Source organism: Camelina sativa, chromosome 8, assembly GCF_030686135.1.
Source record: "Camelina sativa cultivar CO46 ecotype springtype chromosome 8, ASM3068613v1".
NCBI lineage: Eukaryota > Viridiplantae > Streptophyta > Magnoliopsida > Brassicales > Brassicaceae > Camelina > Camelina sativa.
Window position 1 is genome coordinate 20161105 of NC_141887.1, and position 69309 is coordinate 20230413.

At 35.8% G+C, this 69309-nt stretch overlaps 7 protein-coding genes, 5 long non-coding RNA genes and 1 pseudogene across 19 annotated transcripts; 5 read left to right on the top strand and 8 right to left on the bottom strand.

The window, feature by feature from the left end:
• The first annotated feature begins 9479 nt into the window (after nt 1-9479).
• LOC104707345 (polyadenylate-binding protein-interacting protein 12) lies at nt 9480-11865 on the top strand. Its single transcript, XM_010423673.3, has 9 exons — nt 9480-10061; nt 10225-10335; nt 10420-10464; nt 10552-10624; nt 10716-10828; nt 10932-10991; nt 11073-11189; nt 11262-11323; nt 11418-11865. Exons 1-9 carry the CDS (start codon nt 9702-9704, stop codon nt 11476-11478), a joined length of 1002 nt encoding a protein of 333 aa, XP_010421975.1. The 5' UTR covers nt 9480-9701; the 3' UTR covers nt 11479-11865.
• Nucleotides 11866-15039: 3174 nt separating this feature from the next.
• LOC104707346 (GTP-binding protein BRASSINAZOLE INSENSITIVE PALE GREEN 2, chloroplastic) lies at nt 15040-17408 on the top strand. The gene is made up of 3 exons (XM_010423674.3): nt 15040-16400; nt 16501-16668; nt 16885-17408. The coding sequence occupies exons 1-3, from the start codon at nt 15171-15173 to the stop codon at nt 17290-17292; spliced, it is 1806 nt and encodes a 601-aa protein (XP_010421976.1). The 5' UTR covers nt 15040-15170; the 3' UTR covers nt 17293-17408.
• Nucleotides 17409-17464: 56 nt separating this feature from the next.
• On the bottom strand, nt 17465-18882 carry LOC104707347 (uncharacterized protein At5g39865-like). The gene has a single exon (XM_010423675.3). The coding sequence runs from the start codon at nt 18641-18643 to the stop codon at nt 17615-17617; it is 1029 nt and encodes a 342-aa protein (XP_010421977.1). The 5' UTR covers nt 18644-18882; the 3' UTR covers nt 17465-17614.
• A 414-nt stretch (nt 18883-19296) lies between these two features.
• LOC104707348 (uncharacterized) lies at nt 19297-23194 on the bottom strand. The gene is made up of 2 exons (XR_754623.3): nt 22921-23194; nt 19297-19513 (listed from the first exon to the last, which is right to left on the bottom strand). It is a non-coding gene; the product is annotated as an uncharacterized LOC104707348 (long non-coding RNA).
• Nucleotides 23195-26262: 3068 nt separating this feature from the next.
• On the bottom strand, nt 26263-27813 carry LOC147940226 (uncharacterized). 2 transcript variants are annotated; one of them, XR_015563724.1, is made up of 3 exons: nt 27515-27813; nt 26683-26835; nt 26263-26584 (listed from the first exon to the last, which is right to left on the bottom strand). It is a non-coding gene; the product is annotated as an uncharacterized LOC147940226 (long non-coding RNA). The 2 variants fall into 2 exon arrangements; XR_015563725.1 differs by having other exon boundaries at nt 26683-26780; nt 27515-27796.
• A 214-nt stretch (nt 27814-28027) lies between these two features.
• LOC104773997 (RNA-dependent RNA polymerase 1-like) lies at nt 28028-31040 on the top strand (annotated as a pseudogene).
• Nucleotides 31041-31046: 6 nt separating this feature from the next.
• Nucleotides 31047-33609, bottom strand: LOC104773995 (uncharacterized). Its single transcript, XM_087461206.1, has 8 exons — nt 33536-33609; nt 33178-33272; nt 33033-33082; nt 32100-32170; nt 31847-31917; nt 31637-31730; nt 31421-31549; nt 31047-31222 (listed from the first exon to the last, which is right to left on the bottom strand). The coding sequence occupies exons 1-8, from the start codon at nt 33607-33609 to the stop codon at nt 31174-31176; spliced, it is 633 nt and encodes a 210-aa protein (XP_087317332.1). The 3' UTR covers nt 31047-31173.
• Nucleotides 33610-33850: 241 nt separating this feature from the next.
• On the bottom strand, nt 33851-34583 carry LOC147940227 (uncharacterized). The gene is made up of 3 exons (XR_015564639.1): nt 34451-34583; nt 34188-34350; nt 33851-33984 (listed from the first exon to the last, which is right to left on the bottom strand). It is a non-coding gene; the product is annotated as an uncharacterized LOC147940227 (long non-coding RNA).
• LOC104765077 (F-box/kelch-repeat protein At3g13680) lies at nt 34346-37341 on the top strand. Of its 4 annotated transcripts, none has more exons than XM_087463336.1 (6): nt 34346-34557; nt 35105-35165; nt 35277-35385; nt 35470-35559; nt 35646-35938; nt 36051-37341. In XM_087463336.1, the coding sequence occupies exons 1-6, from the start codon at nt 34431-34433 to the stop codon at nt 37267-37269; spliced, it is 1899 nt and encodes a 632-aa protein (XP_087319462.1). In that variant the 5' UTR covers nt 34346-34430; the 3' UTR covers nt 37270-37341. The 4 variants fall into 4 exon arrangements, with proteins under 4 accessions (XP_087319462.1, XP_010487046.3, XP_019096560.2 ...); XM_019241015.2 differs by having other exon boundaries at nt 34423-34557; nt 34997-35165; XM_019241014.2 differs by having other exon boundaries at nt 34460-34557; nt 34971-35165.
• Nucleotides 37342-48152: 10811 nt separating this feature from the next.
• Nucleotides 48153-50769, bottom strand: LOC104707349 (organic cation/carnitine transporter 7). 4 transcript variants are annotated; one of them, XM_010423679.2, is made up of 5 exons: nt 50499-50769; nt 49999-50276; nt 49462-49661; nt 48832-49372; nt 48153-48737 (listed from the first exon to the last, which is right to left on the bottom strand). In XM_010423679.2, the coding sequence occupies exons 2-5, from the start codon at nt 50006-50008 to the stop codon at nt 48283-48285; spliced, it is 1206 nt and encodes a 401-aa protein (XP_010421981.1). In that variant the 5' UTR covers nt 50009-50276; nt 50499-50769; the 3' UTR covers nt 48153-48282. The 4 variants fall into 4 exon arrangements, with proteins under 4 accessions (XP_010421981.1, XP_010421979.1, XP_010421980.1 ...); XM_010423677.3 differs by having other exon boundaries at nt 49462-49699; XM_010423678.3 differs by having other exon boundaries at nt 49462-49699; nt 49999-50310.
• A 2137-nt stretch (nt 50770-52906) lies between these two features.
• LOC104707352 (uncharacterized) lies at nt 52907-53775 on the top strand. Its single transcript, XR_754624.3, has 4 exons — nt 52907-52999; nt 53091-53134; nt 53228-53401; nt 53487-53775. It is a non-coding gene; the product is annotated as an uncharacterized LOC104707352 (long non-coding RNA).
• Nucleotides 53776-53905: 130 nt separating this feature from the next.
• On the bottom strand, nt 53906-54304 carry LOC147940228 (uncharacterized). Its single transcript, XR_015564607.1, has 2 exons — nt 54265-54304; nt 53906-54175 (listed from the first exon to the last, which is right to left on the bottom strand). It is a non-coding gene; the product is annotated as an uncharacterized LOC147940228 (long non-coding RNA).
• A 10168-nt stretch (nt 54305-64472) lies between these two features.
• On the bottom strand, nt 64473-66865 carry LOC104707353 (calmodulin-like protein 8). The gene is made up of 4 exons (XM_010423683.3): nt 66647-66865; nt 66375-66532; nt 65901-65981; nt 64473-64773 (listed from the first exon to the last, which is right to left on the bottom strand). Exons 1-4 carry the CDS (start codon nt 66723-66725, stop codon nt 64636-64638), a joined length of 456 nt encoding a protein of 151 aa, XP_010421985.1. The 5' UTR covers nt 66726-66865; the 3' UTR covers nt 64473-64635.
• Between the last annotated feature and the right edge of the window lie 2444 nt (nt 66866-69309).

The window sequence follows — 69309 nt, forward strand, 5'->3', positions numbered from 1 at the left end:
CCATCCCGAAATCCGCAAAACTCGCATATATTTGAGCCCTTCTCGGCCTGTCCCGAAATATTTCCAAGTCTATATTTCAAAGCCGGTCCGGCTCTAAGACTAACAGGGCTACATGAATTTTTGGGCTTTTTCAGGTTTTTCCAGGCTTATTTTACATATCAAAAATTCAAACTTATAAGTTAGTTTATAACATGTCTTAAAAAGCAATGTTTAAAGGTGCAATATAAAATAAATCAATCAAATTTAAATAACTCATCTATATTCACTAAAACCAACTTAATCTAAAATAAAAGTAAAAATAAAAAACCAAATAGATTTTTATATTTTAACGAAATAAAATATATATATATAATTCATATAAAATATCACAGATAAAGATTTAAAAAAATATTAAGTAAGGTTATTAATTAAATATAAAATTAAGATTAGAGTTTTGAACTTTATTTACGATAAATTATAAAGAAATATTGCAATCAAACAAAAATGTTAACAAAAACGTATAATTATATTTGTATAAGGGTTGTTGGGGCCGGTCCGAGCTTGATCAGACTAAGCCCTAAAAACTCTAAAGCTCGAACGGGCTGAGTCCAAAAGGTCCAATTTTTCTGGACATATATTTATGTCCGAGTTGGGTTTTTTTCAAAGCCGTGCCGGGCTGGGCCAGTGTGCAGGCTTTGGGCCTAATTGACATGCCTAGTGGCACATAGTTTTTTTATTTGTTTAGAAATCCTAGTTGTATTAATTGAAATGTTTTTATTGGCTATTGATTTGAACTTAGGTGTCAATACCAACTTCAATGTTGAGGCTGATGTGTCACACAAGGAAAGCAACACATCCTTCTTTTATTGTATTGATTGATTGATAGTGTATCTATCTATGCTTTTCTATCTTATCCTTCCTCCACTTCGTCACTAAATCTTTTTTTTAACAAATTAATTAACATTATTAACATAACATAAAATTTAAAGTTAATACATTAATTAATTCACTAATTTCTATAATATTTTATTATTATTAAAAGTAATAATTTACAATAACTTAAACTAAAATATAAACGAAAAACGATATCATGAAAAAAAAATTACAAAAAAAAACAATTTGTTAGAAATACTCCTTTTGGGATATTTGTTTTGAACAATTTCAGTTTTACCCTATTTTACACAATTACAATATGTTATATTAATTTTTAGAATTTTTTTTTTTAGGTTTGGGTTCTCAATTTTACATTAAGAATATAGTTTGAGGGGTTAGGGTTTAGTATTTGAAGTTTAGGGCTTAGAATTTAGTTATTATATACATAGAAAAGAGATATTTTTGAAAATAGATACCATGAAAGGGTATTTTAAAAAATGACATAGGAAAAGGAGTATTTTTGAAAAAGTCCCCCCAAAAAAATATCAATGTAAAATATGAATAGAGATTACATGAATATAAAATTAGATATTTCTATCATAATATATAATAAAATAGTGTAAATATTTGTAAAAAAAAACTAGAAAAGGGGAATATAAAGCTATCATATATTTAATGGAATAACAATTACTTTCAAGAATTACAATTATTAGGATAAAGAAAATAATAATTTTTTTAAAACATCCACAAAAATTTAAAAGTTTTTTAAATCAAGAGGTTATTTAATTCTTGGTGTTAAATTATAAATTCATGTTACCGATTAAAAGTCGGTAACATGAATTCTTGATGTATATTATTATTTTCGATTATAGTATAAGATAATTAACTAGATTAGGACCCGCTCAATGTGCGGATTTTAAAAATGTCTACTAAAATAAAATTTTAAAAGAATGTATTAATAATTTATTGTAAGCGTATCTATATAGCTGTAAAGCTGGTGATGGAACTGCTTCGAGTACCGTACGAATTTGATGGTTAGTTTTTAGGCTGAACGGTAGTTTTTAATATTTACCTGCTATAAGAAAGGTTAATACTAAATTAACTTGTTAGGCTGAACGGTAGTTTTTCTGAAACTTGTAATGTCGTTGTCATTGTCTGTCGCCTGTCGGCAAGTGATGTTTTAGTTTAACTCATGTTTATCCGTCTGGGGCCATTCGACTTTTACAAATTTTGATTCTTTTAGTCTTTTATCACAAAAGAAAAAAAAAGAATTGATTCTTAGTCCTTGGATTTATGAAAAGTAAATAATTATGTACAAAGGGGTTTATTTGACATTTTTGCAATACAATATTTAAAGAGATTTATTGAACCAAAAAGGATGAAACATTGGTCTTTTCATATAAGATTTTAAATCGGCTAATCATAAATGTGGTGGTAAATAAAGAGAAGGGGGTGTTATGTAAGTTTCGAGTTCTTTAGAGAAGAGAAGTCATATGGATTTTGTTTTCAAGAAAAAAAAAATTATGTAAATATTTGTGAGTTTGAGGAGTGTAAAAAGGTGATAATGTATACAACTTCAAACAAACATGTACGTATATATATATATATATATATATATATATATACTGTAAGGTGATAATGTATACAACTTCAAACATGTACGTATATATATACTATAACAAGTAGAATTAGAACCAAAACCCACACGTTACCAGAACTTGTAGTACTTGTAGTGACGATGATCCTTAGCTGCTAGTCAACATGTCTTGTTATCGCAATGCAAACCTTCCACCCGGTCTTGGTTATATGTAGGATGTAGCATTACTGTACTTGAATCATCAGATTGGTGCAAGATATAAAAATAAATAAAAATGCAAAATATTCATTTTTATTTAATATTGGGCCCAAGGTTTACTTGATGCACAAGTTAGATTCTCTTGTTTAAATAATAGGGTTGTAATAGTATTTTATTCAATATGATAAAAGTGAAGTTTATTCTAAACCTAGCCGTTTCATGTTTCACATGGTATCAGAGCTAAAAGCCTGAATTTTTCGTTTGTTTCTTCTTTGCTGTTTTCTTCTTTCTACTTTGTTTCTTCTTTGTTCAAAGTTTTTATTTTCTTCTTCGATCTTTGATTAAGATCTAAGGACAATTATGATGTCACGTCAATATAATTTGATTGTTACATAGTTCGTTCTGACTCGTCGATCGAATGTAACACCATACACCTTGTTTTCCGGTGATAACCCCGGTTCGATGATCTCCTCCGTTCAGTTGACAAGAGAGAATTATGCAGAGTGGACAACAAAGATGATGAACGCTCTCAAAGCTAAAAAGAAGACTAGTTTTGTCGATAGTTTGATTAAGAAGCCGGAAGTTGAAGGGCCAGAGATGGAGTCGTGGGCAAGTGTGAATTCGATGGTGGTTGGATGGTTGAAAACGTCTATTGTACCTCTTGTACGATCTACAGTGTCCTTTGTCTCTGATGCTGCAGAGGTATTGGAAAATTTGAGATAGCGTTTCTTTGTTGCGAACAAAGTACGAATCCATCAGATCGTGTGTCAGTTGGCTTCGTGTCGTCAAGATGGACAAACTGTGATTGATTATTACGGTCTTCTTGTGGTGTTGTGGGATGAGTTGCATGGTTATCGTCCAATCCTGGTATGTACGTGTGGAGCCGGTGCACGTATTGCAAAGAAAGAGAAGATGAGAAATTTCATCAGTTAGTTATATGGGGCTTGATGAGTCTCAGTTTGGTAATGTAATTTGCCAAATCATTGATGCTGATCCGATGTCGGATTTGGCACAAGCTTATGCGAAGGTGATTAAAGAAGAACATCGACTTGTGGCTGCAAAGAAGAGAGAACAGCAACATGATGTCGTAGGATTCACGACACGTCTATTCAACAACCTGAATATATTCATAACAACAATCTTGAGTCCACAAAAGCTTTTGGTTATGTAACATGATCTGCTCCTCCAAAACCTCTACAAGGTTTCAAGAAGACTAGAGAAAGAAGTTTGTACTCACATTGTGGTCGGACTAGGCATGAAAAAAATATTTTTGGGAGTTCAAGAATGGTGGACAGAACAATTGAGTAGAGGAGGAGGTCCTGGCTCCGGAAGTGGAGGAGGACGTACTTCCAACTATGGAGCCGCTGGTCGTGGTCGTGGTTATGCCACAGTTGCTCATACTACGAGTCATCATGCTTCCGCATATCTATCTTTTACAATGGAACAATGGAAATTTTTGGATCAATTGGCAAAAGAATAAAAGACTACCACTTCGGATAAACTTTCTGGTAAGATTAATAAGGCTATGATTCTTGATACAGAAGCATCCCATCACATGACGGGAAATTCTTCGTTACTAAAAGACGTTGTCTTTACACCGCCATGTTCAATTATATTTGTGGATGGAAGTAAAACAATGTCAAAGTGTATGGTCATGTTTCGTGTTTTCGATGACATAGTACTTGATAATGTGTTTTCGATGACATAGTACTCGATAATGTGTTGTACTCGATCACATAGTACTCGATAATGTTTTCGATGACATAGGACTCGATAATGTGTTATACGATAATGTGTACTTGATAATCTGTAGCTAGTATCGTAGTAGGAGCTTGCTAGGAGCCTTTTTCGAGAGTTAAGATCCAGTTTTCGTCATTCTCAAAGGTGAGTGCGAGATCATGGCTGATCTAAGCGAACAGATAGTTGTTTTTGTGTGACTTTTGAACGTCGTTAGATCTCTACTCTTTCAAGCTCTCTTACCAAACAAGTTTTTGAGAGAAGTGACCCTAACCGCTGCATATCTTATTAATCGCACTCCAACAAGATTTCACCAAGGTAAAACACCATATGAGTTTCTTTTTGACAAGAAACCCTGTTATGACAATTTGAAGGATTTTGGTTGCTTATGCTACGTACATCGAAGGTCTCGTGATAAAGAAAAATTTGGGCATAGGAATCGTTCTTACATTTTTGTTGGTTATTTGTTTGGAAAGAAGGGTTGGAAGGTTTATGATTTTGAGACAAATAAGTTTTTGGTCTCAAGAGATGTGTTTTTCAAGAAAAGATTTTTCCGTATGTTGAAGAGGATAACGAGAACGCTCAGTCTCGTCTTCAAAATCATGTTGATGATGATTGGATTGTTATCCCTGAAACCATATCTATCGTAAGGGGGAGTGAGATTGATGGTGGCACTTTTCCTATTGTTGTTGAAGTTGTGGAAGGAAGTAGTGTGACGAAGACCTCCACACTGTTGGTTGTGGAGGAGTCTTCTTCATTGCCATTAATCACGGAAGTCTTTTCTTCCGATGATGACACACCATCTTCTCCGTTTGTTGATGAGGCTAGTTCTTTGAGTGAGGTACAAGAATTAGGAGTTGGGAAACGAGTGAAATTCCCTTCCTTCAGGTTACAAGGATATGTCACCTATAATGCTCATTGTCTTGAAGAACCACATCACGCCTCATTCGACTCCAGTTCAGCTTTCTCGACATCGGTCCAAGGTAAGACACCTTATCCTCTCACTAATTATATTTCCTATGATCTTTTCTCACCTACTCATCAAGTACTTTTAGCTGTTGTGGTTGCTGTTATTGAACCAACTTCATATAAACAATCTATTAAAGATCCATGATGGGAAATGTTATGAGAACAGTGCTCGACACCCTTGAACGACTTAATTCTTGGGATGTTGTTGATCTTCCACCTAGAAAACTTGCTATCAACAACTAGTGGGTTTATAAGCTTAAATTTCATGATGATGGCTCGTTGGAACGGTACAAAGCGCGTTTGGTAGCTTGTGGCAATCGCCAAGTTGAGGGCAAAGATTATAATGAAACGTTCCCACCCATTGTGAAAATGTCCACTGTATGTGGTCTTTTGCATATTGTTGCTGCAAAGAATTGGAAAGCTCACCAAATGGACGTGCATAATGCTTTGTTCCATGGTGATTTAGAAGAGGAAGTCTATATGAAGTTGCCAGTTGGTTTTCGCCATTCTGATACTAATAAAGTTTGTCGCCTCAAGAAATTGTTATATGGGCTCAAACAAGCTTTGCGATGTTGGTTCGCTAAGGTTACCTCTGCCTTAACCAAGTTTGGTTTTGTTCATTCCTATGCTGATTATTCGTTGTTTACTTATTCGTGTGGTGATATTGAGCTTCGTGTTCTCTTATATGTTGATGATTTGCTTATTTGCGGAAATGATACGCGTATGCTCGACCATTTTTAAAGCTTATTTGGGCAGATGTTTGCATATGAAAAATTTGGGTAAAGCTAAGTATTTTCTCGGTATTTATATAGTTTGGAGCTCTGAAGGTATGTATCTCTCTCAAAGAAAGTATGCTCTTGACATCAATAGCAAAATAGGACTAACTGGTTCGCAGCCAGCTGCAACACCAATGGAACAGAAACACAAGTCGGGGTCAAGTAAAAGTGATATATAGGCATTTGGTTGGGTGTCTCATTTATCTTCTTACCACTAGAATGGAGCTTGCATATTCAGTTCATATTCTTTCTCAATTTATGAAGTCTATGCGTGTTGTTCGCTACTTGAAAGGTTCTCCAGGTCATGGCATAATGTTGAGTTCTAACTCTGATCTCACTCTTACGGCCTATTGTGATACAGATTTCTCTACTTGTCCTCTTACTCATCGTTCACTAAGTGGGTATGTTATGTTTTTAGGTGGTTCGCCTATTTTTGGAAAACGAAGAAGCAGAAAACTGCCTCACAATCTTCCGCTGAAGCTGAATATCACGTGATGTGCAATGCTTTAAATGAAGTGCTATGGCTTAAACATATTGAAAAGGATTGTCATATAGTTCGATGCTGTTCAAGATAAAGTTCTCACAATGGTTCTTGTTCGTACGGACGAGCAGCTTGTTGATATACTTACCAAGGCGTTAAGAGGTGTTCCGTTCACACGATTATTTTCCAAGTTGGACATTTGTAACCTGCATGCTCCAACTTGAGGGGGAATATTGGCTATATCATAGGTTATATTGTATATTTTCGTATTCTAGATAAATAGAACAAGAATAGGAAATTGAATAACTTAATCCCAAGGTTTACTTAATGCACAAGTTAGATTCTTTTGTAAAATATATAGGGTTGTAATCGTATTCTATTCAATAAAAAAGAAAGAGAAATTTATTTTAAACCTAGTCGCTTCTTCTTTCACATATAACTAGTTGGATTATGCTTATGAAAACTACAAATTGTAGAGAAAAACAATTAGTCTGTTTTTTTTAATATATAAACACACAATAGTTCATGATTTTGTGATCACTCAGGTTATCGCTGAGGTTAGTTTCTAAACCATTGGTGTCATTATATCACCAAAGTTGTATATCATAACAGAACAGTCTAACAGTAAGTGGAAGCATCAAAACAAACAGGAATTTTAACGGATAATCCAGTTATCTACAAATTGTATATGAATTAACGGATAATCCAGTTTTCAAGTTTTATATGAATGAAAACTAAGCATATCACATATATCACCAAAATTCCAGATATCTGGTTCGTGCCCTCCCTACTCCGTGCTTAATTAAGTAAGACTTGAAATGTTTCTAAAATCAAATCGAAATATGATAACGAAATATATTAAAAATATCAATTGATCATCAATGGTCATAGGTAATTGTAATTGTATTTTTAAATTGATGAAGTCATATCGATGGTAACTGTTATAGCGTATTGTTTAAGAAAACATATATACTCCGTCTAGTTAGATGTTTAGGATTTTACACACATATTAAAACAGAAGGAATATATGATTAATTTTGTTTTTTTATGATTTTTTTTATTTTATTTATGACTTTTTATGCTTTATTTTTCTGATACTTTTTCACTTTCCCACTTTCTCACTCCATACACTCTACAACATCAGTAATTATTAAAACAAAAATATATTAAACATATTCAGAACATCAACCTTTGAAAAACAATGATTATTCTCTAAAACATGGAATTAGAAAACTATGCATTTGTTTTATGCCATGTGTCCTTTCAGTCGCCATTCTCCATATCATTACGTTAATCCCAACTCTCAACTACTATATTTTTGTTACTTGTTTACTAGAGTGGGAAACTTGTAGATTACTTTCTTTTTTGTTAAAGAAACTTTTAATCATATCAAGGTTAGTTTTTTTATTGTTAATATGCAAATGTAAATATAATCTCTATTATTCTGTCAAATTAAAATGGGTTCGTATATTGGTGTCATAAATTTATTTATGTCTTGTTTTGGTGTTAGTGACATAAATAAATAATCCCAAAAGAGTACATATATCTTTCTAGAAAATATGTTTTTGGATAAATGAATACTATTAGAGTTTGTAGGGAAAAATGGTAAATTTCAACCCGATCAATTTACAAAGTGTATTATCCTACCTAAATAATAAGATAATGTATTTTTAAACCTCAATCATTAACAAAATTCAGATAAACTACCTGAATTTATTAACGATGTTAAAATTACTATTGACTAATTTAACTATTAGTCAATTGTCAAAAATAATGATGTGACATGATGTGTACGACGAGATATATTATAATTATAGAAATTACTCTTAACAAAATTAATATTATCCTTTTAACCAAATATTATTATTTGAATTAAAAAAAATTAAAATATCTTTTAAAATCATGAAATCAGTAAATTTATCAATCTATTGCAAAATTAAGTCCAATGAATATTTATAATTACAGCTCTTATAAATTGTTACATCATTGATTTTTCTAAACCAAATAATATTATTTGGATAAAAGAATTACAAAAAAAACTTTTTTTAACACATGAAATCAATGATTTATCAACCTATTGCATAATTAATTTCAAAAATATTTCTTAATCAAAACACATAGCCAATGATATTTTTTTTTTGTCAACAACTTTAATTGATAAACTTAAATAAGCCAATGTGAAGGAATATTGTTGTTTACATACTGCTTTTGTTGATAATTTCTAATAAGTTTGATACCATTTATCAACTAATTAAGAAATATTCTTTTGAATTTTTTGAAAAATCATTGATGTAATAACTAATAAGAGTCGCAATTAAGAAATATTCTTTGAAATTAATTATGCAATAGATTGAAAAAATCATCGATTTATTTTGAAAAATATTTTGTAAAACTTTTACGCAAACAAAATTATTTAATTTAAAAATATTAATTTTGTTAAAAATAAGTTTTGTAATTATAATTTTCACGTCGTGTCTTTCAGCCTCCAAATCATGCATTATGAGCGTCCAATGCCTCATCAACATTTTTACAGTTAACTAATGTTTAAATTAGTTAATGCAGATTTTGACCCTACTAATAATAGTTTAAGTAGTTTATTTAAACTTTGTTAAGGATTCAAGTTAAAAAATATACACTGTTATTGTATAAAAAATACACTTTCTAAATTGTTTGTAGGTTTAGGTTTGCTAATATCGCTCTTTGAAACTTTGCAGAGACGTGATCTCTTCTCCTCTGTAGTACGACAGATTTATCTACTTTATCTTTATCCGATCGTTTTAACATTTTCACCGCGGTATAAAAAGTAAAAATTATTAAACTCAGATTTATTTTTGATTTTAATCCCATACGAACCTCGCTAATGTTTCTCATCTAATCAAAACTTTATTTGCGATTAATCCTTTGGTTAATTACTCTTTTGTCCTCTTCTTTCTTCTTCTCTCTTCTCTTTCTTGGTAGCTCTCCCCTTCTTCTTATAGCTACTGTTCCCTTTTTATTCATTTCTCTTCCCCATATCTCTTTACTTTGATCGTTGGGTTTTGTCTTAAAAATCGGATTTTTAATTTCTGGGTTTTGTTCGATTTCTACGATCATGGCGGTCATCGGAGCTGATACTACGGTGGTGGAAGTTGGTGGTTTGATCTCTTCGCCGTCGCCGCCGTCTTCAGTCACCAGTCAAGAATCAGGAGCCTCTTCTAACAACAGCGATCATGGCGGAAATGGAGAGATCGGAGTCGACGTGGCGAGATCCGACGGTGGTGAGAGTTTTAAGCGTGATATGAGAGAGCTTCATGAGCTCTTATCTAAGCTTAACCCCATGGCTGAAGAGTTTGTTCCTCCTTCTCTTACTAAGCCAGTCGTTAATGGGTTTAACGGTGGTTTCTTCGCTGTTAACAATGGTTTTGGTATTGCCGGACATTTCCCTGTTAACGAAGACGGTGGCTTTCGTCGGGTAAGGACATGACTCTTTTGTCTCTTATCTCTGTGGGTTTTTTTTGGGATTTTTATTACAATTACTCTTTAGGGTTTTTGATAGATTTATCACCTTTTTATGTGTTTATAAGTTGGAAAAAATCTCACCTTTTTTGTGTCAAAATGATTTGATTTGAAAACAGAAGAAGTCGTTCGGACAACAAGGGAAAAGGAGAATGAATCCTAGGACAAGTTTGGCTCAACGTGAAGAGATCATTCGAAGAACTGTCTATGTGTCTGATATTGACCAACAGGTTTTAAAAGTCTCCAGCTTTCTTTAGTGTTTAAGTCTCTACTGTGTGTTTTAACTTATTCTATCTTACTCTTTGGGTTTAAAGGTCACTGAGGAGCAGCTTGCTGGTTTGTTTATCGGCTTTGGACAGGTTTAATTAGTTCATCTATAGACTAGTACATCTTTGTTTTTGGTGTGTTGTGTTTCTGTTGTTGACTATATATATTTTGTTATTTAGGTAGTTGATTGTCGTATATGTGGTGACCCTAACTCAGTACTTCGGTTTGCTTTCATTGAGTTCACTGATGAAGGTACCATTAGTTTTCATTATGTAATCTCTTTTTTTTGATTGTGCCTGTGAATGGTTGGTTTATGGTTTGGTCATTTTTTTGGTACTTGTAGTGGGTGCAAGAGCTGCGCTGAGTTTGTCTGGTACGATGTTGGGGTTCTATCCTGTGAAGGTTATGCCTTCTAAAACCGCTATAGCACCGGTTAACCCGACGTTCTTGCCGAGGGTGAGATTTTTTTTCTTGTGTTTCACCATATTCTCAGTGGAAAGTTATGTTTTTTTTTTAGATTCAAGATGTTGATTTTGTAGTCTTGTTTTGGTTTTTTTAGAGTGAAGATGAGCGTGAGATGTGTGCGAGAACTATCTACTGCACTAACATCGACAAGAAGGTGAGTTTTTTTTTCCTTCCTTTGCTGAGCTATTCCGAAACTTAAAAGGAGTTAACTTTAATTAGTTTCACTTTTCAACAGCTCACTCACGCGGACATCAAACTGTTTTTTGAGTCTGTGTGTGGAGAAGTGTACCGTCTGAGGCTGCTGGGTGATTATCATCATCCAACTCGCATCGGTTTCGTTGAGTTTGTCATGGTAAAGCACATCTTCTTACGGTTGTATCAATAGAATAAGCTTCAAAGTACTGATCTTTTACTCTTTCTGCAGGCTGAAAGTGCAATAGCTGCCCTCAACTGCAGTGGTCTCCTTCTTGGTTCTTTACCGATAAGGTCCAAAGAACAAACCAACTCTCAAAACATTCTCTGTATATATTGATTATGAATCTCTGAGCACTAATCGTATTTTGATGGTTGGATTATGCAGGGTGAGTCCGTCAAAGACACCTGTTCGTTCCCGTGCTGTCCCGCGACATCCTATGCATTAACCGTTTAGCTACACAGGCTTTTATATATATTTCTGCTCCTCTACAGACATGTAAAGAATGCTTGTCTGAAATTTTCTTCTGGTCTTTTGCTTTTCATTCCCCTATGTAATGCTGTGAAGCTTGATGATGCTTCTGTTGCCTTTTGCTTTTGGGATCGTTTGGGTAAATCTCTTAGGGAGAGTTTGTGTTTTTTCTTCGATTTGGGTTCCTACGTTTAGATGTTTACCACAGTCCAGAAGAGTAAAACACAGAGAGAGTGAGGCTTTTGAAGAAGATTTGTCTCTGTTTTAATGGGCGCTTTTAGTTATTTATTTTTACTCTTTACCCCCTGAAGTTGTTAAAAACTTGCTTTGTTGCTTAAAATGTTTCCTACATTTTAGAGTTAAACAACTTGCCTTTATTGTCCTTGTTTATATCTTTGATTAAATCGTATTTAATCAAGAAAAGTGTTAGGTACATAGTAGTCTGTGTTCATAGTTGAAAAAGTCAGTTTCTGTTTTCATTTTTTAAATTAAGAAACGAGAATGCTGTTTGTCACAAAAAATAATCAATTATAATTATCAGATAGAAAATTATAAAAAATGAATGAACGTGTGAGTATATCATATTGAATGAGTCTACATTTTTAACAATCAGTTAATTAGGTGTATATGAAATTTAACAAAACAAATAAAGACTAATTTGTACGTGTATATTTCTAATATATGTTGTCATGTTGACGTCGAGAATCAAAAAAGTCGTCGCAAGAAATATACAAACTAGAAATATCATAATTCAGAAGCATTTATAAATTTAACAAAGAAAAAAAGAAGAATCTTGAAATTCATTATTTTATCTTTAAAACTTTTAGATAGCAAAATGTTAGATTATTGTTTGTGTTCATACTTCATAAGTCAAATACCCGAAACGAATTAAATTTATGTTTTGGAAAATATCTAAAATTAATTATCAAAAACAGTTTTAAATTGACCTAAAAAAAATTCTTTGGAAAATTGAAGCTGAGTTATTTTGTTTCTTTTTAGATTTATCTTTTTCTTTGTTCTCCTTTGATCAGTAAATATCAGTGATGAGTCAAATGTTGAATTGGTCAGTGTAAATTTTTTACTCCAATTAATTGTCAAACAAGTCAACTTGGTCAGAGTTGCCATTTTTAATCGAAAAAAAACTCCAAAGGATAATATTGTAATTTGCAAGTATCACACGTCAAGCGTATGTGGTGGCTCGTTGCATTAACAACAGTGCTTGATCCATCTTTGCGCTTCTCGAGAGATGTGGTGGCTCTCGTTGCACTCATCTCTGTATTAGCTTTGATACCTTTTGTACTTTTCCAAAACACACAAACAAACAAAAGGTCAAAAGTGTTGTGTAATGATGCTAATGACTTTTGTAATGTAATGATCCTATCTACTTCTATACAAACTTTCACTATATTTAATTTTTATAATCTTTTTATAACATGTAGTATTAATTTACTTGAATACTAATATCTTTGTATTCGTATTGTTATTTCAGCTTATCAATTAGTAGAAGAAACATAAAACTTATATAGCTTTCTTTTAATTTGTGTAAAACATGTCAAAATAACACTATTTTTGAATTTAAATAAATAATTTTGTGATTGGTTCAATTCTCTCCAACTAAAGTATTAAATAAAATTTTGTATAAAATAAACTTAATATACACATTTTTAATTTAGAAGCTTATAATATTAGATAGAGGTAGTAATATACAATCAAAAAGTGACCTTAAAGCAGGCTTGTGGAAGCATGGCCATGGAACATAATTTGCAGCAAGGAGCTGAACCTATATTAAATTCCAATTCGATGGAACTTGAAAATAGTTGCAGAAAATGAGATCAAGCAGTTTTTGATTGCTCTAAATCTAATCCCTGATTCTCCATCTTTTCAACTTACTCCTCAGAGAGGGCTACTAGCCTACTACCATATTGTTTGTTGCCTCTTAGTTCATTGGGTAGTTTTTTTTGTTTAATCAGAATAGGCTTTTGTAAAATGTTGGCCTTCTTGCCATTTTTAGACTAAGGCAAAAATGGTTTACAAGGCACCTCTCAATAACTATTTATATTAGTATTTTTGCAGCAATTTTTACTTAAAAATGTTTTTTAGAAAGTTTTTACATTGAATTGAATGCTATTTAATGTTTATATTCCAAACAAGTTTAGTTAATTTTCTCTACTATCCTTATAACCAAACATAATAAAAATATTTTAATTATTCATATATATAATGTTCTATAATTAATATAGATATTTAGAAGATTTATTCCAGATAAAATAAATTCTTCTTCTATCATCTCTTTTTAATTTTAAAATTTAAATGTAGTGAATCATCATATAATACATAAAGTTAATAAAAAGGTGTATTTTTTTTGCATATATTGTGATTTGAATTTTTAAAAACAAACATATATTATTCAATTAATATAAAAGTGTGTGTTCAATATACATATATAGTAAATTATAAAATTTTAAGAAGTTTATAATTTATAACTGATATATCTAAGCTTAATAAAAAGTTTAAAATTATAAATATTTAAGCATATTAAATTTTCAAAATTACACAAATGAGTTATATTACATGACAAGTTATATGACATTATAAGATTGAATTGATAATACTAAAAAATAAACTATCAGTAATATGATATTTCAATACGGGTTAAATCCTCATTTTAATGTTTTAACAACACCAATATAAAATATGTCGAATCAAACTGATTTAATTAAAATTGTAGTAAACAAAAATATTGTGCGGTATATCACGGTTTATATATTAAATCACTAAAACTAATAAAAGAGTATATTAGCAAAATTATTATTAAAATAGTATATTAACAAAAAAAATTTAAAAACTTACCCACGATACACCACGGGTCATAATCTAGTTTATGATATTATTGAATACTTAAACTTGAGTTCTTCTCCCCCTAAAAAGTGGATTTTTCTTTCTACTCAATGTAACCCAATCAAATAGTGAAAACTAATGATCAAGATCTTTACAAGATTCAAAAATAACATAAATCAAACTGTTTCAATTTTAATTAGCAACATAAACAACATAAATCCAAAAAGGTAGAACAACTCACCTAGAACTTTTATGCATTGATACAACCAACTCGAATTTGGTTTCATATAATCCCTAAAATATCAAGAACGTTGCAATTTTCCGGACTATTGTTTTTCAAAAATTAAATTTTAAGTTTTTCTAATTGGTGAGAGAAAACATATTTTTAGTGGATTTATTGACCGTCAATAAACATCTATAAAAATCAACTCAATAGGAATAAGATTTTTTTAAAAACGATTTTCACTAAATATTAATTTGATCATATATCCTCCTAACTTGTAAAAGAAATTTAAAATCTAAGCTAAATTTTGAATTATTTGAAAATTTATTTACTTTCTATTTTAAACTAAACAAAAAATCGATTAAATTATTAAAAAAAAAACTCAGGTTAAATATTTCCCCCTACAATTTGTTTAATAGTTTAGATGTACAAAACATGAGTACTTTATTTTACAAAACATGAATACTACAGGTACCTTTTTCGCAATTTGCCAAAACTAAAAAACCACTCGTCTTCCTCCTCTCATAGAAACAAAAATAAAAACCTAAATTTTTTTTTTTTTTTTTCTCACTCGTCCCTTCATCGGCGTCGTCTACCGCCAGAGTGAAATGCTTTCTAAAGTAGCGAGAGAGCTTTCATCAACAAAGCTTAAACCTTTATTCGCTCTTCCTCTCTCCTCCTTCAAATCCTCCATACGAAGCAACACAACAAACCCATCTCCTTCATATCTCAATCCCCCTCACTTCACCACTACATCAAAATCTCCATTTCTTCGTTTCTACTCTTCTTCCTCTAATGTGCTTCCGCTAAACAGAGATGGGAATTACAATGACACCACATCAATCACCATCTCCGTATGCCCAGGTTGTGGAGTTCATATGCAAAACTCAAACCCAAAACATCCAGGTTTCTTCATCAAACCATCAACTGAGAAACAGAGGAACGATCTGAACCTTAGTGATCTTGTACCAATCTCTCAAGAACCTGAATTTATAGATTCAATCAAACGAGGGTTTATCATTGAACCAAACAACAGTTCTTCTGGCTTAAACCCTAAAGACGAAGAAACAGAACAAGAACCATCAGATGTTAGACCATTGGTGTGTGCTAGGTGTCATTCACTTAGGCATTACGGGAGAGTGAAAGATCCAACAGTTGAGAATCTTCTTCCTGATTTTGATTTTGATCATACTGTTGGTAGGAGACTAGGTTCAGCTTCTGGTGCTAGAACTGTTGTGTTGATGGTTGTTGATGCTTCTGATTTCGATGGTTCTTTCCCAAAGAGAGTAGCTAAGCTTGTCTCTAGAACTATTGATGAGAACAATACGGCTTGGAAAGAAGGGAGACCAGGAAATGTACCTAGAGTTGTTGTTGTTGTGACTAAGATTGATTTGTTACCGAGTTCGTTGTCTCCTACTAGGTTTGAGCACTGGGTTAGACAAAGAGCTCGTGAAGGTGGGTTAAGTAAGATCACTAAGTTGCATTTCGTTAGTCCTTTTAAGAATTGGGGAGTTAAGGATTTGGTTGAAGATGTTGCGGCTATGGCTGGGAAGAGAGGACATGTTTGGGCGGTTGGATCGCAGAACGCAGGGAAAAGTACGCTGATTAATGCGGTTGGGAAGGTGGTTGGTGGGAAAGTTTGGCATTTGACAGAGGCTCCTGTGCCAGGAACTACATTGGGGATAATTAGGATTGAAGGTGTTTTGCCTTTTGAGGCTAAGTTGTTTGATACTCCGGGGTTGTTGAATCCGCATCAGATCACTACGAGGCTTACTAGAGAGGAGCAGAAACTTGTTCATATCAGTAAGGAACTTACACCAAGGACTTACAGGATCAAGGTCTGGTTTTATAGATTGAATGTGTTGTTGGCTTTTTGGATACATGTAACCAAATGTGAGACTGTTAATTGGAGTTTTTTTTCTTTTTCTTTGTTTGCAGGAAGGTTATACAGTGCACATTGGTGGATTAATGAGACTTGACATTGATGAATCATCTGTTAATTCGTTGTATGTAACAGTTTGGGCGTCTCCTTATGTTCCACTTCACATGGGGAAGAAAGAGAACGCTTACAAAACACTTGAGGACCATTTCGGTTGTCGATTGCAGGTAAAAGCTCTGGCTTTCTTTCAGTTGTAGATGAAAGAAATGTGATGAATTTTTGTATTGAACACCATTGAGAGATTACATAACTTGAAAGACCATTTCGGTTGTAGATAATTATCAAATTGTAACTATCTTGAACTAGTTAGGATCAACGCTTGATTTGAACAGTATCCTTTATACAAGTCTTAACCATTTTGAACATTTTGATTCTTGATGAAGCCACCAATTGGAGAGAAGCGTGTTGAAGAGTTAGGAAAATGGGTTAGAAAGGAATTCAGAGTGAGTGGAAGCAGTTGGGACACAAGTTCAGTAGATATTGCTGTTTCAGGTCTCGGTTGGTTTGCGATAGGACTCAAAGGAGAAGCGATTTTAGGTGTATGGACTCACGAGGGGATTGATGTCTTCTGCCGTGACTCACTGCTCCCGCAAAGATCACACACTTTTGAAGACTCTGGTTTCACTGTCTCCAAGATCGTTGCCAAAGCTGATAGAAATTATAACCAAATCCACAAAGAGGAAACGCAGAAGAAACGAAAACCCAACAAGTCTTCTTCTTCAGATTCTGTTTCCGACAGAGAACATTGCCGCGAGGTGTCACAGCCTTCAGATACAATACCAACAATGTAACTCTTCTTATAAGCTAGTAATTTTTTTCTTGGTTTGTTGAAATTACTCGTTCTATGAAATTCACCAAGATTGATCTTTTCCTTTTTTCATCTAAGCTTTATTTCATTCATAGAAAAGGTTCATTACGTCGACCTATTGTGATCCTATATAGCATCAATCTCAACTGGACAAGTTTGAAGAAGAAGAAGATGACATTATAGAACATGAGAGGATTTGTATTGAATTATACATAACGGATCATCAAACAAACATAGATAGGTTTGGTCTATTTCACCCCATAAGCTTAAGAGACACAAACTGAAAAAGAGTGAATTCAGAACTCTCAGCTGCAAATAGGACATGGAACAAGACCGTTCTCGTTACACTCATTACACCTCACAACCACAGCAGCACTACCCCATCCTTTCACCATCTTACAGCTTCCATTACACCTAAAACACGGCAAGAAAAACAAACCGCCGCATCCATCACACGCGCCGCTCTCGCATCCTCCTGCTTTCTTTTTCGGAATCCCACCGATCAGCTCTCCGAAAGAACCTTCCTCAACTAGTCTCAACACTTCCTCTGCTCCACCAATGTACATTCCCTTCACAAAAACCCGAGGCGGCAATGCAGTTGCAGCTCCATCATCCTTAACTCTCTTGGCCATTAGACTCACAAGCTCTTCTTTAAAACCTCTATCCATAGACACATCTCTCTCACAAACCACAACACCTAAACTCTCAACCGCGCTTCTCACAGCGTTACACGCCTCAAACGTCCGACGAACACCGCGCAACGACGTCGTGTAAATCACCACACGGTTCTCTCCTCCCGGAGGACAAATCCTCTCAAATCTCTCAGCCGATTTCAGATCCTTCAACGGTTTCGTAGCGTTTCTCCGATCCGAATCATCTCGGTTCGGATCTAACGGTTTCAAAACGTCGTCGTTCAAGTTTTTTCTAGGGTTTCTCCGATTAGGTTCAGAGTTCTCTTTGTTCTCTCCGCCGAAGACTTTATACTTAACCGGAGTCTTCGGAAGAGGAGTGAATCGGAAACTCTCACCGTCGAGACCAGACATTAGCTCCCATGAGTTAATAACCTCCGGTTCAGACTTGATTACCCTTGGCTCAGACCACAATGACGACTTAGATTTAGTACCGATCTTGAATTTCTCCGGCGGTGTCATAGGCATGTCGGATGAGAATGCGGCGGAGGAAGGAGGAGGAGAAGAAGGAGGAGGATCGAGAGTGAGAAGACCGTAAGTGGTGGAGGTGAGTTTGACGATGTGGTGGCCAAAGGCGGAGCTTCCACCGCCGAGTTGTGGGAAGTCTTCGTCGTGATTAAGGAGGTTCGATGAGACGCAACCCATTATCACCGGAGATTTGTGTTTTTTTTTTCTTCTCGAATTTAACGCCGGAAACTTCCTTTTTTCTGAGATTCAAAATTGAGTTTTTTGAAATTTTTTGAGAGGAACGGTCGAGTAAGTGAGATTAAGACAAAGCTCTAAAGTGGGAAAAATGTGACTTTTGCTTTGGCTCTGATGAAAAAATCAACATATTTATTTATTTTTGTGATTGTTTTTGAAGTAAAGTAAGTTCAAAGATGTGATTGTTTGAAGAAGATGTAAAGGTTTAAACTATTTGTTTTTTACTTTAAAAGTTTGAATATATTCATTTCATATATATATTGCACAGAAAATTACACCCACACCTATTTTCTGTAAAACTATTCACCATTACACCCATTTTCTACTATTCATATATTTTTTTTATATCAAATTACAGCTTACACCCTCCAACTAAACTAACCTTCTGTTTTTTCTTTTTCTTTTTCCTTCTCATTTTTTTCTCTATTTTCTCTTTCTCTTTTAATTATTTTTTTCTTCAACATTTGTATTTCATTTTCATTACTATATTATTTTTTTTTATTATTTTTATTTTTATTTTTATAATCCTAATATCTAGTGATCTCATACTCACTAGCAACCTACCCCAAACAATAACAACAACGGATAACAAATAATGAATCCAATAACCAATAACCATTAAAGGAAATAACATAACACCATTCCAATAACAATCCTGAACATAAAATAAATTATAAACCAGCAATCCTAACATGCGTTCTAGACCACTAAATTCCACTTTAGCATCCTAACAAAGACACATAGCAAACAACAAAGCATCTAGAACATCCTCCTCTTCATAGCCTTGATTCCACGATCACACTTTGCCTTTACCTGCACCACAAACACAAATCGAAATGCATGAGTATTTAATAAACACTCAGTAAAACAATCCTCCCATCTACTGGGCTATACACACAAGGAGACATCTCTAACCAACAACCAACAATCAATAACCAAACAACAACAAACCAGGTCTCTGCATCGACCGACGCCAACCATGCATCGACCGACACCAACTAGGGTTGCATCAACCAACACACGCTTGCATCGACCGACGCAAGGTTCACTTGCATCGACCGACACGCACACTGCATCGACCGACACATACTCGACATAGCATGAAATCCCTAATTGCATCGACCGACGCCTCCACATGGCATTGACCGATGCTCCTAGGTCAAACGCGTCGTCCTGCATTTGCATCGACTGACGCACATGCCGAGCATCGTTTTTCCCCGAAGCTTCTCGCCAGATCTTCGTTCCTACAACCATCAAACTCGATCCCAAGCCACAAGAAAGCCTCAAAGTCTCAAATAACGTTCTAACAAGCCATACAACACATAAACAAGCAGATCAGAGAAAACTCTGGCTTAGATAAGCCATGGTCATGCACTTACCTTTGCCACAAACGATTTTGAACCTCAACAGGAAGAGAAACACTCCTAGGAACCTCCTACAACGATCCCAGCTACAGATCTCTACATGAACAACCACAGATCTCCAAGAACTCCTCCAAGAACTCTCAAGAACAACCAAAAACTTCTTTCTCTCTTTCTTTTTTTGTAGAAACGGCCAAACTCGGCCAAACACTCGAGTTTCTGCTTTTATAAGCGATTTCAGAGTTTCCCTAACCCCAAAACGCAATATTTAACTTAAACTCGAACAGCACAAACCAACTTTGCATCGATCGATGCACATCCTAAACCGGGATTGCGGTTCGCGGATGTTACAAAATGTAGAAAAAGTGTAATAATAATATTTTGTGTAAAAAAATATACGAAATTTATTGATAATAACTAAATAAATGATAATAAAGATAAAAGAAAGTGAGAAAAAAAGAGAGAGAGAAAGAAAGGGGAAACTATCGAATAAGGAATAAAACACACAAAATGTTTGGATTATTCTTCCACTTCAAACATGAGCGGTCAGATTTTAATTTTGGTTACCATCTAAGAGTGATAACATATTTCTGAAAATAACATAGTTACTTAATAGAAATGTGACCAACCATAGTTCCAGGGCAGTTTTGCCATTAAAGAAAGACACCTAAGCTAAAAACTTGGAAAAGTATAGCAAGAGTAGAAAGTATGTCTAAGTGTAAAAAGATGGATGAGAAGTAGGTGTAAATGCTAATCTCTCTAAAAACATTACAAAGTTCAAAATAGAGAATTTGTTAGGAATACCCTTTCTGATATACTCCTTTTCAAAAATACTTTTTTTTGTCATTTTCTTTTTTTCCCTCCTTTAATTTTAATATCCATTTTACCCTTACATGAAAAATATTTTATCAATAAATGAAAAAAAAAATTCCAACATATTTTTCCGCCAAAAAATTTTCAGAACATTTTTTTTTTGTCAAAAAAATTTCCCACCAAAAAAATTTACAAGACTTTAAGGTTTTAGCGATTTAAAAACCTTATAAAACCTTGTAAAAATTTTGTAAATGACTTATAAAAACCTTATAAAAAACTTTTTAAAAACCTTCTAAAAACGTATACAAGTTTTTTAAAAGGTTTTTTAAAAGTTTTTTAAAGCATTTACAAAGTTTTTATAAGGTTTTTAAAAAATATAAATATCAAAAATATTAGCGGGAATTTTTTTTCGTTTTTTACCGGATTTTTTTTTTGATTTTGGCGAGAATGTTTTTCGATTTTGGCGGAAAAAAAAATAATTTTTGGTGGGAATTTTTTTTTCGATTTTGGTGACTGTACATTCTTGTGTCACTCATAGAAAATGTAATTTGGTCATTTTATATATAAAGAGGGAGAGTTTTGAAAATGGTGGCATTTTAAAAAAAAAATTTCAAAAAGGGGTATTTTTGAAAATGCCTCTTGTTTTAATTGAATAACACAAAACTTTTAATGACTTTATAAAAGTCTGAATCCAATAACCCAATTTTTTTAAGATTTTAAATGAATTTTAACAAAGTACAAACTAATAACACTAAACTTTAACAGAATTTAACAAAATCTTGATCTAATAACAATAGATTTTATATAACATTTAAAATCTTTAAAACTCTATTTAAATCTCAAACCAATAACTCCACATAGTTCTTTTAAGATTTATGTACTTTCTTGTATGATTTTCTTCAGTGCCAATATATAAGATGCACTAACTTAAAGTTTGTCTTTCAAATCACGTTTCTAGATTAGAAAAACCTTGTACCGATTTCTTTAAGAAAACTTAAGGGTATAAAAAAATCTACATCACCTTACAATCATTTTATCTTATAAAACACAAGTCACTATACCAATAAAATTGTGACATGTCAGCAAAACCAAATAATTTAAAAAAATATATAAAACAAAAAATGATTGTCGATCAAAGAAAGAAAACGAAAACAATTTAACACATATTTTTAAAAAAATAATTAGTTAAAGAAACACAATCTAATATTTTGGTTTGTTCGAACTCCACATATATATCTTCCCACCTTCCCACCTTTCTCTACGGTTTTCTTTTTTTTCATATCATAACTAATCTCATCTCCTATATAATAAAAGTTAAATCAGTTGTCTTAAAACCAATAAATATTTAAATGAAAATTTCTCACCCTCTGCATTTTGTCGCTCCACTGAAATTTGGAAGAAGGTTAAATATGCAGTCTATGGCTAAATTCAAGATTATGACAAGTTTTATTGCCTCCAAACATATACTCTCTCCTCGGTAATTTTCTACTTTATGTTGAAACAATTTACATATAAATCTTTGTTTTTATTCTGCAATTAAAGTAACATTCCATTCGATTTTCTGAAGGAGTATGAGTGAGAGATGCCAAATGAACAATAGCATGGTCGGATAAGAAGTTGAAGAAACAAGAACAAAACAAGGGTTGCAACAAGATCGGCAAAAAAAAAAAACAAAAGCAGATCCTAATGCAAAAAAATCCAAAATTTGAACTTAAGGAACACTAAACAAATCAAAGAGCTTGGATCCCAGATCCTAACAGAAACGAGATCGAGATTCTCCAAACTTGAACACTTGCAATTCAATTACGCTACTAGTGAATTCATGAGACCACTACCAAAAACTGAAAAAGCAAAACTAGTAATTCTAAATCCAAACCCAAATCAACGAAACCTAACCTAACAGATAAAAAAAATCCGATGTAAGAGGATTTGGACACGAAAGCCACTAAGAATTTGAGAAAAAGGAAAGGCAGAGATCAAACGTAAAGGAATCAAATTTAGAAGAGAATCTGAAAAATTGAGAGATGGGTCAGTAAGTGACGTTACCAGAAGTAAGATCTGAGGTGTGTGATTGAGTCGTTGCCATGAATCTGATCGAAAGGGGTCAAGAATAAGGATCTGATTCAGAAAAAAAACAAAAAAAAAACTGGAAAAACAGAATCTTTATATGTAGGGAAGGACACAGGATCTTTCCATATATGTATAAATACGCCGTAAGCAATAAGGCCAATACGTAGGTGGTGTTGTTATAGAGAGATTACATTACAGTAAATAATAAATAAAGTTTACAAGTTTGTGTTTTTTTTATTCTCTCTGTTTTGATTTTGAAAGAACCACCAAAAAAGAACTTTATTGCCATTAATGAGAAGTTTTTTACCTTATTTAATCGTTTGTTGTAAAGCGCAAAGTGTTACTTACTACAAAATAGAAAAGAGCATTGCTTCTTTTTTTAGTGAGAGACCTCTTTTGTGGGAAAAATGGAAATAACGATGATCTCTTTCTTTTCTTTTTTTTTTGTGCCTTTTGTCTCTCTGTAATTGTTTCCCTTGGAGACTCCGAGAATCTTTTATTTTCCTTCTTCTTTTTATTTATTTACTTTACTTATGTTATGTATCTCTTAATTAATCATATTCGATCAAATGCTGGATTTTTTTCTTGTTAATTAACATAATCTGTGATCCTAAATACTATACTGGATCGAGTGACTAAATAATATTTTAATCAGTTTATAGATCCATCCATCCATTTACATTTATGCCCCACCAACCAAAAAAAAGCTAATTCACACACTAAGATAATATAAAATATAAAAAATAGAGGTGGCGAACCAAATTTCAAATAACTTGAGAACGGTAGATAAAATTTCATACCTACAGTATTATAATCCAAACCAAATAAACCAAATTATATCAAATAATCCAGACCAAATAAACCGAATTATATACTAGGATTCCCCGTGTTTCCAATGTAAGGACGTATTGTTTTGCTCGTTCTTCAAAATCTTTATTTTCTGAAAGATTAATTTTGAATTTTGAATTTAATTTTGAAAGATTAATTTGTGCTAGTTTTAGAATTTTAGAGATAGTGTGCTAAGTTTGGAAAAAATACTTATTTTGATGATATTTTTGAGAATCTCCCTAAATTTTATTATATCTGGTACGTGTATTATCATTTTAAATTACAATTTTGTCTTTAAAACAATAAATTATCTATTTATTTTAAATTAACAAACAAAATTAAAAGAAAAATTCAACCGAAGAACATGGAAATAACAATTAAACGAGGTATTATTTATCCAAATAAAAAAAATAAATAAGGAATTTTTAAGTTTTTATCCAAAATAAACGTTTCTTCTTTTTTTTTAGTGAGAGAGACCTCTTTTGTGGAAAATTGGAAATAACAATGATTTCTTTCTTAGTTTTGCCTTTTCTCTCTATGCATTGTTTGTTTCTCTTGCAGACACCGAGAATCTTTTTTTTTGTTTTTGTCAACTGGTATTATTATTAATACACTTGGTTCCAACCAAGGTAGAATACAAAGTGAAATACTACGCCCAAAAGAGGGGAGACTTAAGCCGGCGGACTACAAGAATGTCCCCGGAGTCAAAGGCCGGAGGAAAACAAGATTTCCCCGGAAACTAACAAAGGAACTAAAAACCTATACATAAACAAAGCATTTGATAACAAAAACGAATGAGGACAACAACCTTAATCTAAGAAAAAAGCAACCGGCCATAAAACTTTAACAGAAACAATAGAACCAAAAAAGCAAAGAACTTCTTCTTCTAAGCACAAACGGATGAGATTTACCAAGGATGCCCACAGCCAACTCAAGAATAACATCAACCACCTCCTAACACGATGAGAGCCGATCTCTCGTAACCAAGAACCAGGGACTTCATAACACGGCAAGCAAGACCACTCACTTCCGGAAACGACGACGACGTTGATACGCCAAAGAACGTCAAACTAGAAGTCTTCAAAACGCGAGGAGCGAGGCCTAACTTCTCGTAGAACACCAATCACATAGACGAGACCGACGAAAACAGAGAAGACTATCACCCACTATGAACAACAAGAAGAAGAAGGAACTCGACAAACTTAAGGTTCTACTATCACATTCAAACAAAACGAAACCTCCGCTTAGAAAGGAGCCAAAACATCCCAATCGAAAGCTACTCAAACTGCTCAATACTACTAAAAACCACCATAAATCTACCACTAACAACAACCAACTAAAGCGATTCCATCTAACCCTAGCAAAACGTCAAAGAAGAAACGGCCAGAAGGCCGGCTTACCGGACAACAGAAACAGACGAGACCATGGCCGAGAATCTTTATTTTCATTCTTTTCTTATATTCATTTACTTACTTATGTTATGTATCTCTTAATAAATCACTAGGTATCCGTGCTACAACACAGAACAAATTTTTTTTTTTCATAAAATGACTAAAATTATATTAATTTGGGTGTTATAGTATAAGTGCGCTATTTTCATGTAAATTAAAATATTTTAATCCTAAATGTATTTATTTGGAATGGAAAACACGTTCCGTCCCGTCTTAACCCATCCCCTCTCCTCCCGTCTCATCTCGTCTTGACTCATCCATCTCATCTCGTCTCGTATCCATCCGATTTTTTTATCTTATGTTTGTTTTCTTTTAAATAATTACTTATTAGACAATCTTAATACAATTAAAATTGAAGTATATTTTAAAAATGTCTGAAATCACTCTCAAGGTATTTACGAAATGTGCCATTACTTTAAAACCTAAAAGGTCAGCTCATTAAGGGTAAACTCGGATTAACATTATTCTATTTGTCCATGTATCCAAACAAGTCTCAATTAATTCTTTACAATCCTTACAACCAAACAAAATGATTCTGTATTTGATAATATTAGTTTCAAATTTCTTAAGATCTATCTACCTAATTTAAAGCCATATATTGAATAAAAATACAATTCTCCTTTCACTAATATTTGATCTTATATTTACTTATTTTGAATAGTTTTATAACATTTTACAAAAAATTTCTGCATATGTTGTTATTCGAATTTTTACAAATGGACATATATTTTAAAAATCATTTTATAATTCATGTAACTAAACAGTATGTCCACAGTTTTCTTAACTAATGCAATGAAGTAGATCCATATTTTCTTTTGTTTCTTTTTTTTATAGAACTGCATAGGGTTTTTTTTTTTTTTAAGTAATTTTGATAGAGATTTTCTAGTGGAAAATGATTTTGTTTAAAGTTGTTAGTCTGTTGCTTTGATTAGTTTAATATAGATTATATGATTAGTTCAGTTATGAGCAAGTTATATGAGTTGCTCTAGTGGGATGGTCTTAGAAGAAGCAAAAGAAAAATTACTAATTAAAGAAGAAATAAAGAGAGAAAATAAAAATAAAAAGTGGATAATACATCCCAAAAGCACGACAGCTAAAGTTACAATATTGGCTCTCATTTTAAGACCATGGTGAGAAACCCTTATGGTTTCTGTCCATTAATGTAAGTATAAATTTTGAAAAAATAGAAGTTAAGACACCCTTAAGTTGTTCTTATATTTTTTCTCCTCCAATGGCAAAGGGTCTCTTAAAAACAAAGAAAATTCAAATTTTGAAAATTCAAATTTGTTTAACTTGTAATACAAGTTCACCACAAAGCAGCAAACCATCATCACCTTTGCAGCAAACCAACAAACCATCATCTGCAAACAGATAATTAAACACCCATAATGTTGCATTTAGGTTCAAAATAAGCAAATTAAAATGAAAGAGGGAGAGAGAGAGAGAGAAATGGCTTTACCTCGGATCTTTGGCACACCAAGCTTGTCACAGAGTAAATCGCAGAAGTGATTGCAACTTTTTGACAACAAATCATAAGCGTGTCCTTGCCATTCCCTGCTGAGCTCACGCAACAATTCTCACAAATTCATCAAAGATTCCAGTCAATAGTCATCTAAGAAGGCACAAGAAAATAACAAAAACCATGAACAACAACAATAATCCAATATTAATCACATCTACAGACCTAAGACATAGACTTGGATAACGTAAAGTCAAGCACTGGTAGTTTTGTTGATTTAGTACACACCAAATTGCTAACTCGACTAAATTGTCACAACTCAAATGGAAAAGTGACATATTTGTCCAAGTCAAAAGATCAATTAAAATAAATGTAAAACCATCATTGATTTTGTCAAGATGGACACCAGTTCCATGAAAATTCAGCCAAAGAAGAAACCAAAGAGCAATATCAATGGCCAAGCAAACTGAAATTAACAGCCTTAGTCATCAAGCCACCAAATCTACGCTAATTGCGCTAACATCAAAGGACCCTAATTTTCCAAACAACAAATCCCAAATCACATAACCCTAATATTAATCACATCAAACAACCCTAATTTATCAACAACTACAAACAAATTGAGGTAGAACAAACCTAATCACAGTACCTAATTAACCAATAATGCATCAATTCAAGCTTAAATTCATGATTACAAAACCAAAAAGTTAGTTTAACCTTAACGAAAGTCTTACAGCAGATAACTCAGAAATCTTCAATTGATCAACATCATATTAAAAATCTCCAGCAGCTTAACAATAGCAATTTTATTGGATTCCTGAAATAAACTTACAACTTTAGATATTTGAACTGCTTGCATCTCCGGAATCTTCTTCAAACTAGAAATTATACCCAACCAGAAATTCGATGAGGGAGAGAGAGAGAGAGGAGGAAGAGAGCAGATGGAAATCCCACGTTAGGTTCATAGCCATTACTCTTCCAATTTCATGACCCAGACGATAGATGACCGAAATCGCAGCATTTATTTTCCAGAGAAAGTCGAGAGAAAGAAAGAAACGAGAAACGATCAGAATTCTTAAACTTAAAATATGCAACCAAGACTGTTTCCAATTTTAAATTAAACTTTAACGTACGTATATAAAAACTATAGATTATATTCATAACTCGAGTTAATAGGAACGTGTGCACATCACGTGGAAGAAGAGTCAGAGATTTCTTTTTCCTTTTTATAATATAGGTTTTAGTTTTTAAAAATCTATATACTGTTACGTGCATAAGGTTCGACAGAGAGATAATTTTCTAGGTTAAGCAGAAGAAAAAGAGGGAACGATTGACAATATATGCCATGGAGTTTACGAATCTCTACTTGGGTAACATGGTGCAATCCGATCAGATGTCGTATCTTCATAAAATTCCTGTTTCTTCCTATAAGATTTTCAATGACGAACTTCTATGTATAGAGGTAATATGGTTAAACAACCAGAAGTATCGACTTCATATGGCTTTTAAAAGCACTAAGCAAATTACAATGCATTCAGCAAAGTTTTTAGTATTTTGCTAACTAAATCTCCTAAGGTATTTGAAAAGGAGTACCCCGCAGTGGCTGCTGATTGGGTAAGATGTACGGATTTTACCTCCGATTCTTCTATTGGTCAATCCTTTGCGTACTGTTTGCAGTTTCCCACGCCCGATTTTACTACGTAAAAGCTGCAACAAAAAATTCTCAGAGCACAAACGATGCAGCTTTGAGTTACGACGGGGGAACTGTTATACATCAAGGGCAAACAAGCTTGCTCCTGTTATTGATTCTCCCTCTGGAATCGATTTAACTTTCGAGACTTTGTTTAAACTGAATTCTTTGGTGCAGAATGGGACTCTCCTCGGTCCAGCTCTAAGTATAGATTTCTTTAAACTGGTCAACTCTACACAAAACGATATGAAATTTTTAGACGCATCCTTTAGAAAACTTGGTCTTTCTGAATGTTATTGCTATGACCCTTTTGCTTGGCTCCAACAAGAAAAACTGGATTGGGTAGACAATAAAGGGGTTGATGGACCATCCCTGGAAGACAATTTCTATATCCATCAGGTGAAGGTGACACCAACAAAGGTCTATTTCAGAGGACCAGAGCTCAAAGATTCAAACCGTGTGTGCTTAGACAATTTTCAAATCATATAAATAATTTTCTCTCATTGTCCTTTGTTGATGAGGATTTTAATAAGCTTCGTTCCCTGGATCTGTGTGCACGGTCAAGGGCAACAACAAAACTATACGATAGGATTAATAGTGTTCTTCGGGATGGCGTTGTCATCGGTAATAAATTGTTCGAATTTTTAGCCTTCTCTAATAGCCAATTGCGGGAAACTTCTCTTTGGATGTTCTCAGAAAGCGATGCTGGGGTAACGTCAGCATCTATAAGAGATTGGATGGGTGATTTTCAAAGTATAAGGAATGTAGCAAAATACGCTGCAAGACTCGGCCAATGTTTTAGCTCCTCTGTAGAGACAGAGGATGTTATAACAGAGGAGATTGAATTAATTCCAGACGTCGAGATCATTTCTTCTACAGGGACACTCTATGTATTTTCAGATGGCATTGGTAAGATATCTGCTGAATTTGCAGAGATTGTTGCAAAAAAATGTGGTCTAAATGATTTAATACCATCTGTTTTCCAAATCCGCTATGCTGGGTATAAAGGCGTGGTAGCTATTGATACGAACTTGTCAAAGAAGCTCTCTCTTAGGAACAGTATGAAAAAATTCGACTCGAACTGCACTAGTTTTGATGTACTGGCGTGGAGCAAGTATCAACCATGTTTTCTGAACAGACAATTGATTACGCTGTTGTCTACTCTCGGAGTCAAAGATGAGGTCTTTCTAACGAAACAACGAGAAGTAGTGGAACAGTTCAGCTCACTCTTTACTGGTGATCCTATAGAGGCTCTTGATTCAGTGGCTCCGGGGTGGGATACAATAGTTCTCAGGCAACTGATATTGTCCGGTTATAAACCTGATACCGAACCGTTCCTGTCGATGATGTTTCAATATTTTATAAAAAACAGATTGTTCGAACTACGTAAAAAGTCAAGAATATCAATCCAACTTGGCAGAACCTTGATAGGTTGCCTAGACGAGACCCGTACACTAGAATACGGTCAAGTATTCGTTCAATGTTCGGATCCAACATCAGAGTCTAAAAGTTGCAGTATCATTGAAGGACCGGTCGTTGTTGCCAAGATGCCATGCTTGCATCCGGGGGACATCCGCGTTCTTCAATGTACCAACGTTCCAACTTTGCATCATTTAGTAGATTGCGTTGTGTTTCCACAGAAAGGTTCAAGGTAAATAAACATTTCTAATCGTGATTTTTTACAAGTTTTAATTTCTTAGGCCGCACCCGAATGAGTGTTCGGGCAGTGATTTGGATGGCGACACGTATTTTGTATCATGGGACATGGATTTAATACCACCAGATACTTTTGAGCCGATGGATTATACTCCAGAAGAAGCTCAAAATTTGGATCACGATGTTACAATTGAGGTAAAAAGAACTTCAAAACTCACAGCCATTTTAGTTAACTTCTTCTTTGCATTTGGAGACTGATGATTTTTTTCTATGTCTTTTCAGGAAATTAAGGATTATTTCACTGATTTCATTCTAGATGATACCCTGGGAACCATTGCAAACTCCCACCTCGTTCATGCCGATAGAGAAGAGGATAAGGCCTTCAGTGAGAAATGCATCCGGCTCGCACGTTTGTTTTCAACTGCGGTTGACTCCCCAAAAACAGGTGCTAAAGTGGAGTTTCCTCGAGAGCTTTACGTCAAGGTTTCCTGATTTCATGGAAAAACCTGGAATGTCGTATGTGTCGACAAACGTAATCGGGCAGCTGTTTAGAGAGATTCAAAACTTGCCTCCGCCGATCCCGATGAACTCCTCTACTGGTGATGCGGCCTCGGACTTTTGTGATGAAGACATGGTAGTCCGTGGATTTGAGGACTATGTTGAAAATGCTATGCGTTACAAGGAAAGATACCGGTCCAAATTACGTCACCTGATGGATTTATATGGAATTAAAACGGAGGCCGAGATACTTGCTCGCAGTATGGAGCCGTTCACCAAGACAGGGGAGACTGTTGGAAGCGAGGTTCGTTCGTTGATAAAAGAAGTTTCTTCGTCGTGGTTCAAAGAATATGCAGAAGAAGAAGAGGCAAAAGCTGCTTCGGCATGGTATCAAGTGACTTATAGCCCTACGTACCGTGGAGTTGATGGTTATTTGAGTTTTCCATGGTGCATTTACAATGTACTTCTGAGTATAAAGAAGAAAAAAATGGAGAGTCGCAGCAGGGATCGCTGAATAAATTGCAATTACATTATACAAGTCTTTTTGTGTTGTTCTGTTTTGATTTGGTGTCGACGTCTCATTTTTTGGACTCTTTTACTTCCGCATTTAATTGTCTTCAAAAGTTGTCACGCCACCATCCCATCATTTACTTTGAGCTCCTTCTATAACTTAAAGTTTTCGTTGTGAAATAAAAACTGAAACCAAGGTTTTATAACTTTTATTTTGTCATCTCTATTATTGGGCACACAATTATGAAAGTTCAATAAAAGGTGGAGTTACAAAGTTGTGATTCCTATTATTGTATATTTGTATTCCCAACTTGTTTGATAAAGACGTATATATTTAGAAATTTCCTTATATATGCATTAATATGTAAATTCCAAACTCATTACCTCAAGCTGTTTTTCAGTGGAAGAGTCTTCCTGGATGTTCGCCGGAACTCAGCTACTGCTTTAGTCACACTCGATTTTATACGTTCACCAGCAAAATGAGCCAGTAACGTCACATGATCCGGCAACCAGCTGAAAATATTTACAAAAGCTTAAAGATTATTTTTCAAAGATGTCTCAAGCTCTGCATCAAACACTTTGACGTAAAGATGTTAAAACCTGGGTATGTCATAAGGAACAGACAAAACTGAAGCTACCAAGCCAAGAACGGCTGCATGCACCTTTGCAATGGACTGAGTTGAACTTGATTTACCTGAAACAATTGGATACAATTCTCTGTTCATGCTAAAACATAATCAAAGAAAATATCTGATGAACATATCTTGTTTGTTTTTAAGACAAAGATGCTTATAAGGGAAGAAGGAAAACCTCCGGTTTCTTCTCTTTTGGATTGAGTTTGCCTCTGAATAGGATCTATCACGAAAATCTGCAGCAAATATTAATCTCCTCCAGAAAATATGCAGCATGCTCTCGTACCTGAAGACCAGATAACATCATATAAAGTAAAAACTCTACACGTGATCTTTCCAGATACAGTTAACTAGTCACAAGGTTGATCATTTGAAGCAATCCTACTGGACAACATAACCTCTACTGGAGAAAAAGAACCCTAAGAACTTACCTCTCTATTTGGCTGTCAACAAGGAGCTTTTCCACAGATTCTCTGTTTCTCTTCATGAGTTGAGTGTATGCCTAGTACGAAAGGTTAAAATAGAATAAGATAGTTGTATTAACCAACAGCCATTTGCTTGTTACCTTGCTATATAGATGTAATCAACAAATATTACTTGTACATAATAGCTCGCAGATATGTCAGGGGTTGAAGATCTTATCCGCTAATTAGAGTCATGAGCAGAAGAAAGAACTCCAATATCTTTCTGTAGATGAGATTCTGAGAAAACTCGCCACAGCTGGAAGGCTACCAATGTTGACAGATCTTTATGTGATGTTTCCTTCATAGATGGAAATAATACTCCCATGATTCCCAGCCATTGAAAAATAAAATATATAAAGGCTATACCAAAAAAACATACAATGGTTGTACCTGTAAGGATATCAACGGATAGAGGGATCCCGCAATTACTTCTATCAGATATGAGATAAGATAAAAATAAAGAAGATTTTTACCAAAAGTCTGTAACAAAGGGAAGAAAAATAAACTCTCCCAACACGTCTTCATCCATTTAACAGCATCTAGAGAATTGCCATTTAATTGAGCTTTTCCATAACTACATCTGTTGAAGTGTCCAAGACTCCAAGCTATCTGATATGCTTGCATGTTAAATATCTGTAAAAGCTTCAGATGCTCATGCACTAATCAACTTGAACCAATTTTCTCAAGTCGGCTATCAACATCTATTCTTGTTGATATAACATCCCCAGCCGAATGTTAGAGCATAACACTGAAAGATTTACACCGATTGCTTCCCATATCTGATGATTGTCACACAGAAGTATCAGGTTTTTCAGAATCCTTCTTCTCAAAACAGAAGGTTGATCCTTGCCTTGCATCTTATGAGGTGGCTCTAAGTAGAGTGTTTAAAGCTAAAATTGCCAGTATTCTCGTCTGAGGAAGTTGACTTTTCAAGTTTTTCAGGAAGTGGCCTGGAAAATACCAACATGATCTTAGTTAAGAAGGAGAAACACAAATAACATGAATACAAAGCCTTCCCATATATTCTACCAATAAAAATTTGTACCGGCAGTTCTATCAAGGATTTTGAAGGAGAATCTTGGGTCAATCCTAGAGGACAAAGCTAGCAGAAGGAGCACTCTGTTAGCCATCAAGTTGTACCTGGAATAAGTAAAAAAGCATAATGTATCCATACCTTTTCAAAATTATGAATCTAAGAGTTGGGGAGCTAAACGTTTCAAAAGATTTTCCAATGAAAATATAGGTTAATGAAATAAATGACTGTAAGAATTTGCAACTGAAATAAAGCAAAGAACAACTAACACTAAATGACTACCGTTGTCAAGCAAGAATGGCGCAATAACCAAGGACTAAATTCTCTGGTGCATCCAGATTTCGCAAGTTTTCAGTAAGGGACAGAACACACTTTTAAAGGCAACAGAAGCCATCTCTTTAACAGTTTCAGCAAAGATTTCCCAGCAAGCCTGAAAACCACCATAATATTTATAGCAAAGCCGGGTTAATTAATGTATTGGGAAGCCCTGTAGAAAAGTTTACAGCAAAGAAGGGTAAAGAGGGTGTTTAATAATCCTTAGATTTTCAGAGCATCCATTATGTGGTTTATTAATATCAGCAAGATGCTGTCATCTTTCTCTAGAATAATCTTTTCAGTAGTACGCATATGTTTTTTTTTGGAGAGACGTAAGCAAGCTGCAACTGAACAAACATTACTTGCAAGCTGCATGAATAGTTTCAGGTATTTCAGCACTGGCAACAGATGAACCTGATGTCTAAGACGAAATCAGGTAGGCAACCTTGCAATGTAAAATCTATACCGGCAAAAGAGTCACTTTAAAGTGTGTTTTCTCATCTCCTGCACCACAAAATGTGGCAAGCACATGTAAATATTTTGGAGCAAACAAAACTTATAAAAATCACCAATGCAATATAGAATTGTCAGCCTTTAATTCTAACATTTTAAAAAAAAAAAAAAAAAAAAATGTAAACCAAACCGTGGTATACAACTGCATATTCTCTTTTTGAAACACATATATACCAAGCAATAACTGAAATTACCTGCGTCAGAGTGGATATTTGATAGGCAAATATACTCCGAAAAGATCATCTAATGCCGACTGAAGATGGAAGTCTAAGAGTAAAGAGCTCACCGGTGGTGGCTCGATTTGTCGGTCTTGTGGTTTCGGATGACTACGTGGGCTTTTGGATTTCCTACCGATCTCTTCGGATATTTCCAAATTAATTGAGGGATTGTATTTAGTAGCGTAATATTTATATATATATTATATATACACTCTATATATGTTATTAATAAACATCACCTTCGTTACAACTTACAAACCACTTTCAGGCTTCACCAAAGAAGTAAAGAGAGAAACCCTAATTTTCCGTAGATCTCCTCCTCGCCAATCTGCTCTTACACTGTCTGGTACCAGATCCTTCCCTTCTCCTATGAAGTTCAATTGCGTGTTTCGATATTTTTTTTTGGTCTGGATTTGCTTGGCTTCCGTCTCTGGTCGCTCATATGGGTTTATTTAAATTTCTTCCCCTACGAACTTGAATGGCATGATTGGATTGCAATTTATCTCTGATCATGTGGGTTTAAACTAGGATTTCATCTTTGGTTGTCCAGTTCCTACTGCACTGTATATATGTTGTGTCCTTGTGAGATGCGATACTGTTCGATTATATCAATCATCAATATTTGATAATTCGATTCATTATATACCAAATATATTACCTTATTGATTTTTTTTTTTTTTTTTTTTTTTTTTTTTTTTTTTTTTTTTTTATCATCATATAAGATTTTAACTTTCAAACATACGAATTCGAATCTTGTAGTTTCGACATGAATAATCAATTTTCAGGAGAAGAAGAAAAGAAGAAAAAAACACTATTTTGATGAATGCGTTACCCTCAAGCTAACTGGACACACACTAACTGAGAGATTTTGTTGCATGAATTCCCTTTCGAAGCTATGATTATTATCAATCTTCCTAGGGTATTGGAGAAAGATACTACGACCCAACGCTATAGGTCCAATGCTTTTAAAATTGCACAAGTTAGCTAATCATTATAAATTGCCTGGTGGAATCTGTTTGATTATCTGTCTTTAGGACTCTAAAAATTAATATCTCTGACTTGCAGGCTTCCAGTTCCAAGGGTCCTAGGTTTGGTTGGAACAAACGGCATTTGGAAATCAATCGATCTCAAAATCTTGGCAGAAAAACTTCAACCAAATCTTGGCAGATACAATGTAAGTATGGCCTTTCTGATTTTTCTTTACTCTTTATACCCTGAATGCGTCTCTGTACCTGATACATGATTTCCTCTTGGACAGCATCCACCGGACTGGCAAGAAATTTTGACTCACTTCTGCCGGTCAGAAATTCAAAGCTATTTCATCCGAGTGTTAAAAGAGAATCTTAAGGTAGGGTGAATGTTGATCCTTGATATTTTTTTTTGTTCCTACTGAAGCAGCTCTAGCGAGTTTGATACCCCTTTTATGTATGACAGACTGTTATAAAGCCACAACATGTTGGCTACATAAAAATACTTGTTCGAGGCAATCTTGGGAAGTTGCTTGAGAAGCTAGACGAGAGAGGAATGATGGCGCATATCTGTGCTGATTTGGATTTGGACCAGAGTGCAAAAGATGTATTTAGTAGAGTGCTGCAGAGGTTTGTGATTGCCACAGTTTTCATAACGATGGCTGCGCTGTACACTTTAGAAGAACCATCTAGCTTCCTTGATGTGAGGCAAAAACACAAAGCTGCTCATGGTATAAGCTCGCTTCTCAAGCCTGACAGGTTTGATTCTATCATCTTCTAAATGAATATTCTCATTCCTTTGTTCCTGAGTCTACCGTTTTTGTTTCTCAAATTATACACTCGTTCCTAATTTTTATCTTTTTCACTGTAGCCATTTGTTCAAACCTGGAAGAATGACAATGTCTGATCTTCCAAGAGATTTGGTAGAGGAGATACTCTCTAGGGTTCCGATGACATCTCTGATGGCAATACGTTCTACTTGCAAAGAGTGGAACGCTTTATCGAAAAGTCGGATCTTTGGTAAAAAAGCAACAGCAGAAAGGAATCAGTACTTTTTAGGGTTCATTATGATGGATTATAGGGTTTGCTCGGTGAAGTTCGATCTCCAAAACTTGGATGATCCATCTATAAAGCCAGTAGGAGGTATACTTAACCAAGTCGAGATAACTAAAGTCTTTCATTGTGACGGCTTACTCCTATGCGTCACTAAGGACAACTCAAGGCTTGTGGTGTGGAATCCCTATTTGGGGCAAACTAGATGGATCCAACCAAGAATTAACTTCCACAGGTTAGACAGGTATGCTCTCGGATATGACAAGAACCGTAACCACAAAATCTTGAGGCTTTTCGGTGATACAGATTGGAGAAGCCAAGTTTTGTGTTACGAAATCTACAATTTTAGCTCTAATTCATGGAAGGTTTTTTATGACACTCCTGACTGGGATATAGATTCTTGTCAACGTGGCGTGTCTTTGAAAGGAAATACTTATTTCTTGGCTGAAATGAAAATAAGAGATGCAGGAACGAGAGGGGAGATTCTACTCCCTTTTGATTTTACATTGGAAAAATTTGGACCACCGCTGCCTCTGCCGTTTCCCTCCTCTGGTCCAGATAATTTTGTGTCTTTATCTTGTGTTAGAGACGAGCAGCTTGCGGTAATACATGATAGCTGGCGGAAGTTTCGTCGTCACACAGTGGAGATTTGTGTTACGAATCAAATTAGTCTCGGTTCAGTGTCGTGGAGCATGTTTTTGAGTTCGACCTCTAGTTGTAGCGTTAGTATTCTAGCTGGGAGTTTCTTCATTGACGAGGAGAAGAAAGTTGCTGTGTTTTTCGATCTAGACAACGAATTTGAACGGACCAAGACCCGTTTTAACCAAACAGCCAACATAATTGGACAAGATGGATACTTCAAATCTGTGAATATCGGAGAGGCTCCAAATCTCGGAAAACGTACCAGTTATGGAGATATTCCTCGCCAATTTTGTCGCCCACTTGTGTGCTCTTCTTCTTATGTTCCAAGCTTAGTGCACCTGCAAATCAACCAACCTCAGCCTCATGTCATAAAGAAAGAAATTGATGATTATTAATAAGTGTCATTTTCATTACTTTATATTTGTGTTTTACATAATATTTTAAAGATTGGTATCTTGCTTTTGGTATGTTTCTTTAAACTTAGTTACTTTTTTTAGAAGTAACTCCTTAATCTATACTACTAAAATGGAAGCATTTTTAATAAAAAGACATAGGGTTAGACATTATTACAATGAAATGCCACTGAAATCAGAATAAATATATGTAAAAAACTGTATCCAAACAGATTGATATTAAGCTATGACCAAACAGATTGATATAAGTGGTAGTAGCCGATCCAAAATAAAATCATATAAACCTTCCAAATCAGGTGCAATTAATACCTAACATATGCATATCACATAAAAAATCGGCTCTTATTAATAATACCTACCATAAACAATCTAACTAAATCAATCCCCCAAAATTAGCTTAGAATTTCTAAAGAAAGTTCATATAAGCTTAGCAACTTAATCTAAGCAAATCGCCGAAATATTAATTGATTTTTAACACATGAAAATCATAATCAAACAAATATGGTTAGCAAGATAGTTTAGTGTAGATGCCATTAAATCTAAATAAATCTACCCACGTAATTGGAAATAAACGTGTATCCATATCAAATGCAAAATAATAAGTTTCCTAATAATGCAACATAAAGAAATCTTATCAGTTTGAATAATTAAGGTAAACGACATTTTAATTACTCAATAATTCAGAAAGTTGTTTAAAGTTGCTTACATAAAAATCAAAAACTAATGTCGAAATTATATATATGTAAACTTATTTGATTTGGTTTTATACTGTGAGATAATTATGGAAACAACCAATCAATTTAATACAATTAAATACATAATTAAGATATGCTGTTAATTCAGCTTTTATTTTGCATGAGAAATTAACGTAATATGCAATTAAGTATTTATTTGTTGAGATTTTGATACTATTAACCCTAATTATGTTCGAGCTATATATATATATCTTCTTAAAGTTACACAGTACATAAATCGTTTCATAAAAACAATATTTTCATAACCTAATTAACCCTGCATAGCTTGGAATACGAGTGTGCAAAATTTTTTGAAAAGAAAATGGCAGATGATGTTGAATATGTAACCAAACTTCATCATTAATCTCCTATATTAATTTTTATCGGGTGAGTTTTATTTTTATTTTAGTAGGTTCACAATTTTGTTATTTTTGTATATTTAAAGTAAGAAATTTTGTGTTTGCAGATAGTGAAAACATACATAAATAGTGACCTCGGCTATAATACCAAAACCTAAAGAGTGTAAGGATGCATATAGGTTTTGTACATGAGTTCATCCGGTGGCAACAGTTGAATTATTGATTTGTCAATAAAAAGGTACTTCTCCAACCCAATTAAAAAAACTGTGTTAGTTAAAAACAAATCATTGTTTCGATAGTATGTTTTTTTTGTTTCAAATGTTTATGTTTTCTTATTTTACATGAAATCATTTCTAATATATTTATGCTTGAATAAGCAGGTATATTGGAATGAAGCAATTAACTCAGGTTTGTATTTTAATTGAATTTAGTGATTTTATTCGTAAGTTTAAAATAGAATATCAATGGTGTTTACGAATCGGAGATGGTGTTGTTCCATTTCAACTTTACAGATTACCATAACACAAAGGATAAAGCAAAGACATATGGTTCCAAGACATTGAAGAACTCAAGAGACACTTTTAGTTTTAGATTTGTTTGTTTTAAAATTTGGAGCTATGTTGCTCTGAAATTCGAATTTTCCACTGGAAATATCAATGGTGTTTATGAAACGGAGAATGTTAATGTGGAGAAAATGATGAAGAGAGCATGTTACTTAGGTTGGGCTTAAGTCTCTGACTCTCATGTCATTGTTTTATTGTTTATGATGTTTAGTCTTAACATATAGAAGAGAATAACATGTAATTGTATAGTAGATTTGATTGTCCACCAACACAACATATATCATAAGGTGTAGACTTTTATGTCCCATTATGAAAATATCTAATAATACATTTTATAAAACTAATTAGAAATTGTAAATTCACATTATCTGATTTATTTTCATTTAATTTGTGTGTTATTTAATTATGTCCATCAAACAAAACAAAAAAAAGTTTACACATTTAAGAATTAAATTGTAATTTTTTATTTTAATTTTATGTATCATAAAAAAATTCTATAGACATTTGTATTTTTGAGAATATTAGAAATGAAAATACAAGTATTCCGTCATAATCTTTTATCCAATCCCTTAATAGAAATCTTACATATTAGAAAAAATGATTTATTGAAATGTTTGTTATCCATGGGTTTACAAATTCAAGCTAAGCAAATGCATACATTACACATGTGGTTTCCTAGGGTGAGTTTTCTACAGGCCAACAAATATTAAATTCGTTACCGGAAAAATCTTTCGAGATGGGTTTCACAAGCTTGATACTTTTAGCAGTTTTTCGAGATGGGTTTACGGATATAATAATAATTAATCTAATCAATCACTAATTTGGTTCTTATTTGATCCGGATCCACCATCACATCAATCCAAATTTCTTGGTGAAACCGCTATTATTTTAACCCCCTGTTTTAAAAATCCCCGCCTAGCACCGATTACGCCCCGCAAAATCGTTAGGCCCACCCTCTCCGCCTCGATTAATGATTAATCCCCGCCTAGCATCGATTATCTAATTATGTCCGTCTAGTTTGATTATAATCTGTCTACTCCGATTATTTTCCGCTTAGTTTTGTATATACCGACTATTTTTAAATTAAAATATAAATCAAATATCTATATTTTTGTTATTTAGACATTTAAATTAAGAGTTTATGATATTTTACAATAACTAATGTACAAAATTTTAATAAAAATCATAAAATTTTCTATTAAAATTATGTTTTTATGTGTTTATCGTAATATTAAAGACAATACTATAGTTTTATATTTTATTTGATATTTTATTTTAACATAAACAGAATTATTCATATATTTAATACTATATATTTGTATTTTATTATTAATTTAATAAAATAACCATAAAACTAGTCCCCGATTAATCCCCGTTTAATCCCCGATTTTCTCGCTAGGCGCTAAGCCCACCCTGACCGCCCGACTAGCGCCTAACGATTTCTAAAACAGGGCTTCAACCTAACATTCACAAAATGAATGTAAACAACCGATCTTAGTTTCAGTTATAAATGTTATACCCTCTAATTATATGTTACATATCGAATAACAGTACTCTCAACTATGGAGTATGAAACCATTTTTACAATTGTTTTACATATATATTGATTTGTCATATATTACTTTCAAATATATTGACACATTTTACAAATAACATTTTCAAAATAATTTCAAACTATATTCAAACATAGTTTATAAAAAAAAAATCTGGCACGTATATAATATATTTCAGACCTCATTGTAAACTTAGTTTATGAATCAACCCGCACGTACGTGCGGGTCCGAATCTAGTATCAGATACACGCTGAGTTGAGGTATTTTCTGTTTTTTGTGTTGATATATTAATACTATGAAAATTCAAAAGATCTTAGTATTAGCTAAATAAATATGTTCATTCCTCAATGGTAAGAACTTAAAACCCTCCATGTGTTTCAGTTTGTATCGATATCTCAAGCCAAATCAGTTGCCCCTTAGTCCCCAAACAAATATATTACTAATCTGTGATGTATACAAAATATCTCTAATTGTAATCATTAAGGTTTTTGTACAAGCTTAGTGCACCTGCAAATCAACCAATCTCAGATCATAAGGAAAGAAATAGATGATTATTAATCAGTTCCATTTTCATTATTTTACTAGGTTTTGAACCCACGCTACGCGTGGGTTTATTTGATATATTTTAATGAAAATTATATATACTCATTTCGTTTTTTTTTTTGAATTTAATGTTAAATTATATTCAAAAGAAAAAATAAACTGTTTTACAACTTGTGCAACTTTGTTTGAAAATACAAATTATAGAGAAACTAGTAAACCATCACCCTTAGCAACGAGATTGTAACCAAACCAGAAACACCTCATCATAACGCCGATCGCCTAATTGTCCAATGGCTAAAAGTTGATCTTTGACTTGTCGATCAAGCCACTCTATCAATACTGATGCAGGCTTTGGCGCATCACCATGGCGACACCCATTTCTCTCCCTCCAAATCATGTATGTGACAGCTTGAAAAACATACCGAATAAGGAACCCCTCCACAAGTGGGATGTGAGGGTTTGAAATATTTTCAAGTAGAATAGACCAGTCAGTAGTGTATTGTGCCTTTAGCAGACCTTTAGCCACAGCTGACCAGACTGCAGAGGCATAGTCACACGCAAAGAACAAGTGATCTCTCGTTTCCATGGCTAGTTGACAAAAAGTACAAGAACCGGCAAACCCCCCATTCCATGCGATCATACGTGCCCCTGTCGAGAGACGATCAAGAGCAGCCAACCATACACAAAAAGAGAACTTTGGAGTCGAATGACCAAACCAGACCCCCCTATGCCATGCTACCGCATTAGTTGTCGTACGTATGTGGTTCCACGTATCCCAAGTGATGAATTTGGGCCGGAAAACATCATTTCTCCCGCGCCAGAGTACTCTGTCTTCTCCCTGCTGCCGGTGTTGACTGGACTGAAGCAAAGCAGCCTCAATCTCTTGTAGGTGGTCTGCACGGTGACGTCGTCATCGCCGTTGAGCCCATGCTGCTGCTAGAGAACTCTGCCAAGGTATCCCAAACTCCACAACTCCTCTGTCCCCCACAACCTCCGCAAGCATCCCCATACCAGACCAATTGTCAAACCAAAAAGAAACGCGTTGTCCATTGCCAACTTCAACCTTACAAAACGTTTTAGCCACTTCTCTGTATTTCAGGAGCTTTGTCCAAATCCAATACCCAAGAGAGGAATTACTCTTCACGGACCAAAAAGAGGTGTCCTTTAACAAATTTGCATGAGACCACTTTACCCATAGAGAATCTCCATGAGATACTAGCCTCCATATCAACTTCAGACAGCAAACCTTGTTCGCCTCATGAAGAGATCTCAGTCCTAGCCCACCTTCACTTCGAGGCTTACAGACCACCTCCCAAGCCACCTTAGCCTTTCGTGTATTCATCTCTGCTCCAGACCAAAGAAAATCTGAGCAGATAGAATTAATCTCCGCAATACACGCACTCGGCAAACGATAAGCCGCCATCCAGAAATTGCAGACACTCCAAAGAACAGAGGAAATCAAATTAAACCGACCAGCAAAAGAGAGATAGCGAGCTGTCCATGAACTAATTCGTTTTTTCTAAGCTGCTCCACCAACGACAAGCAGTCAGCAGAGGTGAGCCGTTTGGTGACTAGTGGGAGTCCCAAATAGCGAACTGGGAGAGAACCAACCTCAAACGGGAAACGCACCGAGTCGAGATGTTTTGCATTGCCAGCCATATAGAGAGTTGATTTCTCCATACTAATCGACAAACCTGACATTTTGGCAAACTGAGTAAACACGATGATGATCCCCTCTATAGACCGTACTTTGCCATCAGATAGAACCATGAAATCGTCAGCGAAGCTTAAATGAGTCAGACCAAGGTTCTTACACCGTGGATGGAAACCAAACACACGTTCACCGACAGCCTTGTCAAGGAGCTTAGATAAGACATCCATACAAATGAAAAATAAATACGGTGAGAGAGAACAGCCCTGACGAAGACCCCTAGAGCTTCGAAAAAACCCAGCTAGCTCACCATTAACTTGCACTGAGAATGAGGCTGTTGTAACACATAGCATTATCCAGTGAATGAACAAAGAAGGAAACTGCAACGCAGTTAGAACCTTGGACAAAAAAGACCATTGAACAGAATCAAATGCTTTGGATATATCAATCTTTATAGCACAACGACCAGAGAGGGACTCCTTATGATAATTTTTGATCAGCTCAGTAGCAAGTAGCACGTTCTCAATCAACAGACGATCCTTTACAAAAGCAGACTGATTCGCAGATACAAATTTAGGCAACACCCTCTTGAGTCTGTTAGCTAAAATCTTCGAGATAACTTTATATAGCACATTACAGCAGGAGATGGGGCAATAATCTTTCATTTCCATAGCAGAGACCTTCTTAGGAATCAAGGCTAGAATTGTAGAGTTTGTACCTTTGGGCAAGAAACCTTTAGCAAAGAAAGATTGTACAGCTAAGACGAACTCAGTTCCCAACAAATCCCATGATTTTTTAAAAAAATCTGAGGTGAAACCATCTGGCTCTGGTGACTTGTCATTCGGCATTGAAAAGAGAACCTTTTTCACTTCCTCACCAGTTACTTCCCGGGTTGAAATTTGCTGATCAACGCTAGAGCAGCGGAATGGCAACATATGCTCAAGTTCATCAACCGTGGATCCTTCAAACTCACTAGGAATGAACTGCATGAACTCTCTAAAGTGTCTCTCTGCCTCATCCTTAATCTCATCAGCATTTGTAACCACTCTTCCATCAACACAATGGATCTCTTTGATAGAATTCTGTGCAACCCGAGTTGCAGCTGCTCTATGAAATGCTTTGTTGTTCTTATCACCTACCTTCAGCCAATGTAACTTCGACCTCTGCTTAAGGAATTTCTCTTCCAGCCCGGCCAAATGATCCCATCGACGATAGGCTGCATTCTCCTCCTCCATCGTTAGAAGTGATGGATTAATCGAATTGGCCTGCTGTTTTTGACACAGAGTGTCAAATGCTTCCCTCGTCTTCAAAACCATATTACCAAGACGGCGTTTAGCAAGAGAACGGAGAGCTGGTTTGAGAGCCTTGAGTTTCTTGGAAAATCGAAACAGAGTTGACGTAGACAGGAACAAAGGGGATGTGCCCTGCCAATAATCTCTAACTAGCGGTATAAAATCCTCCATCTCAGTCATGACATTTACAAACTTAAAAGGTTTGCGCCTACGACCCTGATTTTCTCTCTGCATCATGATCCTGCAGTTTAAATGATCTGAACAACCCCCTGCTGCAAAAACGTTATAAGCCTGCGGATACATCCTTGTCCAAGTGGCATTCACCATCACACGATCAAGCTTTTTGAGGATTAAATCATCTTCCCGCTTGTTGCACCACGTAAAAAGTGGACCCTGCCAAGCCATATCAGAAAGGGAACAATGGTTAATAACTGACTGGAAATCCCGCATTCCTCCAGTGATGATCGGATAGTCATCAACTCTTGAGTGTTCCTGCATATCCAAAGTTTCATTAAAGTCCCCAAATAAGATCCAAGTCTTGTTTTTAAATATAGGGGAATCATGGTGATCGTTTATCTCCCGCCATAACACTTTACGAGCCTCCACCGTATTCAAACCATAGATGAAAGAACAAAAAAAACTCCTCTGTTCGATCATCAAGTTTCACTGAGCACGTTATCATCTGCTCACTTTGATAGAAAGGATCCATCCTTACATCGTCCTTCCATAATACCCAAATACGTCCCCGACGACTATATTCATAATTAGTTAAAACAGACCATCCAGGAAATAAGCGACTCCCCAAACGCTGAGCCTTTCTCTCCCGAACCCGAGTTTCTAGCAAACACCCAAACTTGAAATTATTACCCTCCACCCACTGCTTAATAACAGAATGCTTAGAGGTTTTACTCAAACCACGCACATTCCAGCAGAAACTTGACATTAATGTTTAATTTGAGGCTTCTTACTCTGATCTCTAGGAGGATCCCTAGCAGAATAAGTAGGAAGAGTTGAGCTTTGTTTATTTACTGATTTTGTTCCTCGATGTAAATAAGTCCTCAAAGGCACATCTGATTGTTGGCCGCGTTTTACCACAGCTCCTACAGCTCCTGTTTGACGTATTATGACATTTGAGTCATCAGAGTAACTTTCATTAGCTACCTCCCCTGCAGTCGTAGCTTTGTCTGGTTCACTTTCCTCTAACAGCTCTGTTTCTTCCCCCAAAACAGAGTAAGAATTCTTCAACATGGAAAACAAACCAGGGTTAGGAGCCGCTGGCTGTTTACTCGGACTAAGACGACTTGTTTTCGGCGTGATCCATTCCTCCACCGATGGACCCTCTCCTGGGACCGGCAAAGAGGCAGTTTGAATCTGCGGGATCTCAACTACGGCTAGTGGCAGATGAACCTCACCACCCACATTCTTAGAGGGGGACTGCGTCGAAGCTTGCTTATCATGAGCAGAAACCCCATCACCCACATTGTTAGAGGGGGACTGCGCCGGAACTTTCTTATCATGAGCAGAAACCTCATCCCCCACATCCTTAGAGGTGGACTGTGTCGAAACTTGCATATCAGGAACAACAACCTCAGAGGATAAACAAGTTGCAACAAGATGACCCCATTTCTTGCAACGAGTGCATCTTGGCGATAGCCAAGGATAGCTATAGTGTATCACTGACTCCAATTCCCCCTCTTCTTCTCCCGTGAAGACATACTCCCGAGGTAGCTCTTGAGTTAAATCTACTTGCACCATAATTTGAGCCTCATCAAAGGAGGCACACGCCTCTGTTTTTGGATGCAACCTAATAGGCTCACCCACCGCACTCGTGAGAAACTCCAACCCCTTGTCCGTAAACAAAGTTGGAGGAACATGCTTAAGAATAACCCATAATGGAACTGACGTCATGGCCGGCTGAGCTTCCTCAGAAAAATGTGACCACTTAGACACAACCATAGGGAGATCCGTAATGTTCCACATTCCATGGTTCAACACCCGGTGCCTTATGCCCTCATGTCTGATGCGAAACTTTACCGTAGATTCATTGACTGCAAAAACGTCAATCAACGATGTCCTATCCCCAAGCCGCCATATCTTATTCACTATCATGTGAATCTTTCCCACATGTGGGGCTTTAGAGTTTAGAAACTTGCCAATCACAAAATCCTCCCATAAGGGTTTTGCACCCGAAAAAAACTTCCTTTGGTACCACCACCTTCTCTTTCCCATCGACCTCCAATACTTCAAACTTTTGTTTAGTGAAAATTCGCTTCTGAGCGATCTGCAAGAACAAACATTTTCCTTTTACTGCAGGTGGAACCGTCGACGAGACCACCTTTGAAACCTCCTGAACGTGACTATTCCCTGAGGAAAGCTCAACCAAATCCTCCACACCAACTGCACATCCTCCGCCCTCTATCCCCCTCACCTCTGAACCCTCCTCCTGCGGCAGATCAGCCGCAAGCCGTCACGGAGAGACCGCCAACGACATCAAACTTGATGAGAACGCAAGAAAACCCTAGTCGCACTTTTTTCGCCCTTGCCACGTCAGCCTACTCATTCCGTTTCAAAATATAAGAAATGACCACTTTAAAAAAGTTCAACCAATCATAAATAAAACTGTATAATAAAAAATATTAAACTAATCTAAAAGTAGCATAGAAACTTGAAAACATCTTATATTATGAAACAAAAAAATTTCTCTAAAACATCTTATATTATGAAACAGAGGGAATATGTGATTGATGACAGTAATGAAATATTATCTTATAAAAAAAAAAAAATTAGTATTAAGTAAAAATTTAAATTTCAGATACAAAAATGTTAAAAATATAAAAATGAATTGTGTTATAAAATCAAATCAGATAAAAAAAATCATGAATTTAACTCGATGTCCAGGTGAAGCGAATCATTTCGAAAGACAAAATAATTTTATAATCTTGAATTTATCTCGTTTTCATATTTAATTGATCTCTACCACCTATGTTTTCGTGTTTTTTTATTCTATGTTTTCTTATTTTTCATATTCTTTCTTGTCATTTTCATTGCCAAATTTTATGGTAATTGTCATCATTATATTGTTTTAACTTTTCTTCTTCTTCTTATTCCTCGTCAATTTTTTCACATTCTTCCACTGAAAAAACCTTTGTTTTAGACTACCATACAACTTGTTAACCCATCAAAATCCAAGACCAAAATCAGTTTTTTCTCATAAAATTTGTGCAATTCATAAAGACCAATTCATAGTTTTTTTTATTTCCATAAATTTAAAATTATCCTTTTTCTAAAAATTCTTAATATAGAAAATTCTGAAAAATTTAAAAAATGTTAATGAATGACATGTCAAATCCTGATAAGTTGTTTAAAATAATTCTTAATATAGAAAATTCTGGAAATTGTGAAAAATGTTAATTAGTGATATTTCAAATTCCAATAGGTTGTTTTAAATCCTATGTGGACAGCTTAAGAAGCTTATAGCTTATACTTTTTATTTAGTATAGATTTGTTTATTGCATCTTCTTTCATTCTCAGACTTTACACCTGACAGTTAGTTATTAATTTGTGTTACTATTTATCATCTAACTAGATTTTAGTATTAGTTAACTAATACAAATCTAAATGTGCACATAATATTTTAAAGATTATTATCTTGCTCTTCGTATGTTTCTTCAAACTTATCTATTATGTTATGGTTTTATCAAGTAATTCTTTGTTAATATATCCACCAGCAAACAATCCCGCAAGTCCAGTCACATGAATGAATGGTCAACCTTCTATTATATAACAAATCAATACTTTGAAGGATGAGTTGATGATATTTTCGGTTCCTTGTGTTGATATATCAATACTCTGAAAATTCAAAAAATCCTTTTTGTATAGACTGTGTATCAATTACTATTTACCTAGAAAATTGAAGCAAATAGTAAAACCTCCATGTCTCTCCTTTACAATCATACATGGATAATTCTCGAACTGCAAAGAGATTGAAAAGTTAATAGAAAGAAAAGTATTTAAGTACTCACGCTAGTTTTTTCAAGTATGTTTGATGGTTTCGATTTCAATCTATATCTCAAGCCGAATCAGTTGCCCCTTACTCCCTTAGTCTCCAAACAAACAATGTCTTCGTAAAAGAGACTTCGTTTTACAAATTTTCAAGTTTGTATAATAATGTTTACACATGAAATATTAATCATATTACTAACCTGTGATGTATACAAAATATCTCTATTTGTAATCACTCAGGTTTTTGTTTTCTTTCCTTCCAACAACTAAATAACTACATTGGTCAAAAAGAATTTGGCTATACAGAGGCTGAAGGTGATTCTTTGGACGCAGAGATACTATCTGTCAGGTCACGACCACTTGTCTCGAAAGGGAATAGACAAACGCAAATTCCTGAGACAAGAATCACAATCTCAAATAGAAGAACAGCGATCGTCTGATGGCATCCGTGAACTAACCCAACGGCCACCAGTGGACACAAGACTCCTCCAATTCTTCCTACCGAGCTCGCCACTCCTACTCCAGTCGTTCTCACCGCCGTTGGATATATCTCCGGAGCATATATGTACACCACCGTGAAAGCAGCCGAGATGCATATACGACCGCCAAAGAGAAGAGCAGTAGTTATGAATGGAGATTGATGAGATAACAGAGGAAGAAGGAAAAAGCAACAGGTGAATAACATTGATGCCATTGAAACTTTTCGTCCAAGTCTATCCACCATTGCTGCTGATAACAGTAGACCTGGAACCTCTGAGGGGATGCCACAGATCAAGATAATAAAGATTTAGACTTTTTATCCGATTTGGATTTGCTTGTGCTAACAGAACTATATGCATGTACGTACCTGCAAAACTGGCGATGAAAACGTCTCTGTAATTAACCTCATTTGAATTTAGCAACTTTTTTTCGGTTGGATAGCATCTGTTATGGGAACTGGTCAGCTCGGTGGTGAGAAGGACAACGCCGTAATAAGCAAAAGCATTTCCGAAGAACACAACCCATAATAGCAAAGTCCGATTGATTAGCGTTGGAGATAGAAGAGCTAGTAACGAGAAACCTGGTTCCTTATCAGCTGTTAGTACTGTCTTGGACACTAAAACAGCTTCTGCTACTTCTCCAGGCTTAAGAAGAAGAGTCTTTTCTGTTGGAAGGTTTTTATTCTCTTCCAGCTCGGTATCCAACTCTGAACTGAGATCACCCGGGGGTAGTTGGGTTCCATTCATTCTCGCAATCTTCTCTAATATAGAAAGAGCTTCAGCTTTCCGGCCTTGTAGGATTAAGTACCGAGGAGACTCAGATGTCCACCTATAGAACAGAAGAAGCAACGATGAAGGTATAGAAGAGAGTGCAAGTAACCACCTCCAGCCCAATCTTGGCATGACTAACTGCAAAAAAAAAATCATCAAGGTGATGTGAAAAGCTAGCGTCCAATTTGTACTGGAAAAAACAAAGCAAAGAAAGGCATGTGTTGTACCCAAGCGAGGGAAGCTTCAAATATGGTTCCAACGGTCCAGAAAGCTGAGAAAACAACCATCCAAGTCCCTCGGCTTGGTGCAGGTATGAATTCAAGATACCAAGAAGCAAGAACAGGACCTCCTCCCAACCCGAGACCAACCAAACATCGGAGAATGATCAACCACGTGTAGCTTGGTGAAAATGAGCTCAAGAAACCAGCTACAAAAGTCACCACCGCAGTTATAATAAATCCTTTCCTGAGGAAGATAAGGTACAAGCATCAAATCAGAATGAAGCCACAAATGCGTCATAAACAGAAGATATGACCCCTAACCAAAAAAAGTCTTCTTCTTTCATCATTGATGAACATTGACAAGATACATAGAAGCTCAAGGAAGAAAGCGTCATAGACTGAACATACAACTTCAGAGATAATACAATTCAAGAGTTATAAGGAATCATATGAACAAACAGAACAATTCAGCCCTTTTTCAGACAATCTATGAACAAAGGGGCCCATATTAGACCAAACAAGATTCAAAAAAGAAGTAGTTACCTGCGGCCATGTTTGTCAGAAACAATGCCCCAAGAGTAAGCACCAATGAGCATACCAGCAAAAACAACGCTGGTAATAAAGCTTTCCTGCCGAGAAGAGAGATTCCAAAGAGACTGAACAGCAGGTCCAACGAAAGAGAGAAGCATCATCTCCATGGCCTCTCCAATCCAACCCATTCCAGCGTAAGCAAGGACGTAGAGTTGGAACTTACCAAATCCCATCGCCACAAGAGCTTCATCAACTGTGAAACTAGGTTTCCCATCTGCCATTTCAAAAATCTGGAGGAAAAAAACAAAAAAAAAGAACAAGAAACTGACAACAAGAACCCATTATAATCACATTCCAAGAGGGGAAGGTTTGATCAGGAAGTAAATCCCAAATTTAACAACTCATTCCATTAAAATCATGAATGTTCACGCATCACACAGATGAGGACAATACTGTGTCTGGATTTCAAAAAGTCTTGTAATTGGCAAAAAGAAAAATCACAAAAATCGAACCTGAAGCAAAAAATGCAGATCTTCTTTCTCCGAATTGTCAGGACAATGAAATTAGAATTGTAAGAGAAATTATCACAAAGTCAACGGCATTGAATCGACGAATGGAATAATAAACCGTAAATAAAGGTCACTGGCCTGTTAGGCCAAAGAAAACATGCGAAATGTTGTCCATCTCTGTGGTCTTTGTACGTACACCGAGGCTGACCGAACTAACGTGTGCGAGACAATAACCGAACTTCAAGTCTCTGTTGAATCATTGTATCCGTCTCTTGACCGAACCTTCGTTTTGTTTTGTTTTGTTCTTTTCTCAACAATAACCGAACTTTTTAAAAATTTGGGCCTTATTATAAAAACCCAAATATTATATAAGGACTCTTTTACAAAGCCCAGTTGTTTTTTCTAGTTAAGATGTGTTAAGGAACTGTACTGTGTTAAGCTGCTAAATAATGTGAGTGGACCCAACTCTTGAACAAGACTAAACCAAAACATAGGACAAAAGTGGGTCACCTTTTGTGGGACTATAGTCTATAGAGATAGTTTGAGGTGTATTGGCAAAATGCAAATTGTGAATTGGATTTATCAAACCTTTAGTGAAAATTACACTTTTATTCTATTATACTAAAAATATGGGAAAAATGTCATTTAAATCATGAACTTTCAAATTTTGGCCATTTAAACCATAAACTTTGTTGTAGGCCATTTAAAACATCAACTTTTGTTGATTAACTTTTTTAAACATCAAGTTTCGTTGACCAAACCAAAAAAGACATGACGTTAAATCCGATAATTGACCTACTAACAGACGTTACTATGCCGTTAATCACTCTGTTACTGACAAAACGACGTTGTTTTAAAGAAAGTTTTAATTCGAAAAAATGTCATTTAACCCATGAACTTTTAAATATAGACCATTTAAAACATGAACTTGTAAATATATGTCATTTAAACCATAAATTTTCAAATTTATATCATATAAACCATGAACTTGCCCTGAACGTTCGGTGAAAACTAAACAACCTGAAAATTTTGGTTATCGAAGAAAACCGAAAAGAGAAAGCCTAACCGTTCGGCGCAATTGATTTGGATAATCAGATTTCGGTTAGGGTTCGAACCGACTGGTTTATTAGAAACCACAGAAGTATATAAACCTAACTGGCTAAAATGTTTAACCCTAGTTTAGTTTCTCTCTTCTTTCTTTGACTCTTCCTCATGATGCGATTCTGAAAAAGAGAAAGAAGAACATCAATTAATTCTTCTTTTTCGACCTTTGTCATGTATTTTGTGTCTTTTTGTATTTATGTCTTGAGTCTTTTTCATTTATTAGGACACTACAATAGAGTTTGAAGGATTGATCATCTTGTTTTAGAACACTACAATAGAGTTTGAAGGATTGATCATCTTGTTTTAGGACACTACACTAGAGTTTGAAGAATTGATCACATTTTTCATGTATTATGGTTTAAATGACATAAATTTGAAAATTTATGGTTTAAATGACATATATTTACAAGTTCATGTTTTAAATGGCCTATATTTAAAAGTTCATGGTTTAAATGACATTTTTTCGAATTAAAACTTCCATTAAAACGACGTCGTTTTGTCAGTAACGGAGTGAGTAACAGCATAGTAACGTCTGTTAGTAGGTCAATTATCGGATTTAACGTCATGTTTTTTTGGTTTAGTCAACGAAACTTGATGTTTAAAAAAGCTAATCAACAAAAGTTGATGTTTTAAATGGTCTACAACAAAGTTTATAGTTTAAATGGCCAAAATTTGAAATTTCATGATTTAAATGACATTTTTCCCCTAAAAATATATATATACAGCCTTGTATGATGAGATTCGAGAGAATTAGAGAAGTAATAAAAGATAGGATGTGTTAAAGTGATTGAAGGTTAGCCCACCAACTAATTATTACTTACAAGTATTGAGACGTTCTACCACTTGATGATCCCTCGAGTTTTTCTTCACTTCCCACTCTATCTTTGTCTTGTTTCAAAATTGCTTTCAATAGTCTAAAAACTCGTAATTTTTGCAAGAATAGAACTACAAGTTTCAATTTCATTACCATTTTTCACATAAAATCTTTACCTTTCTATATAGAAAAAACAACCAGAATATTGTATTTGTAAATTAGACACACATATCATTCTATACTAGAAAAAAAAACTCAGCAAAATGATGTACTGTAGAAGTGTATAATCTATTAAAGTTATCCAGCTGGTATATATTATTAGATGGAGCAATGCTTTAATTCTTCTAGTTGTCAATAAACCAAAACCAAGTCGTTTGTTTTATTTGTTCATAATGTTGGTTCAGGTTGACGATATGGGCCTAGTCCAGGCCTGAAGTAAATTGAAGACCCAACGGGTTGTTTTTAGATATACACGAGAAGGACACAGTTACCTCTGCCCAAACCAGAATAATAATAAAAAGAACGGAAAAGAAAAAAGAAAACCTAGCGCAGTCGCATCTTCTCAATGGACGGATCCGCCATCAAAGTAATCTCTTCTTCGATCCTTAATTATGGTTTCCTATTAATCTCTCTGTTTCTCAGTTCGAAGTTTCTGATTAGATCTGTTTGTACCATAGGGTGTGGAATTGAACGATAGTGACGTAGGAATTGGGGGAAGCAGGTACGTACAAAATTGATTTTTTGTTGTTGTTGAGATCATGTGTACCTGTAAGATGTGTTGTTTGTCATGCTAATAATAATATTATTATTTAAGTGCAATTATGCAGTAGGATGTTGAGCAGGATTTACGTTGAGGGATACGACACTTCGCTCTCTGGCTACACGATTTCATTGAGGCTATGAGAAAACACTTCGCTTCATGTGGAGTGGTGATACATGTTCATATTCCCGGATACGTTGTGAGCAGCGTCCCCAGTATTCTCAACAGGTTTGTTTGTGGGTCTTTCCTCCACTTCTTTCACAAAAGTTGAAATGCAATTTTGCTATAAACACTCCTTGATTTTGTTTTACAGTTTTGCCTTGGTTTATCTTCGGGGAGAAGGTGCAGAAGAGAAGGCGTTGAAACTTAGTGGGAGTGACATGGGAGGACACAAGGTAGTCGCTAAGCCTTACCCGTTTAACGCCACTGACCTTGACCCTGTGCTCTCTCTTACAAGAGACTCAGACAATAGCCGACAGCACATGTAACTTGTTTCGTTTTAACTTTTTTTTAATATTTTGGATCTGTAAGATATGTTGCTGTCATGTTAACAATATGGGTTACTCACAAATAAATTAATCATATAATTATTATTAATCCAATCAAAGTAACCCATTAAATACTTATCAAAATTCATCATTCCACTAAAGAAATCTTCATAGGTTTCTCAATCATACAAATAATTTTTTTAAACTATTGTTTATTAATTTACAAATTTAAATAATTATAAAATGAGAATAAGTTATATTTTACAATTCCTCTAATTCATCGGTTTCATATTTTACAAAATAAAAAAAAATGTTACATATGTTATATAACTATATAAAAGCTGTTATCCATATGTTATCAAAATGTTACATAGGATCAAGGACATAAGTGCTGTTTGGGTTACCAGGATTCACAACGGTTACAACTTTGGGAATCGATTTGGACTCAGCGAGTGACTTCTCTAACCAGTCTGGAACAAAAAAAAAAGAGACTCACAAAGATATTGACAAATGCCTGCACTAGATACAAAAACAGAGACTGAGACTAGAAGAAGAGCCTAGCAATCACCAACGTTATAGGTAATCAAACAAAGATAGGAGTACCTGATTGACACCAGCAGTAACCATCACAACTGATCTGGTTCTTTTAGTCTCCACGCCACTGGTTCGATGTAATGCCTTCTCCGACCTACTTGGTCTCATCTCCATATATTAGAACTTCCATATACTTGATTTATTTTGATCATTGGACTTGATCACATAATCTTGGTTCCTACCAATTGTCTTCTTCAACTTCATTGTTTGTCTCCATCTCCAAACTCCTTGGTTGTCTCCCACACTTCATCTAACTCCTTCGCTTATGAGGTTTGGTTGGATAAACCTCACTTATCTCGCCACTTAGCACCATAATGCTTTATCTCCTTCGCCATCCATGTCTTCCACACTTTGACGCCTTCTTTGCTCATCCACCAGGTTTGATTTGATAGATCCTTACTGGTTTCTGTCATAGAGCATAAAATTTGCTTCACCTTCTTCGCCATTCATTATTTTCTTGCACCCTCTTTCTCGTGCTTAGTTGATTTTCTCCTTGATTCCCTTCTTTGATTTCCCTTGAACTCCCATGGTCCTCTTTCTAATGCGTCTTGCTTCAATTCTCTTCTTCTCCTTCGTGCGCTTGGTCTTGGCCAACTCTCTCGAACACGAACTTGCTTCCAGCCACCAACCCAACTTGCTCCGCCAAACTCAACGGTCACTATTCCACTATACGGCTGGGAAAAGGTTCAACCTAGAACACAAAGGTTTGCCTACACGGCCTAACACTAAGGTTTCTTCAAAACGCTTAGCTAGAAGGCTTCCTACACAACACTTAGAACTTGGACTAGCACCACCAAGTGCTTCCACAAGCCTAGACAAGCAACAAACACAGCAAGCAAACAAACACCAAACAAACAAACACACAAACACACAAAGAGGGAGTTAGCGCCCATACTTACCTTCCCGATCGCCACACGGTTCTGAAGGTCTAAGGGTTAACTACCTAATGGTAAGGATACACACAAACCCTTCCTACTTGCTGCTTCAACGGTTGCTCTCCTTTGGGACTGGTCAGTGGGGGATCTCTTGCTTCTTGCACCGCTTCTCGGCATTGGTTAGTGGGCAGGCTGCCATGTAATGGCCACTCTCGCCACAGTTTAAACATATGATGTGAGATGGAACTGGCAGATGGCTCTTTCCTCCTTTTGAACACTCACAAAAATAATGGCCTCACTCCCCACATGAGTGACATATAACTCCTCTTCTCTTCTTTGAGTTTGCACTACGACCTCCTTGGTCGGATAGTCTCCTCCTCCGATTTGTGCCAACACTTGGCATCATCTTTGCCTTGCTCCTCCCATGGTCCTGGCGTATAGCTTTCTTCTCCCTTCCCAATCTTTTCTCCACGTTCATAGCTCCTTTAACCGACTCATCGATTTGCTGGTAAGTTACAGACATTAGTCTCCTCCGAATGTCTTTGTAGTCGAGTAAAAAAAAAAAATTGATCCCAACTCTCGAACGCTCCTCACGCCTTCTTCTAAGTGCATGAACTCGGTCTCCAATTTATCTCCGGCCTCCGGTAGAAAATATTTCCGTTCGAACTCCCTTCGAAAATCCATCCATGTTGGATTCCTTTAACCATAGTGTTTCTTCACACTGGTCCACCAATCGCTTGCATCGCTCTTCAAGTATTGCTCGGAAATATCTTTCTTGTAATCTTCTTGACATGGAATTACATCGAAATTCCTCTACAAGTTTTGCAGCCATTTTTCTGCTTCGAACATGCTTGTTCCTCCTCAAAAATACTTAGTTCTCAAATGTCTCATGATTGCCACAATCCTTAGAACGCTGGGGGACTCTGATGTACTTGGGCTTGACACTTGTTGTTACCGCATAAATTCTAGCATCTCTTGCAACACAACTATCACAGGGTCTCTTGCTCCAATCTCTGGACGTCTTGGCTCTTCGCGCGCGCTCATTTGTCTTATCTCTCCGGGTATACTCCCTTGTTTTGGCTTCTCGGGTACATTCATTTGCTTTGGTGGCACCCTCCTTTGCTCATATGATTCATGATTTGTAGATCGTACTCCAAATGGTCTTTGACCAAAACTTGATGTCTGTCGAACAGGATTTTTATCCCACGGACAACACCAATCTCCTTCCTTGTGAGCACCAAACTTCCTTTCTCTCATGTATCTTGATCTTGCTCCAAAACTTGATCAGTATAAGGATTCTTGCGACTTACTTCTTTCGAAACTCAACCTTCCTGTCGCTCGCTCGTCATTCTCTCTTGGTTTTGTCTCTCTCGACACCATGTGGGTCATCTTCCCTTTGTTCTCCATTATCACACAAATCATTCTTCAACGGTTCTTGTCCTTCCTCTTTGGCATCATATTGATGACACTCCAATGAGTCTTGCCATTCTCCTCCATCATTAAATTGTTCACCCTCCGGTGAGCCTCGCCACTCTTCTCCATCAGCTCTTGAATCACCCCACGACCATCCCTCTTGACCTCCCTGATCTGACATCTGCACCAGCATCCAAGGGTAAGTCCTAAATCCCCACTACCTAGAATGCACAAGGACGTACCGGTTTCCTAAAATTGCCTTTGCGACTCATTTACTCGATAAAACATTTGAAAACATGTGTTCCACGAGCATCATAACCATGCTCTGATACCACCGTTGTAACGCTCCCGAACCGTCCTATGACCACGCAGGCCACAGACAGCCACGGAACGCCACTATGGGAACTGCACCGAGGTGGTCCAGTTGAGGGATGGAAACTGCAGACTTCCCAACCGATCCTCCCTAGCACAATTCCACCCGCAACCGAGACTACTTAGGCTTTGCAACCCTTGCGGCCTGGTGCGTTGAACCAAACGAGACCACACGACTTAAATAAAAATAACTTTCAACTTCAATTACTTTATAAAATGAGTTCATAAAACATTAATACGAAAATGGCGCCAGGCCTAAGGCCAAAATACAACAAATTAAATTTTACAAAAATGACTTGCAAAGGCAACGCAATTCTACACCGGCTGGCCTAACGTCCTGAGCTTCCCCTAAGGCTTTCCCCACTAAGGTTACCTGCAAAACAAATATGGAGTCTTGAGTGCTAACACTCAGTGAGTTCGGAAACCTAACAAGAAACCAAACCCAACCCCAACCCCAGCAAGCAACACGCAACAAGCAAGCTAAAGCAACAACTACATGCAACACTCCAATGCAACATGCAAGACAAATGCAAGAAAAACAAGCAAGATAATATGCAAGTTAGTCAAGCAAACTCCAAGTTTACTATCACAGTATACGCATACGGAAGCTAACAACTCTTCTTCGTCTTCAAGGGCCCTTCACTCCTTTGCTCCACCATTTCATCGCTTCGTCACTTCCCCCATACCCGTGAACACCTATACTCACAACCACAAAGGCACGCAAGCATAGAACATCACATGCGAGTCCCTCTCAACAGGTGCACTCGAATACACCGTCGTGTATACTCGGCCCCAGGCTGCAATCCCGTCTCTCCGAGTCTTCGTAATCCGCCCCGATTACGGTCTTGGGGAATTCTTCTCATACACACAACCAAACAAATCTGCAAAGCACACAAGCTACATGCAACAACAACAACATGCAAGGCACACAAGCCACATGCAACAACCAAACTAACATGCAATGCACACAAGCAAACATGCAACCACAACAACAAGCAACAAAGAGACTAGAAATAAATCTAGAGACTAAGTGCTAAACACAACCTCACACCAACATGCAAGGAAACAAGAAAACGAGACTTATCTATCTAGAACTCAATCTAGAAGAAAAGAATCGAATCTATCCCAACACCCACGAAAATGCCTAGATTTAAACCGTAAATCCTAAGAAAAACAATTAAAAACCCCACCTATCATGTGCCATATCACATGCATTGAAACTCACCTGGACTTGGCTTGAAAGAATCGATCTAACAACTTCTAGTCCTAGCTTGCGACGCGGAAGAGAACAGTTTCTAAGCAGACGCAGCTGCAAACTTGCGGAAGAGAAGACTCAAAGGAAGAACTCTCTCTCTCGCTCTTTCCATAGCTCTTTCTTTAACTCTCTAACTTCTCTCTAACTTTCTTATTTTTTGGACTAAGAGAGAAAAGGAACGAAAATGGATTCCCTAAGCCTCTATTTATAGTGGATTGATGAGAGTTTGGGCGGTGGAGTTGACCAATGCATGAGGTGCATTTTATCTTCTTAGTGCATGTTTTCTACACTTGTGCGAAAATGACATTAACACTTGGCCACCAAGACTTGTTTAATCTTCCACTAACTCCACTTTGCTTTGTTTAATTCTCCTCTAACTCCACTTCCTCCACTTTGATTAAATTAATTCTTAGTAGAAAATCCCACTTAAATTAATTTAGTGATTTAAAAATCACTTAGTGGAGATTCCACCAACTCCATTTTGAATAAATAATTCACCCTCCTTAGTGGGTTCCTTCCCACGCTTGCTTCACGTCCGTACATGTTCTTGCCCCTTTGGCGTTCGTCTGGTACGTCCGGTCGTCCGCGTACGTCCGGTACGGTACATGGTACATGGTACATGGTACCATCGGCCATCTCTCGGTTTGTTCAGAATTTCTCGGACACTTCTTCCGTAATTCTTCGACCTTCCTTCCTCACCTTCTTTACATGTCCTTTCCAGGTCCTTTGGCAAGGGGTTTTTATTTAAAAATTTACCCCTTGGTGAGGGTCACTACATTCTCCCCCCCCCCCCTTATAAGAATTCGTCCTCGAATTCTAAGGTCTTCTCCTTCTTTTCTTGTGATGTTGACGCTTCTTGTTATCTGCGTCTTCATCCTGCTATCACTGTGATCACCATCACATTAATACCTCCATTGAAATACTCCTGGAAGACTGAACTTCCTCTACTTGCCTTGGTCATTACAAGTCTTCTTGACTTGTTCGATCTTTGGTCGTTCTTCACAACATTAATTGACCTTCTTCCTTTATTCCTTGGATATCTTGATGACAAGGTCTACTTCATTAATCACTTGCTCCATTCGCGCCATTGGCTAGCGCTATCGGGAAAGCTTCTTCATTTCCAGCATCCGTCTAGTTCTCCACACTTTAACTTCTTCTGGTACTAAGGTTGCTTCCTTGATGTACCACGACATGTCTACTCCTTTAGACTCCTTAGCTCAATGTTTCTCTTTCTTCAGCTTTTTCTTGACTCTTCTCTTTTCCTTTGACTTATAGCCTGGTTCACTCCACCATCTTGATATGCTCATCATACGACTTCGCATTCTCTCATCTGTTGGCCATATTGACAACAAAATTTTGCTTCTTCGGCTCCTCCGGCTCCTTTAACCTCGCATTCCTTTTTACTTCTCCGATTCCTTTAGCTTCGCGCTCCTTAGGATTTCAACTTCTTCAACTCCTTTGGTTTCATATTCCACAAGACTTTAACTTCTCTAACTCTTTTAGCTTCGAATTTCACATAGCTTCTCCTCCGGTCCTTCTTGGTTTCCCTCTTCTTATCTCATAACCTCCATGTCTTTGGTTGATTTAATCATTAGACTTGATCAAATGATCTTGATAGAAGCTAACGACTTCTCCACCTTCATTGGTTTTGCACTCCATACAACTTTACTCCTTCGGTTCTCTTGGTCTCCACACCTTGGTCCGATAAAAACTCTTCTCTGGTTCTTTTAGTCTCCACGCCACTAGTTCGATGTAATGCCTTCTCCGACCTACTTGGTCTCATCTCCATATATTGTAACTTCCATATACTTGATTTATTTTGATCATTGGAATTGATCACATAATCTTGGTTCCTACCAATCGACTTCTTCAACTTCATTGTTTGTCTCCATCTCCAAACTCCTTGGTCGTCTCCCACACTTCATCTAACTCCTTCGCTTATGAGGTTTGGTTGGATAAACCTCACTTATCTCGCCACTTAGCACCATAATGCTTTATCTCCTTCGCCATCCATGTCTTCCACACTTTGACGCCTTCTTTGCTCATCCACCAGGTTTGATTTGATAGATCCTTACTGGTTTCTGTCATAGAGCATAAAATTTGCTTCACCTTCTTCGCCATTCATTATTTTCTTGCACCCTCTTGCTCGTGCTTAGTTGATTTTCTCCTTGATTCCCTTCTTTGATTTCCCTTGAACTCCCTTGGTCCTCTTTCTAATGCGTCTTGCTTCAATTCTCTTCTTCTCCTTCGTGCGCTTGGTCTTGGCCAACTCTCTCGAACACGAACTTGCTTCCAGCCACCAACCCAACTTGCTCCGCCAAACTCAACGCTCACTATTCCACTATACGGCTTGGAAAAGGTTCAACCTAGAACACAAAGGAAGAGAAGACTCTAAGGAAGAGAAGATGGCCATCTCTCGGTTTGTTCAGAATTTCTCGGGCACTTCTTCCGTAATTCTTCGACCTTCCTTCCTCACCTTCTTTTCATGTCCTTACCAGGTCCTTTGGCCAGGGGTTTTTATTTAAAAATTTACCCCTTGGTGAGGTTCACTACACTCACTCTCCACAGGGGTATTTTCCATTTTTCGTATAATGCCAACCTAACTGGTCTTCCCTTTGAATGCTTCCTAAAGGTAATGCCCTTATCAAAGCGACATCCAGGGGATCAAAATACTCGTTGAGCATGTCTATACGCCAAGTATTTGTTCGACGATCAATTAAGTGAGTCAATTGGAGATTGGGATCCTTAAAAGGACCCTTGCATAATGCTGGTCTCGGGAATTGAGCCGATATCCAGGGGTCAGTCCATACTGAGATGGAATCTCCCGTGCCAACCCTTATAATAAGTCCTTTGTTTACCAGAGAGCGAGCAGAACAAAAACTCCTCCAACCATACGATGGAGAATAAGACCGAATTGGATCCAGTGGGTGTGTATTCCTATAGTACCTACTTTTAAAAACCCTGGCAAACAGGAAGTCCGGAACCTCAAGCAGTCACCACAATTGTTTAGCCAACAAAGCCGAGTTAAAATCATCAACATTCCTGAATCCTAGCCCCCCCCCCCCCAATTGCTTACTAACACACAACCTATCCCAAGCTAACCAATGCATGCCTCTCGTCTGGCCATTGGAACTCCACCAAAAATTTGCCACTGCACTAGTGAGTTTGGATGTAATTGTCTTCGGTAACCGGAAACATGACATCACAAACGTCGGAACTGCAGTCGCCACAGACTGTATCATCACTTCCCTTCCCCCTTTTGAAAGCAATTTTGCTGTCCAACCATTCGTTCGACTCTGCATCCTATCCCAAACAAAGGCAAAAACCTTCATTTTAGCCCCACCCAAACTTTCTGGTAAATCGAGATAAGATCCCATACCACCCAAATTTGTAATCCCTAGAACCCCTTGCATCTCCGCCTTTTTGTCCTCATCGACCTTATGACCAAATTGTAGCGAAGATTTGGCAAAATTTATTTGCTGCCCGAAATCGACTCATACTGTTTTAAAATATCCAAAATGGCCTTACATTGGTCCTTGTCAACCTTACAGAAGAAAAGACTATCATCGGCGAACAACAAATGCGTTATTAGCGGACACTTATTTGCCACTTGTATCCCTGTGATTAGTTTTTCCCTCTCCGCTTTCCGTATATTGGCAATCAAAACTTCCGTACACAATATAAACAAGTAAGGGGACAAAGGATCCCCCTGTCGTAGACCTCTCTCCGGGACTATCAACCGATTTGGTTGGCCATTCAAAAAAACTTTATACTCAACCGAAGTGACACAGAACATAATCCAAGCAATCCATGTTTCCGCAAACCCCATTTTTCGCATTAGTGCCTCAACAAAGGTCCACTCAACCCTATCATACGCCTTACTCATATCGGTCTTTATCGCCATAAATTTCCCTTTACACAACGAGTTAGTATGTAACCCGTGAAACATCTCTTGAGGAATCAGGATATTATCCGAGGTTAACCGTCCTGGGACAAAAGCCGATTGAGTCTCAGAGATAAGAACCGGTAAGACCCTCTTAAGCCGCTGACATAAAACTTTAGAAATAATCTTATAACCCACATTGCATAAAATAATAGGACTTAAATCTACCATCCGGGTTGGCTTAGCCACTTTAGGAATAAGGCAAATATGTGTCCTATTTAAACTCTTTTCAAAAACACCCTCCTCGAAGAACCTATTTACCAATGACCCTAGGTCCGTTTTAACAACATTCCATGCTTTTTGGAAGAACAAAGCTGTCATCCCATCAGGGACAAGGGCTTTATCCGGATACATCATAAATAAAGCCTCTTTTACCTCAGCATCAGGTTCTGTTAGTCGTCCATTATCCTCATCTGTAATTATACAATTGACCTCCCTTAATGCTTCCTCAAAATACGTCACCGCTGTATTACAAATATCAGCATCTTCTGTTGACCAAACATTATTTTTGTCAAAAAGACTTGTGATCCGATTGCGGGCCCACCTCTGCTTTGTTTGGGCATGAAAATATTTAGAATTTTTATCTCCTATCCTCATCCACTTGCTCCGACTCTTCTGATACCAGTAAACCTCTTCATCCCTATAAGCCTCCCGTAAACGACTATTTAAATCCGTGATGACATATGGGGGAGTTAAATCCACTGCTTGTGCCTCAGCCAATTGCCTCTTTAAATTTTCGATGGTATCCCTACCAAAGGGGACATGTGATTTGCGCCAGTGAGAAATCGGCCTGCGACAGTTCACAATTTTATCCACAAAATTAGGAGATCCTGGTGCTAGGTCCCCACCCCAACCCGACGAGATCGCATCCATCAAACCCTCCTTACCAACCCAATGACGATCAAACATGAAACTCCTTCTTCCCCGTGGTCTTTTCGCGCCAATGTTAACCACAAGAGGCGTATAATCTGAGGCGATCATAGGCAAATATTCCGTAACTGTATCAGGAAATAGTTCATGTCAATCGTCATTACCTAAAGCCCTATCCAACCAATTACCTAGATAATGAAATTCCAAAAAAGCACAATCCCGAATCATTCCATTAAAAGAAAGAAACGACGCCGGATGACGAAGCTTTCCTCCTCATTTTTCATGATTCCTCGTCAATTCATTAAAATCACCAACAATAAACCAGGGAGAGGACCGAGATGAAGCAATCAGTAATAGGCGTTCCCACACCAAATCGCGGTTCTTTGGAACAGGGTCACCATACACAAAAGTCAAGTTAATAATATGTCCTTTAAAAACTGCTTCAACGTCAATTAGTCTGTTAGACTCAAATAAAATTGAAGCCTGAAAATCATCTTTATTATAAAAAAGAGCCAAACCACCACTACAACCAATAGGATCAATTGTCTTCAAATTCTTATATCCGAAGTGACCAAGGAAATTTTCCAAAAAAACAGTAGGTTGTTTCGTTTCCATAAGAAATAAAAAATCTGGCCGATGTTTCGACCATAAATCCCTGAGATTCCCAATTGGCTGATGCTTAAGTTTTACTTTAAAATGACGATTTGAACCAAAAAAATAGATACAACATACTCCTTTTTGTATATATAAAAAAAAAAAATTTCTAGGATTTTCACATAAATTAAAAAAATATTTAATATTTAGCTATAAATAAGTTATTTATTCTTAATAACATATTTTCATAACTATTAACCAATAGTAATTCATCAAATTATAAAATTTACAATTATTGTTTCGTGAAATTCACAATTTTATAATATTAATTGATAAAAAAAATTATAGAAAATCAATCTTTGTAATACATGAAAAAATCCTTGAAAATTAGTGATACAAAGGGAGTATATTATTATTGAATATTATGTGTTTTCATATACATTTGTTTTTTTCATTCAATTCATTAGTTATTGCAAATTGTATTGATAGACTAAGTTATGGTCAATTTTGTTTATTTGTTTTTTTAGTACCTACGTTTTAAAAACGGCCAAACTGTGTAACATGTAGAATATTAAATGCTAATTTAAATTATTTGAGTATGTAAGTGATATATCTTATATAATCAATTGTAATTATTTTGAGCTTATGTTTTACTTCAAAATGATGATTTAAACAAAGAAAAACAAATTGATACAACATATATTATTATTAAATATCATGTGTTTATATTAGAACATATTCTATATTTATAAATTAGTCTATCATAAAACTATGTGATTTTATTTTTTAATTAGTCTACCAAAGATGTGAGAAGGAGAATTTGCTAATTAAATTTCTAAAATAAAACAGAAAAATGTATAGTAACAGCGATGTAACAATAAGTGGATCTGAAAACTTCAATGGAATGTAGAACAATGGAATTTGTTGAAATATTGTAAACACGAAGGAGTTCAAACCAACAAGGTAATTAAATCACTTTGACAAAAAAATGAAGAAAAAACTAACAAGGTAATTAATTAAGGATCATTGGCTTATATAATTAAGAGAATTAAAAAAAATTAACCAATGTTGATCATCATCTTGACAAATTCATCATAATTGACTTGGCCATCACCATCCAAATCTGCCTCCTTTATCATTTGTTCAACTTCTTCATCTGTTAGCTTTTCCCCTAGATTTATCATTACATGACTCAACTGCAATAACACAACTTTTCACATTAATATACATCTCAAATGTGGCACCATCGATCGACCAAGAATAAATCAAAAGTACGCGTGTCGATAAGAGCGGTATGGCTCGGTCAAGCCTAACATGAATATTATTTTCTGATCTATTAAGAAAAATCTTGAACACAAAAAAATTGATTTTTTTTAATACTTAGTTTATATGTGCATGCAAAAATGTGCTTGTTTACAAAAAAAAAAGTATACGCATTAATGTAACTTTGAGGATGTTGATTAATGTGTAGATATTTAATTAAACTAGGTAAAACATGTGCCCTCTTGTCCAGTGCACCAATAGAATCATACACATTTTAATCTATCTAACTACTTTCTATTATTTATTTTTTTTGTTCCTCCTGTTCTTCTCTAATAGATTCACAATGCCAGCTAGCTCTAAGCCTTCACGACTGGAAAACAGACTTTCGAAAGGATAAACTGAAATAAATAAATATCCATGTCTTGTTAAAAAAATGTTTAGAACATTAATGAGACAACAACAATGGATCTCTTTAAATTGGAAGATTGTCTGGCTTTGTTGTCTGATTTTTGTCATTGCTTCGAAATATATCAAAGTGTGTTTTAGCTGGATTTCTCGTTTTTCTAGTTAATGCAGAATTAATTGATATCAAGTGGTTTCTATACAAATACCATTATTGTTATGCTTAGCCTGGATTTGACACTTTATAGAGATATAGAGCATGTACCATTTTAGCAGAGAAGACATTTATGATTTTACCAAAAAAAAAGAGAAGACATTTATGAAATTGGTTCATGAACCGTATTTAAATTCGACAATGATTCAAATTTAGGAAGGATTTAGTAGACACAAAATATATATATATATATATATATATATATATATATATATAATTGTAGCTCTAATCATTTATAAGCAAATCAAAACACAGTTTTAGACCGTACATGGTATTATTGGAGAACGTTGTACAAAAACGCAATCCAGTATTCATGTTAGGCTTGATGCATGATACATCGAACTAATTTGTTATATTATAAGTTCTTTTCTCCGCATAAGTTTTTAAATACCAAACTAGAAATAATTTTTTAAAAAAACGAAAGAAAGAGTAAAAGTCAGAGACCTCGCTGGCAGAGATGTAACCATTTTGGTCTTTGTCAAAGACTTTGAAAGCTTCTTTCAGCTCTTCCTCAACATCATTTTCCTATACCATCACATGATCACGACAACAAATTAACACTACACAACTAATTGTAACATAATATAAACAATGTCTTTGTTTAATAAACACAGATCTTTACAAGAAATCTTTTTTTTTCTGTAGAGAACAAGTAAAAACATAGAAAGAAAGAAAAACTTGCTGTGATACAAAATTGAATATCTCGGTAATAGTAAAAAAAAAAGTTAATTAGCAAACTAGAGGACGTAAGCATAATGAATGAGGCAATGATTTAAAAACAATATATAGTTCTTTTTTTTTTTGTCTCTAATAAAAAACAATATATAGTTCATTTGATGTAATTAATTGTAAAAGTGTATATTCCTTAAGAAAACTATTTAGCATGTAATACATAAAGAGATCAAGAGAGAGAGGAACCTGAAGTTTCTTGTCCATGAGGTTGAGAAACTCAGCAAATTCAATGGTACCATTGCCATCAGAGTCAATCTCAGTGATGATTTCTTGAAGTTCTTGTTCTGTGGGATTCTGATCCAAAGAACGGATCACCGTTGCAAGTTCTTCCACCGTTATACAACCTATTAGATTCCAAAAGAAATAGGTGATAAGTAAAAATGTCACACAACAGATATATATATCACTCTTCTTAAGTATATTATTCTATGAACATGTTAGAGAAAAAGAGAGAGAACCGTCGCCGTCTTTGTCGAAGAGACAAAAGGCTTCTTTGAACTCAGTGATCTGATCTTTTGTCAGTGCTGTCTCTTCCATATTGTTTTCTGAGAATTTTGTTTAGGGGGAAAGAGAAAAAGAGAGAGAGGAGGGAGCTCAAGGTTTGAAGTACTCTGATTTGTGGTCTATTTGTAGAGTCGTGAGACTCGTGACAAGACCTTTTTGTACATTGGACTCATGTACTTTTCAACTACTTTAGAGCCTTTTATTGAGTCATCATATTATTTTAATTTGAATGACAAGTACAATTTAAATTGTTTGTTTTCTAGCACTACTGAACTGAAGAATTTAATTCTGATCACATGACCCAATCGCATATAATAGAATTGTCGCTGTTACTTAAAAATTTAAATCACATATACAAGATTAGTTTAAAAATCATCTAATTCTTACTCGTCTAGGCATCCTCTGTAGTCTGTACGTTTGTCCGGACAATTTGTTTAAATATGGGCACAAAATTTGGTCCACAAATCATTCTTCTTATAATTTTTTTTCTTTCTTATAAAATATACGCCTGATTCTATATTTTTAATATAAAATCTTGGCTACTCCCTAGGTTGTGTAATGGCATCAACGCCCATCGTAATTACCGTTCAACATTAGGTAATTATCCAGAGCAATTTGAACATCTTCCATGCTCCTGAGCTGAGTGTCCATAAACTCCACAGCAACTCGAGTACGGTCCACAGGGGTGAAACTTGAAAGCATCACGAAACTGCTAGGAGCCTATGAAGCTTAACTTGGCCAGCATGATCTTGTGAAATCCATAGAATCCCACAAAATGATACGTAGTTTATTAACGAAGCATGATTAAATAAATATTGAAAGAATCATTTCATTTTCAAAATTAATACGATGACCTTTTCTAGAATTATAACTTATTACAGATCCAGACCGAAGTGAACGTAGAAAATCGAAATAAAGTGGTGTAATACTACTTTTGGTTGAATAATTGTGAAATTGTGACTATTTTTAAAAATCAGATGAAACTGTTTTCCATGTCACACATATCATAATTAATAAGAATATCTAGCTAAAAGATCGTAATCGGGAAATCATTGCTAAGAAAGATTTTAGGAGAGACTTGCATTGAATCTGGTATTCTAAACAATAGGAAAAATGCATGTATGCTACGCTGATCAATTTATTGACCCCTATCGTCTGCATTATAAGTTCGTAAAACATTTTTATATAAACCACCAATTAGAGGTAGCAAGTAAATCAATGGGCCATTCATTAATATAAATTATTATGATTTGTCACACCTTACAGTTTACTACTATTTTTGGTGTAAAACCATATTTTGTACCATCTCTGATCACCATAGGGCTCGAGCGCATGAAGGGAGTATAAGGAATGGATAAATGTAATATTGATAATGAGAATGTTTAGACATATTTATACAGAAAGATTAGGTAAAACCTAAAGCTGATTAATTACATTAAGACCTTTATACATATCTACTCCTATACACTCCCGCAAGATGGAGGAACTCTTGTGACACCAATCTTGGAACAAGCAGTGAGAAATTGTTGGCGAGGAAGAGGCTTAGTTAGAGCATCAGCAAGCTGGTATTTGGTCGAGAGATGAAGAACGCGGAGCATGCCATTTTGAATGTGATCTCGTGTGAAGTGATAATCAAGTGCAATGTCTTTCACTCCTAGAGTGAAAGAGAGGATTAGCACAAAGGTAAGTTACGCCAATGTTGTCGCAGTATATGACCGGAGGGGAGCGAAGTGTAACACCAAGTTCGGTGAGGAGTGAGCATAGCCACCGAAGCTCAGAAGCGGTGTTGGCAACAGCCCGGTATTCCGCCTCTGTTGATGAGCGAGTAACACCGCGTTGCTTCTTAGAGCTCCAGGAGATAGGATTATGACCAAGATAGATCACATAAGCATTAGTAGAGACATAATCATCGACATCACCAGCCCAATCAGCATCAGAAAAAGCATTGAGAGCCATAGGGGATGGTGCACGAAGAAAAATACCATGAGTTTGCGTTCCTACGAGATAACGAAGTACCCGTTTAGCGGCTTGCCAGTGATCAGTGGTCGGCGCATGCATAAACTGGGAGAGACGATTGACGGCGTAGGAGATATCAGGTCGAGTAAAGGAGAGATACTGAAGACTGCCTACAACAGACCGATATTGAGTGGGATCACCGAGGATCGTACCGCCATGTTTAGTAAGTTTGGGAGAAGTAGCGATTTGCGTTGCGACCGGTTTTGCATTGTGCTTGTTGTTCTTCGCTAAAAAGTCAACAATATACTTGCGTTGCTTCAAATGAAGTCCTGCTTTGGTTCGTGTAGCTTCAATGCCCAGAAAATATGTGAGATCAGTAGGGTCTTTGATAGAGAACCGATCAGCAAAGGAAGCAAGCGTTTGAACAACAAGGACAAAGTAACTACCGGTGACGAGAATATCATCAACATACACAAGCACATACACAAACGAAGACCCACATTTCTTAACAAACAACGACGTATCGGCATGGGAATTAGTAAAACATGTGTGAAGAAGATGATTCTTGAGAGACAAGTAACAGGCACGCGGAGCTTGCTTTAGACCATAGATTGGCTTACGGAGACGACATACGTAATCCGGCTTGTCAGGATCCACAAAA

What these genes read in the sequence shown, in the direction of transcription:
- LOC104707347 (XM_010423675.3), bottom strand. Translation starts at nt 18,643, where the DNA reads ATGGGTTGCGTCTCATCGAACCTCCTTAATCACGACGAAGACTTCCCA.
- LOC104765077 (XM_087463336.1), top strand. Translation starts at nt 34,431, where the DNA reads ATGTTATTAATAAACATCACCTTCGTTACAACTTACAAACCACTTTCA. An exon ending in ACTACGACCCAACGCTATAG is followed by an intron (nt 35,166 to 35,276) that starts GTCCAATGCTTT and finishes TCTGACTTGCAG; the next exon opens with GCTTCCAGTTCCAAGGGTCC. An exon ending in TCGCTTCTCAAGCCTGACAG is followed by an intron (nt 35,939 to 36,050) that starts GTTTGATTCTAT and finishes TTTTCACTGTAG; the next exon opens with CCATTTGTTCAAACCTGGAA.
- LOC104707346 (XM_010423674.3), top strand. Translation starts at nt 15,171, where the DNA reads ATGCTTTCTAAAGTAGCGAGAGAGCTTTCATCAACAAAGCTTAAACCT. An exon ending in CAAGGACTTACAGGATCAAG is followed by an intron (nt 16,401 to 16,500) that starts GTCTGGTTTTAT and finishes CTTTGTTTGCAG; the next exon opens with GAAGGTTATACAGTGCACAT. An exon ending in ATTTCGGTTGTCGATTGCAG is followed by an intron (nt 16,669 to 16,884) that starts GTAAAAGCTCTG and finishes TTCTTGATGAAG; the next exon opens with CCACCAATTGGAGAGAAGCG.
- LOC104707353 (XM_010423683.3), bottom strand. Translation starts at nt 66,725, where the DNA reads ATGGAAGAGACAGCACTGACAAAAGATCAGATCACTGAGTTCAAAGAA. An exon ending in TCATGGACAAGAAACTTCAG is followed by an intron (nt 65,982 to 66,374) that starts GTTCCTCTCTCT and finishes GTGATGGTATAG; the next exon opens with GAAAATGATGTTGAGGAAGA. An exon ending in GTTACATCTCTGCCAGCGAG is followed by an intron (nt 64,774 to 65,900) that starts GTCTCTGACTTT and finishes GTGTTATTGCAG; the next exon opens with TTGAGTCATGTAATGATAAA.
- LOC104773995 (XM_087461206.1), bottom strand. Translation starts at nt 33,609, where the DNA reads ATGGTGGTTTTCAGGCTTGCTGGGAAATCTTTGCTGAAACTGTTAAAG. An exon ending in TTCCTCAGACGAGAATACTG is followed by an intron (nt 32,171 to 33,032) that starts GCAATTTTAGCT and finishes CTTTCGTACTAG; the next exon opens with GCATACACTCAACTCATGAA. An exon ending in CCACTGAAAAACAGCTTGAG is followed by an intron (nt 31,223 to 31,420) that starts GTAATGAGTTTG and finishes CCTTGGTTTCAG; the next exon opens with TTTTTATTTCACAACGAAAA.
- LOC104707345 (XM_010423673.3), top strand. Translation starts at nt 9,702, where the DNA reads ATGGCGGTCATCGGAGCTGATACTACGGTGGTGGAAGTTGGTGGTTTG. An exon ending in TGTCTGATATTGACCAACAG is followed by an intron (nt 10,336 to 10,419) that starts GTTTTAAAAGTC and finishes TTGGGTTTAAAG; the next exon opens with GTCACTGAGGAGCAGCTTGC. An exon ending in GCACTAACATCGACAAGAAG is followed by an intron (nt 10,992 to 11,072) that starts GTGAGTTTTTTT and finishes ACTTTTCAACAG; the next exon opens with CTCACTCACGCGGACATCAA.
- LOC104707349 (XM_010423677.3), bottom strand. Translation starts at nt 50,267, where the DNA reads ATGGCAGATGGGAAACCTAGTTTCACAGTTGATGAAGCTCTTGTGGCG. An exon ending in TCTGACAAACATGGCCGCAG is followed by an intron (nt 49,700 to 49,998) that starts GTAACTACTTCT and finishes TATCTTCCTCAG; the next exon opens with GAAAGGATTTATTATAACTG. An exon ending in TTGAAGCTTCCCTCGCTTGG is followed by an intron (nt 49,373 to 49,461) that starts GTACAACACATG and finishes TTTTTTTTGCAG; the next exon opens with TTAGTCATGCCAAGATTGGG.